Source organism: Microchirus variegatus (assembly GCF_963457635.1).
Source record: "Microchirus variegatus genome assembly, chromosome: 12".
Taxonomy (NCBI): Eukaryota; Metazoa; Chordata; class Actinopteri; order Pleuronectiformes; family Soleidae; genus Microchirus; species Microchirus variegatus.
In genome coordinates, this window is record NC_139813.1 from 13,722,392 (window position 1) to 13,794,115 (window position 71,724).

A 71,724-nucleotide genomic window follows, 5' to 3' on the forward strand; every position below is an offset into this window, starting at 1 on the left:
TATACTATGTCGTCCATAATGTGACCATTTTTTGAAAAAAAAGAATTGGTCCAAAATCTGACAAAAACGACATACTATACTATGTCGTCCAAAATCTGACCATATTTTTGAAAAACGTTTTTTTGGTCCAAAACTTGACAAAAACGTCATACTATACTATGTAGTACGTCCTACTATACTATGTCGTCCATAATGTGACCATTTTTTGAAAAAAAAAATTGGTCCAAAATCTGACAAAAACGCGAACTATACTATGTCGTCCAAAATCTGACCATATTTTTGAAAAACGTTTTTTTGGTCCAAAACTTGACAAAAACGTCATACTATATACTATGTAGTACATCCTACTATACTATGTCGTCCATAATGTGACCATTTTTTGAAAAAAAAAAATTGGTCCAAAATCTGACAAAAACGACATACTATATACTATGTCGTCCAAAATCTGACCAAATTTTTGAAAAACGTTTTTTTGGTCCAAAACTTGACAAAAACGTCATACTATACTATGTAGTACGTCCTACTATACTATGTCGTCCATAATGTGACCATTTTTGGAAAAAAAAAATTGGTCCAAAATCTGACAAAAACGACATACTATACTATGTCGTCCAAAATCTGACCATATTTTTGAAAAACGTTTTTTTGGTCCAAAACATGACAAAAACGTCATACTATACTATTTAGTACATCCTACTATACTATGTCGTCCATAATGTGACCATTTTTTGAAAAAAAAGAATTGGTCCAAAATCTGACAAAAACGACATACTATACTATGTCGTCCAAAATCTGACCATATTTTTGAAAAACGTTTTCTTGGTCCAAAACTTGACAAAAACGTCATACTATACTATGTAGTACGTCCTACTATACTATGTCGTCCATAATGTGACTATTTTTTGAAAAAAGAAAATTGGTCCAAAATCTGACAAAAACGACATACTATACTGTCGTCCAAAATCTGACCATATTTTTGAAAACCTTTTTTTGGTCCAAAACTTGACAAAAACGTCATACTATACTATGTAGTACATCCTACTATACTATGTCGTCCAAAATCTGACCATATTTTTGAAAAACGTTTTTTTGGTCCAAAACTTGACAAAAACGTCATACTATACTATGTAGTACGTCCTACTATACTATGTCGTCCATAATGTGACTATTTTTTGAAAAAAGAAAATTGGTCCAAAATCTGACAAAAACGACATACTATACTGTCGTCCAAAATCTGACCATATTTTTGAAAACCTTTTTTTGGTCCAAAATTGACAAAAACGTCATACTATACTATGTAGTACATCCTACTATACTATGTCGTCCATAATGTGACCATTTTTTGAAAAAAAAGAATTGGTCCAAAATCTGACAAAAACGACATACTATACTATGTCGTCCAAAATCTGACCATATTTTTGAAAAACGTTTTTTTGGTCCAAAACTTGACAAAAACGTCATACTATACTATGTAGTACGTCCTACTATACTATGTCGTCCATAATGTGACCATTTTTTGAAAAAAAAAATTGGTCCAAAATCTGACAAAAACGCGAACTATACTATGTCGTCCAAAATCTGACCATATTTTTGAAAAACGTTTTTTTGGTCCAAAACTTGACAAAAACGTCATACTATATACTATGTAGTACATCCTACTATACTATGTCGTCCATAATGTGACCATTTTTTGAAAAAAAAAAATTGGTCCAAAATCTGACAAAAACGACATACTATATACTATGTCGTCCAAAATCTGACCAAATTTTTGAAAAACGTTTTTTTGGTCCAAAACTTGACAAAAACGTCATACTATACTATGTAGTACGTCCTACTATACTATGTCGTCCATAATGTGACCATTTTTGGAAAAAAAAAATTGGTCCAAAATCTGACAAAAACGACATACTATACTATGTCGTCCAAAATCTGACCATATTTTTGAAAAACGTTTTTTTGGTCCAAAACATGACAAAAACGTCATACTATACTATGTAGTACATCCTACTATACTATGTCGTCCATAATGTGACCATTTTTTGAAAAAAAAGAATTGGTCCAAAATCTGACAAAAACGACATACTATACTATGTCGTCCAAAATCTGACCATATTTTTGAAAAACGTTTTCTTGGTCCAAAACTTGACAAAAACGTCATACTATACTATGTAGTACGTCCTACTATACTATGTCGTCCATAATGTGACTATTTTTTGAAAAAAGAAAATTGGTCCAAAATCTGACAAAAACGACATACTATACTGTCGTCCAAAATCTGACCATATTTTTGAAAACCTTTTTTTGGTCCAAAACTTGACAAAAACGTCATACTATACTATGTAGTACATCCTACTATACTATGTCGTCCAAAATCTGACCATATTTTTGAAAAACGTTTTTTTGGTCCAAAACTTGACAAAAACGTCATACTATACTATGTAGTACGTCCTACTATACTATGTCGTCCATAATGTGACCATTTTTTGAAAAAAAAAATTGGTCCAAAATCTGACAAAAACGCGAACTATACTATGTCGTCCAAAATCTGACCATATTTTTGAAAAACGTTTTTTTGGTCCAAAACTTGACAAAAACGTCATACTATATACTATGTAGTACATCCTACTATACTATGTCGTCCATAATGTGACCATTTTTTGAAAAAAAAAAATTGGTCCAAAATCTGACAAAAACGACATACTATACTATGTCGTCCAAAATCTGACCAAATTTTTGAAAAACGTTTTTTTGGTCCAAAACTTGACAAAAACGTCATACTATACTATGTAGTACGTCCTACTATACTATGTCGTCAATAATGTGACCATTTTTGGAAAAAAAAAATTGGTCCAAAATCTGACAAAAATGACATACTATACTATGTCGTCCAAAATCTGACCATATTTTTGAAAAACGTTTTTTTGGTCCAAAACATGACAAAAACGTCATACTATACTATGTAGTACATCCTACTATACTATGTCGTCCATAATGTGACCATTTTTTGAAAAAAAAGAATTGGTCCAAAATCTGACAAAAACGACATACTATACTATGTCGTCCAAAATCTGACCATATTTTTGAAAAACGTTTTCTTGGTCCAAAACTTGACAAAAACGTCATACTATACTATGTAGTACGTCCTACTATACTATGTCGTCCATAATGTGACTATTTTTTGAAAAAAGAAAATTGGTCCAAAATCTGACAAAAACGACATACTATACTGTCGTCCAAAATCTGACCATATTTTTGAAAACCTTTTTTTGGTCCAAAACTTGACAAAAACGTCATACTATACTATGTAGTACATCCTACTATACTATGTCGTCCAAAATCTGACCATATTTTTGAAAAACGTTTTTTTGGTCCAAAACTTGACAAAACGTCATACTATACTATGTAGTACATCCTACTATACTATGTCATCCATAATGTGACCATTTTTTGAAAAAAGAAATTTGTCCAAAATTTGACCGAAACGACATACTATACTATGTCGTCCAAAATCTGACCATATTTTTGAAAAACTTTTTTTGGTCCAAAACTTGACAAAAACGTCATACTATACTATGTAGTACGTCCTACTATACTATGTCGTCCATAATGTGACCATTTTTTGAAAAAAAAAATTGGTCCAAAATCTGACAAAAACGACATACTATACTATGTCGTCCAAAATCTGACCATATTTTTGAAAAACGTTTTTTTGGTCCAAAACTTGACAAAAATGTCATACTATGTAGTACGTCCTACTATACTATGTCGTCCATAATGTGACCATTTTTTGAAAAAAAAAATTGGTCCAAAATCTGCCAAAAACGACATACTATACTATGTCGTCCAAAATCTGACAATATTTTTGAAACACGTTTTTTTGGTGCAAAACTTGACAAAAACGTCATACTATACTATTTAGTACGTCATACTATACTATGTCGTCCAAAAATGTTATACTATACCTTGTCATACAAAATTAGACAAAAACGTGACTATTTTTAATAAAACGTTTTTGGTCCAAACTTTGGTAAAAAATCATCCGTTAGTATGTCGTCCAAAGTTGGACAAATAGGCAATAGGTAAGTATGGTGTCCAAAATCACACAAAAACTTATTATTATTATTGTATCATTTTAAACTGTCTGCACATTAGTACTCTTAGATGAATGAACAGGCAAATTGATAGGATTTAAAAAGTTTTATTTTCAATTAGCCAAATCAAACAAATATTGAAAATACATATACAATGATAGCTAAAATAGAAAAGTTCACATATAAACAAATTTGAAATAAAAATAATGTTATTGCTAGACTTTTACAGAGAATGGTCTGCCACAGAGAAAACTTCTCCAGGCAAACTGCTTTGTTGATGCCAAAGTTTAGAGAAGAATGGCCAGATTGGTTTAAGATTATAGAAAGGCAACAGTAACTCAAATAACCACGTTAGAATCGAGGTATACAGAAGTCTTAAAGCAGATGGGCTGCAGCAGAAAAACAACTTTATTGCATTTTCACTCACTCACTCACTCACTCACTCACTCATCCTCTACCACTTTTCTCCTCCACATGAGGGTCACGGGGGTCGCTGGTGCCAATCTCAGCTGACTTAGGGCAAAAGGCGGGGTACACTGTGAACTGGTCATCAGTCCATCACAGCCCACATATAGAGATAAACAACCATCATGTGTTCCTAGTTATGTAGGTGGTGAGTTCACTTTTTTGGTCCGAATTTTGTTTACTGGTCCATTGGTTTGCTTCCAGTGTAAACCTGAGGTGAAGACAGAAATCATCCCTTTTTTATGGCTTGACACTCGGCAAAACATATATTTTGCTTATATAAACTGTATGAAAGGAAACATGTGTGTGCTAAGAAACGTACTAACGTGTTGACAAAAATACTTTGATCCCTTTCACAAGTTTGTTTTGCATGTATCAAAGGGGCTGCTTTGAATGTAAGGAGAGGAGTTGCCTCAACCTCTGCCAGGCCATTGGATATTTTAGCTGTGGGGCTGGACGTGATCAGTCCTCAGTTCTGCTCACGTGCAAAATGTGCATGTCTGCTATGTGTTAGGTTATATAACCCTAACTCGTCTTCTGCCAATTTTATCCTCCACACAAGGGTCGCTGGTGCCAATCTGAGTGGGGTACACAGGTGTCATATAACACTTTCTGACAGAAAACATTCATTATTCATTTCAAAATGTATAGAGATGGGTGTTTATTGTTGTTTTTATACGATTTACAGAGTAAAAAAATGAACCCTTGACCTGTTTTTCCAGGGTTCAGACACATTGGTAGCCAACATATGGTCATTACGCATAAACAACCAATCCATTCTGCCATTTCATTAAATATAGATATTTTTACGTTGTTTTAAACAAGGGCAATACGGAAGAAAGCATGTTTCTCCTAATTCGCACAGCCCACATTCCTCCTGACCACTTTAATCTGCCATATAATTCTTGATGAGTCTCTGCTTCAACACAAGACTCGGCACAGTAATTATGTTTGATTTGAAAATATGTACATTATTTAAGTTTTAACATATGGTTTACATCAACATCGTTAATGATACATGTCTTAGATTTAGAACAGAGTAGTTCCTGTTCTATTTCCTGGAACAAATCTGATGCAACGTCTGTCTCTGTTGCTGCTGCTGGCAAGGCCCCGAAATGCTGTGAGAAGTTGCATCAGCCGAGTCTGTGACAACAAATGCGACCAATCGTGAAACGAGTCAGTTGGAGTGACGGTGTATTGGCCAATCACTTTGAAGAACAGGGGCGGAGCGAAAATGTTATTTAAACCAATAGGATAGTGAGTTTCACTCAAGGTCCCGCCTTATTCGGCGCATAGAAATCTGATTGGCTTTGGTGATGGAGGTAAAAACGCGTTCTTAAATGTTATTGGCTGAAACCCCTCACGTGGACTCGCCCACCTTCTCTGGACTGTATAAATATGAGCGCGTCTCTGCGCCATGTTAAGTACGAGACTGGACGAGATCAAAGCTGTGCGGAGTCGATGACGACTCGACTGCAACCCATTAGAAACCGCGCTAACGACGAATCAATCTTCTAGCTTTTGTTTTGATAAGCGTTTTCATCCACGGTGTCATCAGCCGGCGAAGCAGCTGGCTGACGCGGTTTTCGATTTTTCTCCCCCCTCCGACCAGAAGGCCAAAGCGGCTGCCATGGATTTTTAAGGCATAATGCGGCGCATGTAACGCAATGGCAATGCATCAGGCAAAGAAATACCAACTCCGAGACTCCATCCTCGCAACTGCTAAGCAGTTGGGCTCGAATACCGTCCGCGGTATACCCGTGAGCCAACCGGTTCCCCTGCTCCTCGACCGGAGGAAGCTAACGCTAGCAAGTTAGCCGCCCTTAGCTCGCGACTTTGAGTCAAAAAGATTTTTTGATCCATCGATTTCATTTGAACGTCATCACCAACACCGATCAAAATGAAGCCTCAAGACATCATCGGCGGCAAAGCCAGCCTGTGGATCTTCGGGTACGGCTCACTGGTGTGGAAGCCTGACTTCAAGTACAAGAGGAGCAAGGTCGGTTACGTTGAAGGGTACAAGAGGCGTTTCTGGCATGGAGACAACTTCCATCGCGGAAATGACGAGTTGGTAAGTTTTATTATTATTATTATTATTATTATTATTATTATTGTCTACATTTACATATTATGAAGTACAGGCCTCTCTGTCAAGGCGTTACCCATGACGTGACCCATTTCTCTTCCTCTCCCCCGCAGCCCGGAAGAGTGGTGACGCTGATTGAAGATGATGACGTAAGTGGACATTTCTGTTTCCTGTTGGTTTACTGGTAGAAAATGCACGGGGGAGGAGTTTCCAGGCAGAAGACATTCTTCTCATTATGATTGACGTGAATTATAAAGTGCATCCTCTTCCTCTTTTTAACAGGCAAGCACATGGGGTGTGGCGTTCGAGGTGACGGGCCCTCAAGTCGAGGAGTCTCTGAAGTACCTGAACGTGCGCGAGACCGAATGCGGTGGCTACGTCACCAAAATGGTGGATTTCTTCCCCGACGGGGAGAGCCATTCCCCAGTGAAGGCACTCGTGTACATCGCCACAACCCAAAACCCCATGTACCTGGGGCCGGCCAGCCCGGAACAGATCGGCGCCCAGATCGCGGTGTGCAGAGGGAAGACGGGCCACAACCTGGAGTACCTGCTCCGGCTGGCTCAGTTCATGAGGAGCAGCTGTCCGCATGTGGACGACCATCACCTGTTCTCCATTGAAGCAGCAGCTCTCAGAGTGGTGTCCTTTCTGTTAGAAGTCCAGTAGTTTAGTTCCACCACACATGTGCACAACACTGAGGCTTTCCACCTGTCACTCGTATCAAACTTATGTTGTTAAATGACACATTCATCCATTAAATAACTACAGTGATGAGAAAAGCTTTTCTATCAACTTTTTTTTGTGAACAGTTAGTACATCTACTAAACTACTGTCTGACTTGTTTACTGTAAATGTCTGTCACAACATTGTACTGTAATTTTTTTTTTTATCATTTGCACAGTTTTGATCCCGTCCAGTGTATTCGCACTACAGTGGTTGCTAAGTGACTACTGTTCAACCTGTTTTGCCTGTGGCAACATTTCCATCCAATGCATCTGCCAATAAAAGGTTAAACGGAACATAATTGTTGTCTTTTTGTTGATCGTGAACGAGCTAATAAACATGGTACCATGGGCTGACTTGGTACAGAAATCTATACTGAAATCTGGTTCAAAGGCTTAAACTGGTTCCAGGAAAACTATAATTTCTAATACCTCGTGTCTTCAGCTTGCATGATGAGGAACGTACTGGAAGTGGAATTTTGTTGACGTCCATATATAGTCAAGGTAACTTGGAAAGTATGGCGTAGATCCAATGTCGAGATAATGACAATGAATCAGGATAACAGGAGGAATGAAGTACAGAATAATTTACTTCTGGATGTTCTATGATCTATGAAGTTCTTTGGAAAAGTAAAAGCAATTTAAAGAATTATATTGAGGTCTAACATAAAATGTAGTCCATATGCCTACTTAAGCCCATGCCAACAGCAAGATAAACAATTTAACACAAAATACCAAATGGTTATAAGCTGAAGTCCAGTTTACAGATCCCTCGGTTAAACTCCTAGTCTAAAAACCTGGCCATTCCCACCTTTCGTAACCCTAATGGACTTTGTTGTTAGTGGACAAAAGACACCAACCATGATGTTTCTACACGCACAGACCGTTGCTCAGCAGATTTATCCTAAAAACGACCCCAGTGAACCCGTTTGTTTTTGTTTTGGAACTTCACACACACACACAAACATACGTGGGACACTCCTCAAACACTGGACGGAGCAGCTTGTACCTTGGATGCAAGTCAAATCAAAAGAATCCATCTGGAGGCACTGGCTTATATAACCATGATCGGGAACAAGCTCAGACCTGGAAGTCCTGTGTTTATCGTCTGCACTGTGGTCAGGTCAGAGTTCACCAAGAAGGACATGCTGCTCTGGTGCTCAGAGAGATGAAAACACACTGGCCCTGCAGCAGAGCGTGTGAAAAAAAACAGCAGGGACTCGGATAAACGTAAGAATGTCGACTTATCAGATCAACAAACGCATTTAAAGGGGCAGTTAACCCAATTCACAGTCGCATAACACCCATTCCTCCATTGAGAAAACGTCATTATCTGTCGTTTCTGATTCTGTTTCCAAGCACAACGGAGGTGAATTAAATCTAATTTGTGCTGCTCAAAGCACTTAAAATCTTCATTTGGAAACTCGACATCAGTATGTTATACCAAAGTGGTTCCAACACAAATTGTCCTCAGTGAGGTCTGTAGATCTGCGCAGGGACCTTATCTCTGGAAACACTACAGTAGAAATCTGAAAACCAAGAGCACCACTAATGCAATAAGTGCCGACTCTAGGGCATATAACATAACAATATAATACAAGTGGGATTTTAAGTCTCCGACGTCGTTTTATACAGAGAAACGCGTGCACTGGAAGTGTCATTTGCCAAAGGTTACAAAATTGTGGTTTTTAAAAAGCCACAGTTGATCCGATAAATCTGCGATAATGTCGACAAAGGCTATTGTGAGGTGACGCAGCAGCGGATGAGGAGAAATGTAAGACAGTGATACGTCAAACTGGTTCACTGGGCTCAGCAGCTATGATTAAAGGGTCACTTCACCCCCCAAAAAAAGACATTTGTTTTACTCATTTCCTGAGATAAATGTGTTATTCGATTATCAGACAATGGATCTGAGATACATGTCTTGTTCCCACAACAACAGAGGACGTTGGAAATTGAAAAAAAAATAAAAAAATATATATATATATATATATATATAAAGAATTGACAGAAAGTCGAGAAAATAAAAGCCCTACACTGCTCTTTAATGTGTTTCTGTCCAGTTTTATGAGGAAAAGATCTGAAAACATCTATAAAAAACAAAAACAAGGTAAAAATTTACCTAACCCTTTAACATGACTCAATCATTATTAATCTTAATGATTTTCTTCATTTGTCCAAGTGGTGAAAACAATGGGTGAAACCACCCTTTAAGTTTGAATAAAGTTTAAATATTCTCCTCCATTTATTTATTTATTATAATGAACACCTTCAACTTGTGCCCCACACTTTAGTCTTTAAATTTAAATAATTGTGTCACCAAGGAATAACTTTTCAGCAACAACCAAATACTTTAATAATAATTTAGTGAGAAATATAAGTATTATGAAAACAACCAATACAGTAAAACCATTAGAAAATATTCAGAGGCTGATTTAGCACTGTTTTTTGTTTTTATTTCCAGTTGGCTCCTCCTGTTAGTAAAATGGCGGATGCATTTCTTTATATGTACATGACCTATAAAAATAGACGGGCAAATGAGGGGAAAAGCCAGAGGAAATGTTGCTCTTATTAGTATTTACATCGATATTAAACAACATATTTTAATAACACTATCAACACCGAAAAAACAATCAAACCTCTAACGGATGTAGTGCTCAACATAGGACACTGATGCAAACCTCTTCTTTTTTCTTTTTTTTTTTTCCTAAAACATCAATGACATCAAAGAGAACCACAGACTCATCATCACAAGAGTGACCTCGGAAAAATAAAAAATAAATGGCTTCAGTACAATTTACACAGTTTCACAGGTGATTATCATGAACTGCCCACTTTTAACACAGGTCAAATAACTTAAATATTAGAAAACCAAATAATCTTGAGTGAATTTATAAATGTACTGTTAGCAGCGTAGCCACATAATCCAGAACTCCTTATTTTGTACTATATTGTTTAAATCATCCATTCATTCGTTTTTTCCCATTGGGCAAAAAAAATAATTATATAATTCATTTTCCTTTCCATTTGTACTGTAAGACCTGCCGTACTGTTGTTGTTTTGGGTTATGATTGATTATTATAAAAATAAGCTTTAGTAGAAACACTGTAGACGTATTGTTTGGTTGGTCAGATGTGGCTTCACATTAAGCTCTGTAAAAATGCAGGATCGTTCGCTGGGTTTGCACAGAGAATATTATCTACAGAGCAATTAAATAACCTAGTGTACATGAAAGAGAATTATTAACAAACAAAAAAAGGGGGGGGGAAGACATGGCTCAGTGCATTTGACAGAAACTCCGTTGCCTCACCATGCTGGCAAACACAAGGTTTTCAAAGCCCTTTGAGCTACACATGTTCATTCACATCTCTTTGTTGTATTGTTACTGCTTAGTAGCAAATCAAAAGAGCTTCCTGTCAAGAATAGAAAAAATCGCAGTTTGTCTTCTTGAAAAAAAAAAAACACTACTGTTGTCACTATGCAAGCAAAGGCAGATTTTGTCCACTGACCCAGACGCATGAAAACAAGTCTGACGCAAGACACAGGGCGGCTGGTAGTAGAGACTGTACCTTCAAAATGACTACTGTGTTACTTTTAGCAAACACAGCATGGTCCTCCAGGTAGTGAGCCTTAGTTACTATAAATAATATACTCCCTATTCATTAGTATAAGCCTACCTAGGTGTGTCTGTGGGGATCACAGTGAGAGAGGGTCTGTTATCTCTGTGTACGTGTGTGTATGTGTGTGTTCTACAGCAACACAGCGTGTCTTTAAGTGCATCATCGAGCCCCAGGACCACCAGGGCCCTTTCCTTTCCTGACAGCGCTGTGGCTGCTGTGGTGGTGGCTGTGGGTCAGCTGTTTGTGAGGGCTCAGGGTGGAGGCGCCTCCTTTGGCCTGTGGGGACGAGCTTCTGCTGGGGTTGAAGGCTGGACTGGTACCAGACCGGCCCAGGGATGGCTGCAGGGGACTGGACGCAGTCAGGCCTCCTGGAGGGAGGGAGGGAGGGAGGGAGGGTGTGACAGACACGAGTGTTGTTATTCTCATGAAAGAAACTTGATAATTCCTCTAGAATTTTCCCAGTTAAGGTCCAGTGTAATCAAATTTGGGGGGTTAACTGAATATATAATAATAAATGTGTGTGTATAAGTGTTTAATCACTTTAAGAGACCCCATGACATGAATCTAAGCATTACTGACACTACAGCTATGACAAAGCATGTATTATATGCGGCGTTAACCCAAAGAGGAAGCTAAGAGTGACGTTTTTGTGAGGAAGACAGTGATGAGGGGAATTTCTGAAGGGGTTTATGTTTCAACCAATGTGCAATGCTCGGGCTGCTGAGAAGGGAGAGACTGGAAAATGTAGAATCATCTGAATGATAGGCCAGGTTGGGGGAACGCAGATCTTGCCATCTTGCACGGTGAAAGAAAAACAACCAGAACACAAATTTTGTGTTTTGAAGTGGAAGCTTCCTATGCAAACAAAGACACAACAAGGCCACCGTAGTTCCCTGACATGGGTTTTTATATTTGCCCATGAGTACATACTATTGTCACTTACCTTTGGAAACACTGTAGCCATAAGCAGCATAAGCTGCAGCTGATGCAGCCGCCGCACCGGCCATGGCTCCCGCCATAGCTGCTGCGCTGCCTGCCGTTGATTTGCGCCCACGTCCTTTTCCTCCGGATTTGGTCCCGCCCCCCGATCCTTTAGGCCTTCCCCGACTCCGCCCCGACCTGCCTCTGCCGGGACTGACTGTGTCTGAGGCTGAAACACCTGAAGACAGAATGGAAACGCACAGTGGCGTAAGCAAATGAGAAAACAGCCTCAACGGTTGGCATGGTTGGCAATGCATCAAGCTGCTCCGTTCAAAGTGAATAAAGTTCAAAGTGTTAAATAACAAAAGCTATTGTTCACTAAGTTAAAGCTCATATATTTACGTAACTGGACCTCTACTTCTTTGAACACACACTTCTTTGATTGAATCACTTTACAGTCAAACCAGAAAGAGTTAAGCAAGAAAACCCAATACAGGTCTGGTTTGGCCAGGACCCAGTCCTTCAATGATGCTGTGGTCATTTTTTACTGTGATACAAAAGAATTATAACACATTCAATATTGCTTATTCCCTTAAGTATAGGCTCCAGCAATAACAAAACCTTACTCTCATTTTCCGTACTGTTTGCAGAATTAGAGCCCAAGACGGCCTCACTGGTTTTGCACCTAATCCTTCACTACCGTCTACCCTTTTCACTGTAACCACTGTGGCATAAAACCTCTCTATGGGGGAGATGAGTCAGTCCTATCACTAACACACAAATCCCTAGCTCTCTCACCCACCCTTCAGAGAATCTTAATCCCACACTTCCTCCCCTTTCACTTATATGCCTGAGTTCACCAATTACCCCGATGCAGTTTTCCAAACCTTTCATTACAACATCGCCTGCATCTCTGTTTCGCGTGCACCGACTTTCTCCCAGCTCAATAGGTCTGGTTAGCAGAGTCCATCAATAATCTTAATGGCATGAATCTCTTAGCGTGGCAGCAAAAGATAAAATCTAAATCGTTTCGGAGCAGCAGCATGTAATTAGGAGGGATTACGCTATTGCAGCGTATCCAAAGTACGGATAAAAAAAAACAACCTATATTTTCGCTATTTATCTGGATTTCATTGTACAGAATACCAGCACTGCAGCCAAGGCAAAATAACCCCCTCATAAATCTAAATAATCAGTTGTATAATACACATGATGTAACAGACTATTTATCTCAATGGACACAAGCCTATTAAAACAATTCTTCTGATAGTGAAGAGAACATAACAACCCAGACTTCATGACCTTCATGCAGGTCGCTTAGATTTGCTTTCCCAGTGTCGCTGTAACAAGTTCATACAATCTCGCAGATAACACGCAGGTTATGTTTTTTTTGGCAAGCGTGGAGCTTTTGGAATTAAGGGCAGCTAAAGAGATCACATGTATACAGATTATCTTTATTAAATATGAACACCCAGGCTGTGTGACCTATAGCGCTCGTCACGATGTACAGATATGTCCCTGAAGCAAGCATAACAGATATATGTGGTAATCACTATTCCAATATCTTTTCTACACCATTGGCTCTTATTTTAGCTACTTTTTTACTTTAGCTACAGTTTTTCCAATTAATTGTGGGAGAATCAAAATAACAATTTACTCAGTTACAGCTTATCTAATGGAAGTATTTTTTAGAAACGTAGTACTTAAGTCAGCAAAACATACTTTAAGAATATTAAAATGCGAGTAGTCTTTAAGGTAAAATAACTATATTATTACAGAGAAGTAAATATGGATTTGGATGACATTTTTTTGGCAATGTAGGTTATATCCGCAGAAAGAGAAGTTATATTTTAAAGGGTGGTCGTTTGGGATGGGTCGAAATATCTATTTGCTGATATATCGCCACCCTTCCTCGTGCAGTACCGTAATCGATACACCAGGGCAAATATTGACATTTTAATTAACAAATGAAGGTTAATACAAATAATAAAGTAAACAGTCCCTGTCAGTTTCACTTGCCGGGCGTCGCTACTTTATGTCTTTTCGCAGCGGCGCTGCTCAAATGAACAAGGGAAACTTGGGTGGAAGTTACCTAGTCGAAGAAGAGGGAGTTTACAGTGGGATAATGGTGGAAAAAGCTACGTGAAGAGTTGCTCCATCCACTTTCAATTCATAGACTTTATGCACTTTGTTCTCTAAGTTCTCTATGATTGTCTTGCAATGTATTGATTATCACAGAATCGCTGTATCGTGATATTAGTGGTATAGTGGAGCATGTATCATGTACCGTATTGTGAAGTACTTTGTTATTCCCACCCCTAGTGGTCATGCATATGTGTGTTAAAATAATTTTAATGTCGTTACCCAATCTATAAATACTCAAAGGTCGACAAGATTCAATTGTGTTCTCACCATTCATGTTGTCAGAGACCGATCCAGACACAGACGCGGGGGAGTTGGTGGCACGAGACTGAGGCGCAGAAGACACCGGATCGTCCACGATGACCAGCATGTCGCTGCTGCTCTCGTCTGCGTCGGCGTCAGGCGGCAACGAGCCAGGCTGGAGCTCGCTGCTCAGGGAGATCTGGCCGAGCACAGGAGTGGACACAGACAAGCACACACGCTAGGGGTCAGACCCACGAGGAACATGGGAAATCAGGCCGGTACAGTCACAGGAAAGAATCAAGGGACAGTGTAAAGGAAAAAAGAGGAGACGATCGGAAGGAAGGAAGGAAGAGAAGGAAATACAAATGACAAGTGAATCACAAAAGGAAATATGGAAGAAAAAGAGAGGAATATAATCAGTATTAGATAATAAAAGATTAGGATGAGGGAAAAGAAGAGGTAGGAGAATTTAAAAGCATGAGACAGAGCGAGTTTGTGGCAAATAAAACCATTAACAACCTCCTGTGACATAAATCACAGTCATTTCCCTTCTACCCTCACCTCACTGAAGGGACTGGGCATGGCTGAGTCCATCTCCACACTGATAAAGGAGTCGTCTCCATCTGCAGAGAGGTTGGAGTTGTCTGCTGATGGCGCATGGGAGATGACCAGGTTCATCTCCTTTTTCCTCTTGTTCTCCGACTCCTCGTTCTTCTTCTGAAAACACACGTAGGAGTGTGAGCGCATTGTTTTGGTTTAATACTTTTTACACTAATTCCAATTTAATGTTGTTGCTATATCTCAGATCTTAATATTCCTCTCAAGGCCTGAAGATCGAGTGTTCAGCCGCACGGCCTCTCCGTCTGTCCAACACTTAACTCCAGAGCAAGAAATCTCAATGACCACAGGCCAGATTGCCATGTAATCTGGTATGGATATGGTCCCCAGAGGATGACTTCTAATGATTTTTGCGACCTCATGACCTCGCATCTAGCACTAATTTGGCCCGTGACAAGGTATCTCAAATGAACACTTGGATTTCAATGAAATTTGCTGTGGATAACCGTTGTCCCCAGAGAACTGAGCTTTATGTTTTTTGTGACCCCTCTCCCCTTCCCTCTGGCTTCACATTAAGCCAAACACTTAGAAGAATCAGATTGCAATAAAATTCTTTAAATGAATTAACATTGTTTGGCATCAGTACTGGAAGGAGCAGTGGTGCTTTTTAAACGTTTCCCTCACATCACTTACTTTCCTTGCCTAATTCTGTCATTCCTTGAATTCCCTTGTATCTTTTTTTCCCCAACAAAGCTGCCTCTTCATTTTCTCATTTAACCCATTCTTTCTCTTGTTGAGACAGAGGTAAGTGCAGATATTTGAGGTGACGCTAATTACCTTCTCGGCGTACTTCTCCCTCTTTCTCTTGCGCTCCTTCACCTTGCTGCACTCTTCCTGCTGCCTCTTCTCGTCCTGTCTCTGACGCACTACAAGAAAAGACAACGATTATTTTCTTTTCTTTAAATGTTTATGACATTTTATCCCATTTCATATAACACTCACATTTCTTCTCCAGCTCATCGTCATCCAGCAGCAGACTGACCACCTCTTTGGGTTTGAGTGTGTCTGGTTTAAAGTTTCCTCCGGAGATCACCACCCTTTGGATCTTATCACGCGAGAACAATGCAGCATTAATCAACTCTGTAATTCATTTATATTTACATCATGTTGCTGAAACACCGGCACTCTATTACTTATGGGATGTTTATTAATTGATTGTTTAAAAACCCCATTATCCATTATCTATTTGTTTATGTAGCGCAGATAAGTGCTTGTGTGTCAGACCTCGCTTTTTTCCTTGGCCCGCTGCAGGATCCTCTCCTCGATGGTTCCCTGACAGATGAGGCGATAAACGGTGACCTGCTTGGTCTGACCCAGCCGGTGAGCTCTGTCCATGGCCTGCTGGTCCACGGTGGGGTTCCAGTCGCTGTCGTAGAAGATGACCTAAGGGAGAAAACAACCACACAAGCCAGAGTCAACTTTGGTCCAGTTTTGACATTTTTCTGGTACAATTACAGTGATATGACGTAGACACCGACCCCTCCGCATTATCCCATGTGAACTATCCCTTAGCATGACAGATGTCCTGTGTTAACAATCACGTCAAACTATTTGTGAGGAAAGCTAATCCTACATGAACGGGGCTACAGGGACATAAAGGAACATGCGAAGAGATGTTGATAAGCACAGAGATCATCGTTCATATAAATGCATGGTAACTCTCCCCTTTAGCACACACACACATCCATCATTGCGTCAACATGTTATTAGCTCCTCAAAGGAGGTTATGTTTTCAGGCTTTTAGCAAGAATACTCAACAACTGCAAAACCCATTTCCATGAAATGTTGTGGGAGGGTGGAGAATAAATATTGGAGCGGATCCAATTAAAAGGGTGGATACAGGATTTTTTTGTTGGATTTCTTAAACCATGAAGCACAGATTTGATGTTTTCTGGCTCTGCTAGATAAATAAAAGCACTGCATTGCTATACTTAAAAATACGCTTGCTGTGTTGACAGAGATTCTGCATCAGTGGAGGTTTTTTCCTTGATTGTGGTGATGACTCACGGTGTCAGCGGCAGTCAGGTTAATGCCAAGCCCTCCGGCCCTTGTACTCAGGAGAAACACAAATATGTCCGTCCTGTGTGTGGGGGGGCAGCGAGGGTAAGGGTGGAGGAGAAGGAGGGCGGACAAAGGGGGAGGGAAAAGGAGAGACGGACAAAATCGAAGGATATCATTTACACCTGGACTTACAGTACAAATATCCATACATCATGGCATAAAATTAAGTTACAGTGTAAGTTAAGAACCACTCTTGGGCACGACAGCCTGTTCAAACTTGGCATGAAAAATGAAACATGCACTTGATACTAACATTTGAGTTCGGCACCAACGCCCTCTAGAACAAGAGCCTCAGAGCTGCACACTAATGTGAAACAGAACATGACACACACACACACACAAACAAACACACACACACACACACACGATTGATTGTATCTACCCACCGACTCTGGAAGTCAGCCACCATGTCTCTGCGTTCCGAAATCTTGGAGGATCCATCAAGGCGCATGTAGGTGTGCTTACGGTAAACCATGTACTCCTGCAAAGAAAGGAGAAAAATAATTAGGAAAGACTGTTGTGTGATTTTGTTTCTCGCTTCATCTGGTGCCAAAACTATGCTCAGCACAGTCCCAGTACATAGGATCTTTAATCTGACAATGGAAAAATGCTTGTAAGAGCAGAATTGTCATATACAATCAGTGTGACTATCTGCTGATAAAAAATAATACCAAATAAATAGCAGATGTTATTTTTCAACATCAGCATTTTTTACCCTTAAACAAAAAACACAAGACACAGCCAAACAAGAATGCAGGACAAAAGCATACAAATTCAAGAATTTGCATGTTCTGATACACATATTATCGTTATCAGTGATTTTGAAACAAACAAACCAGAAGAGAGGAGATTCCAGTCTCCTCTCTTTTGGTTTATTTTGGTTTATCTTTTTGGTTTTACACTTGGGGAATAGCTACTAGAAACTGTAAGGTACATTTAAGAAGAACTCAAACACACAATTCTATTGACTCTTTATCTATGGAGCAGATGAAACCAGCAGGTCTAATTTCCAATTGTCCAAAAATCGAAATCTTAGATGTACAACCTTTTTGTCTGTTGTGTTTAAAACATCAAAATACCACATATCATATGCATACTTTATTTACTGGAACTGAAACCACAATTCCTGAGAGACACTGAGAAATGCTGAAACTGATATTCTACCTCCTCAAACATCTTGTAAGCTCTTCTGTGCGAGCGTGTGTTTATTTGTGTATTTGTGTGCGAATGTTTAAACGCAAGGACTTCTTCAGTGCCGAGGGCAGAGCAACAGCAGTGATGATGAGGTGACGTGTTGATGTCTGAGCCACAGTCCTGAGCCCTGAATCAGTGCCTCTCAACCAGTGTACCAATCACATTTGCTGGCACACACCACGACACACATCATTAGTGATGATATCAGTGATTTGACACCATGTTTTCACTGACCTCGCCGCATCATGACACCTAGGAGCTGCCCTCGTCTGTGCGTGTGTCTGGCTCTGCTCCCAAAAGCCCCATATGCACAGAGTCAACACTACATCAAGGATCATTAGCCTCAGTGCTCACAAAACCCTGCAGGGATGCTACTCTATATCTGATATCTCTGCTATACTCTACCTCAGCATTTTGTAATGTGCTCCTTTTAAACATAAATAAAGACGTGTGTTCAGATCGAACACTAAGATCACACGCCATTTAATGTTTATATCTTTCCATTTTTTACTTTAAACAGCTGGGAATTAAATCATCTCTTAGAACAAAGCATAGCAGCCAGGTTGTTCTCAACTTGCCAAACAATAGTGCGGTGTATATTTATTGTAGATCTTGTCTGGGAACAGTGTGCACAAGTCACAATCTGTTCTCATCCTGATAAAAGCAATAAATACAAGTCAAAGAAAAGATGAAGTGGTGGATTTAAAACCTAATAATTTGATAACAGGAACCAGATTTTGACAGATAACAATGTGTGGCATACAAAAACCCCCCAACATGAAGATGAGCTTCTAGGTCACTCACATTTACAAGGATTTGAGACTTTAAGAGTTTATTTATTACCATACCGAATGACATGTTGCCCCTACTTGAAAAACAAGTTGTTGCAAGTATGTTACATGCTAGTTTTTCAATTTATAACCCATTTATCACATATGGAAGTATGAAGGGAAACCAAGAAAAAACATCACTTAATATTGTAGTTATGTACTACATTGTGCATTATATCATATTTGGCATTTTTAGCAAGAGTTAGCCAATAACACATTTAAACAATACGAATGAGATAATTAAATACATGTGCTCAGAATCTATGATAATGATGAGCTGTTACTGTGTACACTAAATGTGAACCAGCACGTGAGAGAAAATATAATTATATAACTTATAGTCCTAGTATATAGTAAAGAAACTGAATTTAATGCTTTATAAGAAGCTGCTGGACCATCCATCTATTAGAGCCTCGAGGTCGACAGCCCCAGTGAATAAAACTTAATGACCCACTAACACTTCAATGTGTCTTTTCATTATTGGTCACAGTTAACATGTTTTATATTGTGTTTACAGCCACACCACGGGGAGATAAATTAAGTAAAGCAGTGAGTATCATAAAAAAAACATCTAAGCAGAGTCCATGCTTTGTGTTATGAATCACTGTATCCATCTCGATGTTGTTTAAAAAAAGAGATGGATGGAAAAATTCAATCAGCGCTGGAATCGCAGCCGCAGACTTGTAGTACTGTAAAGTGCCGTCTAAGCAGCCACAAACACAGCACTCGAGTAGAAGGGGGGGTAAATCGGTGGTCTTGCTCTATGGTCGGCTGCTGCCAGAGAAAGTCAACAATGTTATTTTTTCTTCAAGCCGTCCGGATCTTGATGATCCATCACCCGACCATGTGATTTCACCAGGACCTGCATCCAACCGGCGACGAAAACAGCGACGCTAATGACGGAGATTAACATCAGCTTCTCCTTCGCTTTTTTTTCTTCTCTTAAGACACAGACTTATGTTCAGGAAATCAACTCCATCTGCAGAATTTTAATCCCCCCAGACCAATGAGCAAGATGATATTGTTGCAGAGAACCGAAGCAAAGTACTGTATAATGATTTCATCTGTGGGTGTCTTTAAGCCATAAAAGGAGAAGATGTTGTCACAGCCCAATTACTGTATGAGGTCACGATGTAGCACTGTAGTATTGCTCCATAACAACAGGAACTCAGTGCTTGAAGGGGACAACAAAAGGTTGTTTGAAGAACATTAATGGAGAAAAGCTCGCTGCCTTTATCTTAACCATCTCAAGCATTCTCACCATTGCCGTTTTCCTTCGGCCTAAAACCACCAGGCATTCCCACTGTTTTCCAGACACACAGGAAGACAGTCCTTAACCACCTGGGTTGGGTCCATCTGCCATCAAAAGATTTGGCTGTGGAAACACAGTACAGTGCTGCACTGTGTGAATGGGGGAGGAATTCCCAGTGACATCATGCCAGAGGCTTTTGGCTCCGTAACGATGTTTGCAACAAATATGGAAGCAACAATAGAGTAACGGACTAACTCTGTCGACGCATGATCACTAACATAATTAGTTTGTGCTATTGTTTTCCCACGTAGATGCAGTGACGCAAATCATACTCAATTTTTCTACTTTAACTTCAGTCTCAATGACCTCAAATCAGCTTAAATCAAACAAAGACGCTTAAAAGCAGAGAAAGTGTCTTGAGCACGATGAATTTCTCTTTACCTATCGAAGGAGACTCAATGTAAATTAAAGAAGTCTCTTGAAAATTAACCTAAAATTCAAAGCAGGAAAAAATATTTTGTTTTAATTTTCTTTCCTCTCTCCTCGTCTACCTTTGTCTTTATTTTCCCTCCTCTAAACGCAGGACCTAGCCACACCCATCTCCCCCCTTCCAGTCATCCCTCCCATCTGGCTGCTTTCCCTGCAGATAAGAAGCCACTAATTAGCCCTGACCTGTTAATTAGCCGTCTAATGAGTGCACTAACAAGGGACAGGCAGGCTGATTAAAGGAGTTCAATATCTTGCAAGATGGATATGCAAATTACATCTGTTTTGATTAGGTAAATTTCGTTTTATTATTTTGGTGGTTGCTACAGATACATGCTCCACAATTGATTATCTTTTTAATATCTAAGATAACACCGTGTACGTGTTATACCACGGCTCAAACATCAGGGGGACAGTAACGCAATGATAGGTGTTAATAACAACAGACAGATAACTTCTATCAGCATGTTTTGAGTCACTAATTCATCATTTATGACTGGAGGTTTTAGTCTGTCTATCTTACAGTTTGTGTCCATTGACTTGTCTTGACTGTCAGTTTTGTTAGTTAAATAAGTTTGCTGGTTAAGCCTGAAGTTTTGGACTTTAGTTGGAGCACTTGTATAAACAGTCACACTGCTCGTCTTGTTGACACCATAATAGAAGCTGCAGGGAATTGGATACAGAGCACTGTGAACACACGCAATTTGGGAAATACTACTACACTTTCATTTTACTAGGACACTGGTAAAACTTGTGAAGTTTAGATGCAGTAGTCAAACAAAATATTTAACATCTGTACGCACCACCACCACCACTACATTAATTACTACTGCTGCAAAACTTGTGCCACTTGTGATTATCACTCATAACCTGCATGAGTGAGCACCAAAAGCTGCACATTTAGGTACAAATGACAACATAAATATAAAAGAAAACATAATTATTAGGGTATTTAATTTAAAACTATTAAAATCTACTAAACTACTAAAACTGTAGGCGTTTTCATGTTCCTCGTGTGTTTTCTCTGGGTTCTCTGGCTTACTCCCACAGTCCAAAAACATGCAGTGGTTAATTGGACACTACATTACACGTAGGTGTGAATGATTGTTTGTCTCTGTGTGCACCCTGCCTTTTGTCAGTTGGGATTGGCACCAGCGACCCCACGACCCTCATGAGGAGGATAAAGTGGTAGACGATGGATGGTTGAATATGGGCCCACGCCATCATGGCACCCTCTTCGACACCAGCACAACATGACTACTTGTGAAAAAATGAAATGGGAAACACTTGTCTCTCTGTGTGTGTGTGTGTGTGTGTGTGTGTGTGTGTGTGTGTGTGTGTGTGTGTGTGTGTGTAAGTGTGTACCTCCAGCAGGTCTATCATGCGCGTCATTTGGGAGTAGATGAGAACTCTGTGTCCGTGTGCTTTTAGCCGGCTCAACAGAATATCCAAAGTGTGGAGTTTGCCGCTCTCAGTGATCAGGCTCTCCTTATCTGAAAGAGACAAGAGAAAGAAGTGAGAACAACTAGATAGTGAGAGCTCATACTTGACACTCACTTTAAGCATTCAAAGCACATACAGTTTCAAAATGGTTTCGCGATGGTTGTGTCCAAATATGTAATCTTGCACAACGCTGATTTTGTTATATAAAAGTCAAAGCCTTATGTCATCTTTGTTTTTCAATATAATATAATGCAACACATATGCTTACTGGCAGAACACACAAAAGCAGTCCACTCAATTTGGAGGTTATTAACTGTTTCCTAATCAATACAAGTCTTCGATGTGGTTGTATCACTTTGGGTAAGGCTTGCTTGAGCATTGATCCTTCTAAATATGTCCCTTACTTAGTTAGTTTAAATAAAGCCTGTGCTCTTTGGCTGTACTGCTGATGAAAACAGAGAAACAAGAGCGACAACAAGATGGAAAGAAATCGTAAGAAAAAGTGATTTACACTGCATTTCACATAATGGCACAGAGGATTATAAAGCAGGCCTGGCAGTTGGTGTTGACATGACGTTACTTACAACACCACATCGGGTGTTCTGCAGCTTTCAAATGACTGACCACAGAAAGTGAATGGGGAGCAATCTGACCCCAGGTCTGCTGCTGAAGTGGTTGCCTACATGTCGAGCTGATGAGGAATTAACGTCATCTGACACAATGGCTGAATGAGAGAAAGGCCAGGGCAGCCATCGACCCAGTGACAGGCACACTATGGTGTTTGACCAAAGGGTTGTGACCCAGCGTGGGGAGAACCTAAGGCCAGGTCCAGGGTCAGGTGACGGGGTCGGGCCAGGGCAACAAGAAAGTCCCTATGGGAGAGTCAGGCTTGGCCACCTCATGCTCCAGTTGGACACTTGTTCCCAAGACCCTTTTTGTACAGTGAAAACATGGGACTTTATAAATATTTCCAAATCTCCTTTCTGTGCTTCGTCAATAATGTAACAAACCATGTTTAAATCACGTTCCATTAATCCACAATACAAGTTCAGATCATGTATACTTTAAAGTTGAGCCGCAATGTCTGGAAACGGAGAGATAAAACAATGTCTTAAAGACAATGAAATGTGTTCAGGCCTTCATCGTGAGCCATTAGAGCTCACAAAACGAGAAATCTTTTTTAAATTAAAACCAGTAACATTTGATGCTAATGAGTACTTAGACTGAACCCTGACCCGTGACCCTTTTGGCATACACCCCCCAAAAAGGTCAGGCCCTGCAGAGGTGTTAAAGAGGAACTAATAGAACAGATGAACAAGGAAAATACTCTAGGGAGGCATTGTAAACCTCACCTACAGGTCACAATGAAGTGGTGTCAGCCCACTGCACACACGGACTGCATGAGCATGAGAAAGTGATGACGGGATAAGTTTTGACTCAAAATTATATATACACACATGTCTTTAATTTGACTTCCTTAGTTTTTCACGAGACAGTTTGTACATTGTGGGCACAGTGTATGTGCTTTTCATTACGGTTCTCATTCTTTGTCATATTGTCAAAATGAAAAAAATTAAAGGAACAAATTGGAGTATAAGTATCAAACTGCAAAGAAAGAAGGCAGAAATGGAAAAAATATGTAGTAGAAGAAAAAGACATGGTACCATGATACCAAGATACATTAAGCTAAAGATTCAACTTAACTGTATATGTATTGAAAGGAAAGGTACACATGTTAGACATTACTGTGGCTTAAAACTAGTGCATACCAAGAGACCAGTGCGCCGCAACCCCCGAGATTCAAAAACACTATATCCCATGATCAAAGGCCTATAATTGTCATTGGCGTCAAGAAAATGGATGGAGCGAAAAAGCAAAAAGGAGAAAATATTGATACATACAGAGGATTAGACATATGCAGCAGAGAAAACGGTCCAGACAGAAGAGGGACAGACGGTGGGTGAAGGGGGTCTGTGGTGGCTCCGGCTACAGGGGAGGGGTATTAGCGCGGTGGCGGCGGTAATGTTGTGGTTTAGATCAGACGGGGGCCTTCTCACCGCAGGTGCCAGTCTAACCAGGGCCGCTGCTCAGTCAAGGGCACCAACAAGCACAGCGGGCCGCACTGCCAACCACCCAGATGCAAACCACCGCTTGGCAAAGACAGAAGTGCTCATATAAGGCAACGCTGTTCAACCCCTGCCGCCAATCTGTTTCTGTTTAGCAGATTTTATTTAAGCCTCGAAACTCTAATTTCATGTTTGTCGATGCATTAAAAACCCCTTTGGAGGATTTTTGTGGCATTACAAGACAAAAGTCTTTTAAAAAAAACTTAAATCTATCATTTTTGTGCAGTATGAAGAAATTGTATTATGTTTTGATCCTTGTGGAGAAGCTGAGGACACCATCTGATCACTAACCTATGTGACTCTCACCCAATGGGGAAACGTGTGAAAAATATGCTAAATAATCAAAGGAAGGCAGGGAAACAGATGTCCTACAGAAATGGCGAGATTGTATGAAAAAAAAAATCCCACCCCAGCAACTGTGCAAACTCCCCAAAGCCCAAAAATGTGGCTTACATAGAGAGGTGGCCGAGTTCAAACTATTTAGTGCATACAAAATATCCCTATGTCTAAATATTGCTGTAAAGCCAAAGCCATGAAAATGAATAATAGTGATTTAGGGAAGCTTTGGTGGTCTGTCCCATTCCAACATAACACTTATGGCTTACATTATAAGCTACATGTGGCTGCAGTGAAATGCATGACCATTGGTCATAAACGAGGGAAAACTGGATGTAGTAATGGCATGTGTAATATTATTACAAATTATCAGGACTCAGAGGGATTAAAAAGGATATATCTATACATGTAAATCCTGTCATGCATCAAATGAATTGGGCTTCAAGATTTTGTTTGGATTAGAGACAAAATGTGTTCACATAGTAACGCTATTATTATTAATAAACTAGAGGGAAAACAAAAAGAACCTCAAATAAATCTGAATGATTTGGGGAAAATATCATTGCCATTTTCATGACAGATATTGACTGCAATTTTCTCTGCGATATAATCTTTGTAGGTCAACCTTCATTTGTTAATATTAATATTCCCCAAAAAGACGCCCTTTGCACAAAAGCCACTTTGACAGGTCGGAAAATCACAGGTGTAAATAATCATATTCAAGATGGCTGAGTTCCATTTAGCTTCCTCAGTGTCAGGGTGCATGCTGGTTCTGTGTCACACTTGACTTACATTTACTAACACAGCCATTGTTAAGGTGATCAGTAACACGTGTGCTTTTCCTGCTAAAACATGTCAAAATGGCTGCTGAGCAAAGAGCCCATTGTTTCCAGTGTATCTGTGTTACATTTGCTGAGGGAAAAGAACGAGCAACAATAAAGTATATCAAGTGCAGCCTTTGAAATGTTGGTAGCTGTGTTGTTTCAAATTGCGATCGCCACTTGAAAATGATTCATTGTTCAGCTTCTGTAAAAACATGGACTACTTTTATATTCATGCAATCAAATGAGCACAAAACAACTTTATAATCATAGATGTGACGAGGACAATGATAAGACCACATCCTAAAAAAAAATACAAGCAAATCCCATGTGGTGTCACGCCACTCGGTTGTTGCTATGGATACACAAATCAAGCTTCACCACCTGCCCTGCCCCATGTTCACAGCCTCCCCCTGTCCCGATCTAATCCAGTCTAACAGCGGTATCCATGCAGCCAACCCTCCCTGGCTCCTCCTATCCATACCTCCTGCTGGCAGATTAGGGTACACTCCCCTGTCTTTCTCCTCTCCCCCTTTTCACCAAAACCACTGCACCCTCCAGCTCCATCCTTCTCTCTTCTACTACTAAAACCTCTCCCCTCTGCTCCCCCATACACACCCTCTCTCCCCCCTTTACTGTCTGTCCCCCGACAGTGTAATCCAATCCCTGTAGGGCCAGAGCCAGGGGCCTGACACGGTCCTGACCCAATTAGAGGCCTGCTGCCAGCTAATTAACCCCGGCCCAGCCCTGGTGCCTGGCGCCTGATACTCCCAAACCAACTACTGCGTTAATTTCATTAATATGCCACTACAATATTCTGTCCTGTCCTGTTCTCTTCCTTCTCTGCTGCTGCCAAAATAGGAGCAGAGCCACCCTCAACAGGGAGGGAAGCAGCAGAGACGCAATCAAAAAGAGAGGAGAAGCAGACGGGAGATTGCAAAGCTAATAAAAAAAGGAGCTGATGAAAGACGATGGATGGATGGATATGTGAGAAAGAGAGACAGATGGGGGGCCACAGAACAGGTCGAACCAACGATCGAACCGAGCGTCAGTTCCTCACTGTATAATGATATATTACACTGTGCAATCAATAAGTCAATGGACAACACTTGTTCAGCACTGCAGATGATGGAAATATTAGCCTGACACTACTTTGCTGCTTCTGCGCGTATTGACAAAAATCGGACTTAAACTTAATTTTCGTACAGCGACAGCATCAGGATAGTTAAGAGCCAGATGCCGAGAAAGGAGGCTTTTTAAGCCGGGAGCAAAGTGACTGTCAGAAAACAAGAGATTTGTCATCGCTTATTAGGACTCCGTGGTGTTTGACAGGAGCTACAGCAAAAACCTGTCTGTCGAGAATATGGTATCTCAACTCTGGAGTTCTGGAGTCAAATGACACACATGCCATTCAGAAAGCCACAAAAATGAGTCTGCGTGACTATGTGCGACAGAAAGTGATGATGGACTGTGTTTGTGTGTGTGTGTAAATATATATACATATAAATGGTGCATGTTTGAACACGCATCACTGTCTCCCCTCAAACATGCAAGAGCTGCCCTCCTCTTGGTTCCCGAAGAGTCTTTAACCAGGGGAAGAGACAGACAGTCTGATAGGAGTTTCGCAGGGGAACCTCACCACACCACAGTGCCCCACGGTGAACTCTGTCATTAAGATCGATTACTGCTGGTTAGCCTCTGCCAGCAATGACTCAACACACGCCACAGATGACAGCTCGCTGGCTAAAAGGCAGAGTGACTTAGACATTACTTGGCTTCCATGTTCTAAGATGCTGATCATAGAAGTATAATGCAGCAAATGTCTCCCCCTTCAGTCTACTTTGGGTCTTTGAGTTTCTTAAATATCAATGAGAGCAGCACTATTTCCCCTTCTTGATGCATTATTGGCCACAAATTAGACCAGGAAACCAAAACATCTGTGTTTCCTTTTATTTACTGGTGAAAAAAAAAAAAAAAAAAAAAAAAGCAGCACTCTGCAGACAGTTACCAGTGCCAGTTTAATGCAGACTGAAAGGGGCAGAGTCAGACCGTGATGTGGTGAGGCTGGCTGTCTGAGTTGTTTTGTGCCTGTCTATCAGAGGGCTGGAGAAGTTTCCTGCCATTTTGCTGGAGAGCAGAGTTTCTTTGAAGGGACAGGAAGGCAGGACTGCATTTCCCACAGCCTGGTGTGGGCTGCAGGGCCAGACCTAACACCCCCCCGTCTTCTCCCTCTCTCCCACACACACACACACACAGTCAAACTGATACATAACCATGCACACAGACACGCATAAGACACACATAAATACCAGGTTCTTCACTATCTCCTTCACACACGTACTCTCTCCACAGTGGTGACTGTCAGTTCCCAGCTCACAATAATGTGTGCTATAGTGAGAAGGCCGTTATTTTGTGGAGCGATTCCTTCTAATTATTGTGCGTGACGAAACACTGGCCACACAGACAGAAAGGATGTAATTTCTGTGACACCGGAGTGTTCTGCAAATACTCCCAACAGCTGAACGTCCTTTCAACCTGATTTTTAACTTGACCGATAATGCCGCTTAGCGTCAAACTGCTCCCCGTTGTGTGACTCGGTTGTGGCAGCTTTATGTGAAGTTTCGAGAGAACGAAAGCAATGACCGCAGAATTTCAGCAATTTAGCAAACAAACAAGACGGGCACGTCTCTGTAATTACAGTCGAAAACCTCCTCTCCTGTCGCGTCCTGGTGGCTCAGACTGAGGGACTGCACCGGGGACAATTCCTCGCTGACAGAACCCTGGCGTCTCTAAAAAATACAGCCGTATCACATGTTCTATATTAATATAATTAGCAGACATGCCACAGTTTTTCTTATGTCTTCCCGTTAGTAGAATTCTACCACCAGAAGAATAACAAAAAGAATCCGGGGGCCTCAAGACGTTGCTGCCTCAATTGTTTTTTCCTCCTCTGTGGCCTGATTCCTAATAAGACCTCTGATTAGATTCCTCCGTTGATATCAGTGGGCAGCCATACTCACGCCATGGCGCTCAAAACAAACAGTTATTCAGCTCTGCCATTTGTTCTGAAGGTGTGGGGCTGGGAGTGAGGAGGAGAGGGAGGGTGGGAAACTTCAGCGGGGCTACTGTACATATCTGGGCCTTGATGTGGCAACAATGTGTTCGGCGGAGGACGGGTGCCGGTGTGTTGGGTCACTTCCTTCCTACTGAGGCTGAGAAAGAAGTGGGAGACCAGACGGACTGAGAGGCAGATACTGATTTCAGATCAGACCGTGGCCCTGTCCGTTAACGGGAGAGCCCAGAGGTAAAGCTTGTCCTCCCTCTGTGTGTGTGTGTGTGAGAAAAAGGTAAGGCTTGCCGAGCGTGGGAGAGTGTGCAAGGGGAGAGGTGAGAGACACCTCAGTTCTCATGTGAACACTGCAGAGCTCCATGAATAGACTCAATGGTTCACACACATGTACACTCTCTTTCTCCCTCTAATACACACAGGCACAGGCGCACACACACACACATGCGCGCGCGTGGACGGACGGACCATCTATTAGTGTTACCTAACCTAAGTATTTGAACAATGACCAGTAGCTAAACTTCCTCGCTTTGTCTCCCTCCGTATAACTTCACAAGAGCTTTCAGACGGTTCTCACACAGACACACACAAATATTTGTTTTGTTTCTCACTTTTACACACAAACATTTTCACAAGAACAAGTTTTGTGCACACACAAAGTAAGCATTCTGAGTGTTTTAAGGATTTTAAGGATATTATATCACGTTGCAGTCTTTTAAAACTAGTTTAAACTGTTACCTTCAAGACTATTAGCTAAAAAGCACTTTGTTTCTTAGAATAGTGGTGTTAAGATACCATGTCGCTCTGTCGTCATTCTGCACACAGGACAGACAACATTGCGCTTAAAGTGCCATAAAGTGAGACGGCTGCAAACAGGTTGAAATATGACTGAAAACACAAATATGTACCCAAAAAATATTTCAGGATTGAACAAAAAGCTTGTTTTGATGGGTTAAACGCGTCTTGCCCCTTGCACTGCTGGTGTATACACACAAGCGCATACTTGGTTGGGTCTGATAGTAGTGCTTGACAGAGCCCCTTTTGAGATGAAGATGGCAACATACAAATAATGTTTCATTCATTATGTTCATGTAAATGAAACAGGCAAAAGAAAATCACCAAAAGTTAAATACTGTAGCTTTAAATAAAAGAGACATAACCAAGCAACTGTATCTTTAAGTAATAAAATCCATATGTGTGTGTATTGCGAGCTTATCAAATAAGTATACAAGGACACATGCCCACTTTCTGTGTCGGGAACCTCTGTTTCCACACAAAACAAAAAGAAAGCCGTCATCACAATCCCCAACAGCGACACTTTATCAGAGGTAGAAAGGCTGACCGGGTCGGTGAGAAGGGAAGTGTTGTCTGTAAAACTGTAATGGCCTCTTTCACCCTGGACATCCATCAGTCATCTAAATCCTGGCAGCAAATCAGCTCCCACTCTGCTCCTGCTGACCCTTAACTCAACAAGTCAGGCTCTTTTGATAAAGCACTAGTGAGCACACACATACCCCCACGTACACACGCATACACAATTATGCATTCACACCTTAATGGAAATCGCTGGTGTGTGTTTATGCGAGTGCAGAAGTTCTTTATCTCAGCAGTTCCATTAGACTGTAAAGGTTTTGGCTGCCTGACAGACAGACAGACAGAGACAGAGGAGGGTGATGTGCCCACTGACCCTGGGCCGTCCACTGTGGATTCTCCCACGGGCCCCTTATACTGCCCTTCTCTCCAGAGTGAATATCCAAACAAAACTATTAGCAAAATAACATGATAACAAATACATTTAAAGCAAACTCATTTCTTTAAAAATTGAGTTTTAGTGAGCATTACTATCTTTTCCAATGTCAACATTGACTGCTGCTGCATATTAACAGTTAAAACGTGTGGTAGGGACTGATGAATGATACACTCAGTTGCAGTCCGTTGTATAAACTAAGGCTGGGAAAACATTCAAACATTGATATATCATGATTTTTGTTTTAAAACGACCTTTTAAAAAAAATTATTGCCTGTCCCAGAATGGTGATTTTTCTACTGGCTCGACAAACCAAAACAGCAAATATGAGCAGCTGCAAATTTACCTCAACCGGTATTGGAAGATCCTTTTTAATCAGTGTCATGCAGGGTTTTGAAAATACCTTTTCAGTTTCATTTGAAGCATATTAATTTGAAGTGCTGTGTCCTGTTATGTGAGCATTTTACTCTATTTTCTTTCAGGACAAGTCACTTTGTATTTATTTAATTATTAACTGGTTGTTGACTGTAACAGTTAACTAAAAAAAAACATATTACTACTATGTGGCCCTGCGATGGACTGGCGAACTGTCCAGGGTGTACCCCGCCTATCGCCCAATGTCTGCTGAGATAGGCACAGCACCCCCGCGACCCTCTGGTGGAGGATGAAGCGGTAGATAATGGATGGATGGATGGATATTACTACTATTACTGTCTCACTCAATTTAGTTAGAGAGTTACTGACCGACAGTAACTGATGTGCACCAATTTATGACTCATGGATTGTTGTGTTAAGAAATGTTTCATTAAACGTTGTTTAAAGGGGAAAAGAAAATTGCAATTACTGAATCACAATACAAATTGAACTGGCATCATGATACAATCAAATCGAGACAAAGGCATATCGTCTCAGATCTAGTATAAACTGGCCTTTAGAGATTTATATGTTGTGCTGAGTCAATAGCGGATGTTCATTCATTTGTTTTCCATTAGTTGCACAACATTAGGTCACAAACTGCAGAGCTGAACACCTGACTGAGGAAAATGCTAGAACAGGAAGTCGGTTTTCGGTTGCAGAGAGAGAAAAAAAGCAATGGCGCATTGATCTTACCAGGTATCTGAATGTAGGACCATCCGTGGCGAGGGTAGAGGGCCATCACACCCCCAGGGCATTGTGGGTGGAAGGCATTGGCCCTCATACGCCAGTCTGACGCAAGTTCGGGCGAGCCGTAGAGGAAGCAGTTTTTGAAGACTGTGCCCCCTCCGCTGCGCGTCACCCACCACTCGTACTCTGCACTGCGGTCGTTACAGTAACGCTCCATGGGAACTGCTGTCACCTAGGAAACCAAAAAAGAAGAATGTGTTTTTTTATATATTTGAAACAGATAATATTGAGTCAAGATGAGATGCATTACATGCTACATGGGAGGGTTTGTGAAGGTATTTGTCTCATTATTTGATATATAAAATATTAGTCTTTGTTTGGCATGTGACAGTTTTACAATAATAGCAAAAAACACACAAACTGACACACTAAGAGGTCAGGGAGAAGCTGTAATAACTGGTGAAAAACCTGAATGAGAATCCCTTTAAAAGGCGCGTTTGTTTTACATGTAGCTGGAAGCCATAGTGGTCACCTCCACACCCCATCCACACACACACACACACAGTCAACATACACACACATTTCGCAGATAAGGGCTGCTCATTGTTGAAGGCCCACAAAGACAATGTGCACAGCGCTCCCCTCTTCCGTTTCCAAGACCACCCAAATGCTGGTCCATCTTTACATGGATGCAACGTCCACACAAACACAGAGAGGACTTGCATGGGTGTCTTTCCTCACACACACACACACACACACACACGCATACGCATACATACCCGGGGTGTGGCAGCGAGCAGGAACTTTGGTGGTAGCGTGGGCCGACATGGCCGCACTGTGAAAGTGGTAGAATTTCTGTTGTGGATTTTCTCATCCGTGTGTCCCACCATGCCAGGCCTCAAGGCTGTGAAAACCAGTTCCTGCAACACACACACACACACACACACAAAAACACATTACCACCCTTGTTTCATAGTGCAAGTTATGAAATACAATGATCATATTAGAGAGCAGAAATGTTTTTAAAATTATCTCTTCGGGTGATGTCACCCCTCCCGCTGATGTGACTCCTGCTGTGATTTGTGAAAAAAAAAAAAAAAACGTTGCTCGATGAAAGAATTAGAGTTGCTGCGAAGCAGAAGTTATTGAGTGCGGCATCCATCAGTTTTATAACTGATAGCATCTGCATGTTTCCCTGGTCACATGCCTGAAATGTTATAGGTTATGTAAAAAAAACATCTAAAAGCTTAAAACATTATGTTAAATGTATGATTATTCAGCTTATGTGACTTTAGTTGCATGAATCTAAATGTGGGATAACACGGCTGCCTAATCTCACATTTAGGCAGAACATGTTGTGAATCAAAAGGAATACATTTTGCGCTAAAGCTAAAGCTCAAAAAATGCACAGGAGATTGTAGATATCCCGCGATTATGCTTGTGTTTTGCTGTTTACAGTGAGATATCAAAACAGTGGTGGATACACAGTGCCACCTGATGGTAGAAACTAGAAACGACATCCTTTCACCTCCACCAATTATCAGCATATACTCATTTCAACACTTACCGTAAGTAGAAAGAGAAAGTAAATTCCCAAAATAAAATGAAGAAAACAAACACAGACTTTTCTGCGGCACTATACAGATGGAGTAATAGTAATTTGCCCTCTAATGTATGGATTTTTACTATACCTGCTTACTAGTAGACTCTCCCAGTTAGAAGAATATGAAAAATAGTCAGCTGAAGTGCAGCTGCTATGCCAGTGTTTCGCTTATTATATTTATATAACAAGATTATGTCGGTAGCATAAAATTATAAGTCATCCCCACAGCTCTATTGATGCATGTATTTAAACATAAATCATTCTTGACTGCGAACTACGGCTGAATGATTTGGATAAAATATGTAATTGCTTCTTTTTTGACGGCAATTTGATTTGTGATATTCTTTTTATCCAGTCAAGCTTCCCTTGAATATTTAATGTGTAATGCATTTAAACTCACCATCACAAATAATATTAACTGTAACTCTAATGCAAGGATAAAACATTATGAAGATATGAACTGTTTATATGTACTGTATGTATTGCATTTTTTAATATAACGAACCAATCAAAAATCTTGCCAGTGGAAAAGTCGGATAAAGGGGGTGGAAAGAGTGCACACGGGTGATATCTGACCGAAAAAGACAGAGGTAGAAACATTCTAAATTATATAAAGTATAAATAGAAACGGTGAAAAAAAAGATTTTCATTTCATTTCCAATCAAATGAGTGACAGATGTTTCTCACAAGGATGGACAGAGGGTCGAAAACCGATACACGAGGACAGACAGCCCGTTTGCAGCAGCGGCTCGCAGCCATATGAGTAACAACTTTCCGAGTTGCCTGCTTCTCTCAGTTGCTAAACAGGAGCAGCAGGAGAGCTGAGAGCAATACTGACCACACTGTCATGTATCCAGCCAGGGAGAGATGGGCCAAGAAGAGAGGAGATGCACTGTGTGCCAGCTCCATACAGTTTTCAAAAGAAAAATGAGGAGTTGACAGAACTTGGCCGAAACTCTGGGAGACAGCAATTTCAAGAAACTCGAGGGGGAGTCTGCGGTCATCATGGTCACGCAGTATATATACACAGTATTAGCTCTTCAGGTATCCGCAAGTTCTCACTGTTTCTCTTATATTTAAACATAATTTTTCTGCCCTTTCATTCTCCAAGCTGCTCCGTGCGTGTGTGCGTGCGTGTGTGTGTGTGTGAACTCAAGACACTCAGCAGTTGCCTGACTCTGTGACATGAGGCGAGTGGAGGAAGAGAAGACGAGGGTGGAATTACACAGAGAGCATTTTCCTTCCGAGAGTTTTCCACACACACAACAAATTCATTAAGGATCAGTGAAAGATGATAATGTGATACATATCTGGAAATGTGTAAACTCTTATGCGAAAGTAATAGAGAAAACAACTGCTGGGGCAGTGCGTTAGATCGTGTGCAGCATGCAGCTGTTTCTCTTTTAGAGGTCATCTGCCTATTTGAACTAGCACCTATGTTTTGCAGTTTCCTATTTCCAGTACTCACAATTGGATTTCCATACTTCCAGGAAATATTTGTTGTCTCATCATAACCCTATTGTTCTCAGCCTCAGTATCCAACACATATGAAAACATTAGAGTGCAGATGAAAGGAAAACTGGTTTCGTCAATATATCCAGAGCAACATGTAACCGACAGACGTTGCAATACTGCAAGATTTCAGTGTTTTCCAGGACAATGGTGCTGCCACTATTTACCTGTGCCTTAACAATGACCTGTCCTCTGAACCCATGTTTTTCTTTCTTTATTACCACCTCTGCTACACTGATCACCATGGGAAACCAAACTATTGTTTTCATACTACACTACCATATCAACAAACAGAGGTTTCCACCACAAGAACTTTACTTTAACCTAGAACACACAGTTTTAGAGGAATTCAGCTCCCTGACCTGCATTTTCCATCAGAGCAATGCAAGGTCTACATGAAGCTCTGGGACATTTTCCACAGCATTGTTATACACCTGTCATTTTATTTCAACCCTTAACTGTAAACACAATGTTTGGCTTGCAGTTTGCAGTTGACAGAAATCAGGTTTGAGCAGGCCAAACCTGCTGCTCTTCCCAAGGATTTATCCCTGCTTTGGAAACGCAAATCACATTAACCAGGAGGAACTTTTACTCATGGAAATGTTCCTTTTACATCAATCCTAAAGAAATGTAAGTTCCTGGAATCCTGCATGATTTTTTGGGGGCCGTTTTTATTATATTCGATAGAAAAGGTAAAGGAGAGACAGAAAACTGGGACATAATAGGCAAGCAGTGAAAAGTCAGTGAACTGAGGACCTGACCTTCAGTGCATATGCATCCGTATGATATACCTGCTAACTATTTGGTTATCATGTCTGCCCAAAGATGTATTTTTAATCTTTAAACTGTACTTAATGATTCCTAGAGCTTTCTCTAATATGTCTGACAGCAGACGCACAGACAGTCTCTGGTGTGTGTGCATCCTAGAGACAGGCAGAGCGAGGGAGGACAGTGATACTCAGTCATAGAGCGACACAGAGATTAGGTTCCACTCTGGATCCCAGAGGAGGGAGAGGAAGCCTGGGGCAAAGAGCACACTGTGTGGCGCAACACACACTAAAGCTCTGGGGAAAATTTCAGCAACATTAGTGCCACATACATCCCTTCTGGAGTTTCAACCATCTCCTACGCACCAGTGTGTGCCACATATGGCTGCTTGAGAGTCTCTTGTGTGCGGAGTTTCTAGCCTGAGTGAGTCTTGTGTGTTTTCTTACCTGGAAGACAGGACTGGTGTGCGTGTTGGGAAAGGCAGTAGGTCTGTTCAGCCACAGAATCAGGTCCTTTTGAGACAGACACGTAATCCTCGGGTGTAACGAGCCTCTTTCCCCCTCCCCATCTCTGGCTTCCTGGTGCCTCTTTTCTTCAAGGCCAAACAGGCGCTGATAGTGGAGCCGGTATGCAGCTTTCAGAGACAGAAAAAGGGCTAACCATCTGTGAGAGATATAACAGAGAACCTTTGAAGAAAAGCATTTTAAATGAATTCTGCCATCACTACAACATCATATAAAGAATACTATAATATTCTCATTATTATTATGCAAATATTTAACTCCTCCTTCTATACATTTTAAGATAACTGCAATTAAACACAAAACAGCACTAAAGTCATTAAGTCTTGCTAAGAGAAACTAGTCAGATTTCCATTAAAATGTATTGCAAAATTTAAAGGTCCCAAATTATACCCTATTTCTCCAAGTTAAACTAGTTCCCTGGTGTCCTAATGAACATGTCTGTGACATGCTTTGGTCAAAATACCATAAGGATGAAGCACCACAGCAGTTCAACCACCCTGCCAAAACAGCCCTGTTCAGAACGCTCTGTTTAGTAGTATTTCTTTAAAAAAAAAAAAAAAAAACGAAACTTAAGGGACAGGAAATGACATCAGACACAGAGGCTACCGGGACCTAACAGCAGTTAGCATTTGGAAAAGTAATCATTTGCAGGCTCTAGCAGGCACATTGCCGTCATATATAACATGCATCTACTGGACAGATAAATCCTCTGAGGCTGAAAGTTTGTGTAGGACTCTGTGCTGCACTGTGGAGCCAAGAATAGAACTTTTCGCGGATTTCCGGTTTTTGGATGCCGTTGCCCTCGCCAGCACTCGCGTGTTTTACGGACAAAGCGGAGCTCCGGGAGACAACAATTCCAGGAATTTTGCATCTTGCGACGTTCCAACGAGTGCGGAAGTCAACACTGCATGTTTTATCTCCTGTACTTAGACTGAGGAGGACCAGAAAAGCAAGAGAGGCATCATTTTTCAAACTTTAGCGACTGGTAGGGCCTCCAGAGTCCTAAATATAAGTATTAAAATGATTAAAAAGTAGATTTTGCATAATATGGGACCTTTAAATTAATATTCAAAGATTAAAAGTTAGAGTTAAAAGAAACTGTGCACTTGTGTATATTTCACAGCAAATATTGAAGAGTGAGTTCACTAAAATAAGCAGTAGGTGGCACAAAAGAGGGATAACAAGACACAATTTGATGAAGTAAAGGAAGAGTGTCAGCTGTTAATATATGGTGGTGTTACGGCTTAAATTCATTATTGAAGTAAGATTTCTTTTTTTGAGCCGTGTGGAGGAATGTAGTGGTTTCCTCATGAGTCAACACATTCCTCATCTCGTCCACTGTATCCACCCTTTCTGCTACTTTTTCAGCATGGCAGAATGCGGATGTAGGAGGGACGTTTGAAGTCACACGATTTCTGAATGTAATTTTTTGTAATTTACTAATTCTGTTTCCATTGTACCCAATCACATCTTTCCATTCAGGTGTTTTAATGTACAATTTTAAAAAAAGGCTGACAAACCGCACAATATTTGTAATAATTTTTTACCTTTTTTCAATCACAGACAAAGACAGTATAAGGTTTGAAAACTGAAACATAAAGCCCACCTCACTAAAGTGCCTTGCAGCATAAGGTTGGACATCTCAGCGGGTGACACATCGATGAAGCGCAGGAAAGAAAAACAACTTCCTTTGTCATCACCTGGGAGAGTAACAACAGAGAATGAACTGAGAAGAAAAGACAAAATGTGATAATAACGTACAAAAACACCTTCACAGATGATAAAACAAACTCTTCACTCGACTTCTGCTCACCTTTTCTGTGAAAGAGAGACTGCTGGATGTGGTTTGGAGAGAAAGGTGACAACAGCACTTGCAGCAATCTGAGAAAGATTTAGATTGAAAGACACCACTGAATGTGAGAAAAAGCAAGAGACAAATCTTAGGATATAATCTGATCCCAGTCAAACCCACAACAGTTTCTGTGTGAAAGTTATAATTGGGATAACTTCTGTGAGTCCCAAATCAGCAAAAAGAGTTAGTGTGAAAACACATGTAATTGATGAACAATTTGACATAATTTAACAACAACTCAAAAGAAATCTTGCTTTATTTGTTTGAATTGGACTTGAATATATTTCTTAAGACCGAGAGTCCCTGAATGTCTGTGTGTGTGTGTGTGAGTGAGTCTGCTGTAAGACTCACTTGTTTTTGGCCTGGTTTTGTGCGTGGATGAGACCACGGCGGTAGACGAACTTGGACATGATGTAGGGCTTAATGGACATGTGGAACGGAGAGCGTGTCTCTTGGCGCTCAAACAAGTCAGGATGGTTACACACCTACGGAGAACAATACAAAGAGTGTGGTGAGCAAAAAAAAATGTGCACAGAAACATGAGCATTCCTCATTCTTGTGTTTATTCTACACATGCCAACTCATTGTTAAACAGAGATGGATTGTTCACACCAATAAAATGCAGTGCCCTGATGACTAATAGGACATTAAAATTCCTCAAGAATGCCAAATGTGGCTACAAATTATTAGAATTTTGATGTTATTAATATTATGATGAATTATTAAACAAATAAGGTTCATAAATCATCTGCTTAAACTGTCAAAATAATCAAAACACCATAGCTGTAACCATTTATTAGCTCTGCCAAGAAAGAGGAAGATTCTTTCAATATTTGATTGAATATTTAAGGGATAGTTAAGCAGGTTAAAACTCCTACCTTCCTGAATTGCATGACAAGGTTCATGAGGGAAGAGGTGGTGGTGTGAGACTGCTGGGATGAGCCCATGGAGGACTGGAGCAGGTCCTCGATAGAGATCTTGTTCCTCAAGGCCTGATAGAGCAGCCTCTGCCGGGACGTCACCTGGCAGTAAGTCAGGATCTCAATCTGTGCAATAACGAAAGGTCAAGAATGAGCGCTACAAAAACAGCCATCAATGATATTGTCTTTGCTGTTTAAAGGATTCACTGACACTGAAGTGTTTATACATTATTTCAGTAAATTAGTCATTTAAAATGTTCTCATTCTGTCCTGGCAAGGACAATTCTTTTAAATTTAAGTATAAAATAAGCCTACAGCAAGAGCAGACTGTTCCATTTTTGATTCAGTACCAACATGATGTAGCAATTTCTTAAGAGCGCATTCAGTTTTTTCACATGAACTCAACCAAAACTGAATTTATGGCTGCAGACTCAATGGTCAGCTAATCCCACATTCTTTAAGAACACATTTTGAAAACACAAATGTCTGGTTTTATCTCGTGTCAAGCTTTGATAAAAGCAGCAACATACCACTCAAAACTTCAGTAATTCCTATTGGTTTTAATGGGTGGATTAAATAAGAGAAATCAACAGCGGCTGAGCGGAAAACCTGAGAAGCTGGCAGGCACGTATGTGGGTGTGAAGGAAAGTGAAAAAGACAGATGTGTGGGTGTGGTGAACACTGCCATTCCTCCGACTCTGTGTATCAAGACTCCCACAGCGTATGAGTGAGTATGTGTGCACCGCATCTGACAGCAAGAGACCCCGAGTCCAACATCTGTCAAGAGGATCTGCCAGCGCAAGCATCACTCACCGGCATGTTACAACACTTTCTGTGTCAACGAGGTGCAGAGAGAGACAGACGGAAGACGGGTGCAGTGAAGAAGTGAGGCTAGTTTAGTGCTGGAAAAGTATAATGCTGCATTTTTTTAAAGGAGCGATGTGCGAAAAGGTATTATAATAAGACCATGTGTGACCATGATGTGTCAATACCAATGAAGATAGTCTCTTCAGTGATTATAATGCAATTGCAATTTATATGTGTTTTGGTTTGGCGTTTTGTTCTTTTGCCCCACCCACCCACCCAATAACACAGTTCATAGCAGTTAACCCTTCCGTGACCATTTGGCATGGGTAGTTCTCATTACCATAACTCCTAGACCGTTTGTGATATCTATAAAATAAAAAAATTTAAAAAACCTATGGACTGGCCATCTGTTCAGGGTGTACCCCGTTTTTTGCCCTATGAGCTGACCCTCATGTGGACAATAAAGCAGTAAAATACATATAGATAGATATAGATGTCACACATTTATGACATCAGCTTCTCAGTACTGTATTCCTCAGCAGTTGAATAACTGCCAGATATCGGAAGTGAAAGTTATCTTGAAAATAAAAGGGGCAGAAGCACTCACTCAATGGATTTTTTTTTGATAATAATATATAAATAATAATAATTATAATAATAATAATAATAATAATAATAAATCCAGACAGACTGATTATCATCATGGTTAAACTGAGCTCAAGCAGAGAGCAGCTAGCTGGCATGGGTCGGAAATGCTGCACTATCAAACCTAAAAAGCCTCTGTACCATGCTCAAAAACATCACAACCGGTAAAGAAGAAAACAAGGGTCTGTAGAGTACATCATTTTAAATATAGAGGCCTGAAATTTGAGAGAAAGTTGAAGATGGACCCCGACAATGCTGATAATTGTGATAATTCTCTGAGCAGACACTTTCACTTTCAATTTCCACCTGTTGCTAACATGCTAAAATTAACCAAACAATGTTCAATGTATAAAAAAATTAAAAGAGACAGTGGGACAGTTATTTAAGTGTATGTGTAGGTGTATATGTTTTAGCATTAAACCAGTGTAACACCAAGGTTAATGTGCAGCGGGTTATTTATGTACTTATGTACTTATGTACTTGGGCTAAAGGTCACTGTTGGAAATATTTTACCTGTATGACCTTTAAATGAGCATTACTATGAACTTAAATTCAAATGTTTTTGTAGAAGACCTGCACTATTTTTCAAAGTTCAATTTTAATGTACACTTTTGTCCTATCCATGTACCTCAATGTTGATGAGAAAAATGTTAATCCCTCCTGTGCTCCATATCTAATAAAACCTTACAATAATTATAGAAAACTATTTTTGTCTTTTATGCAGTTGAAAAGCTGGGGCTTGTTTTCCTACAATGAGAATGCTTTTTTTTTTGCGTTTGCTCTTCTACCTTGTCTGAGAGCTCGTTTTCCACATCCTTCTTGATCCTGCGCAACATGAAAGGCTTGAGGATCATGTGCAGTCTGGAAAGTTGGTCTGAAACACAAACATCACACAACACAAACTGTTACATGGAACAGTGAGCAGGAATAAAAGGCTGGCACTGGCCGAAAGTTGTAGAATGTCCCCCACAAAATGAGGGGGAAATGAATAAGTGTTGTCGGTTGGAAAAACAGAGAGAAAAAGAGAGAACTAACACGTAGCCAAGAGGAATATTTTTTTTTCTCAGAGCTAAGACTCACTCTCGTCGATGGCAGACTTGTTTTCAGCATGGCTTTCGATGTCCTTGGAGAACCACTCGTTGAACTCTTCGTGGGAATCGAACAGCGTGGGCATGATGAAGTGCAGCAGGGCCCACAGCTGAGAGACAGTAATAATACACACTTGTCAACAGCTGTGTGCACACACGCACTCACGCGTACACGTAGACACACACATGTTGCTCACCTCAGCCATTGTGTTCTGGATGGGTGTCCCTGTGAGCAGAAGTCTGTTTCGACATTGGAACTGCAGGAGGATTTTCCACCGAACACTGAGGGAAAAAAACAGAAACACTAAGCGTTGATCTATAGCATTCTTATAGCATTTATCATCATTACAAACTAAACAGTACTTCTAAATATTACTCAAATATAGTTTGCATGTGTGTACACACCTCTTTAAAGGCATTTACCCAATAAGTTGGTGGGCTTTGGCCACCAGCCAATGTTTTTAGTATAGATTTTCAGTTAAAAAAACACACTGTTCAACAGCTTTGAGGAAGAATGACTGGCTTACTGAAACTTGAAACTCATTATATGGCAATTGTTGTGTTCATGCTTTTACCTGGTGCTGCTTTTCAGTGCCTGGGCCTCATCCAGCACCATGTACTGCCACTTGACCCTCTGGAAATATTTGACGTCCTGGACAACCAGCTGGTAGCTTGTGATAACCACGTGGAATGGAGCATTTTGTGTGTAAAGGGTTTTCTGTACACAAGTGGAAACAATGACAGTATGGTCTTTATAAACCAAACTAAACATCAGAAACTCTATGTTCCTTTACATCATAATCTCATCCTTACCTGGCTCCAGAATTTCCGAATCACCTTACGATCGTGAGGGTTTCCCCAGTACGGCAACACCTAGTGGAAAAATCAGTAGCATTAGAAAAACGGATAAAAGTGGGTCAAGGCTGTCATAAGAAACACTGCAGTGCCAAAATGATCTATCAAGTGTAACTTTTTTCACCTGATCTATAGTATATTTAAACTGAACTCTTCCAAAATACTGAGCATTGTTATAAAAACAGGGCTACAGTGATGTTCCCAGAGGGAACCTTTAGGCACCACTTTCACATATTAATCACCACTTCAGTTGTTGAGTTGTTGATGTTGAACAGTGATGTGAAAAGATTTACACATCATTACCTCACTCAACACAAACTGGTCTCCCATTGTTTTCGATCAGCCTTGCTTTGGGTGTTCAGGAAGCTTATCTTCAAATCACGTAATAGGGTCTTTTCACACTTCATTAGCAAAATAAGCTGCAATTGATTTACTTTCAATCAAGCATACAAAATGGGGATAGTTGAGTGCTCCGTGTCTGACACATTGATGTGCCTGATAAATAACTTTAAGGATAAAAGCATGCAGAGAATGCCACAACCACACAAGCGATGTTATAAATGCCCTAAGACAATCCTGCCCCCTCCTGGATAGCTTTAGTAAGTTTTTAAAGAATCTGTGAATACTTAGAGTGATTGCTGTTATAAGCATTTTTCACCAGAACAAAGCACCACTGGGTTCATGTAAATTCAGCACCAGAGAGCGGTCAGGATTAGGAACCATGATTCCTTCAGGCATGTTTCTGCAGGTGTTTCCACCGGCGTGCTCACTCAGCAGCACAAAAAAAGATTCCCACCTTGAATTTGGGCACGAAGCGGGTGAACTCCTGATGCCAGTTGTTGAGCGTAGACGCAGGGGAAATGATGAGGAATGGACCCCAGATATTGTCTCTCTGTGAAGGAACAGAAAAGAAAATAGACCATCAGCCACTGCAACAGCTGGCCTTTGTATGTTGCCTGCGCAAGCACTGCAGCACCCAATGACAGGAAACCCTGGAGGAACACGACATGCATCTTCCTGTCAGCAACAGTTTGAGCTGAAAGGCTCACATTTCCCCTAAATTCCACTTTTTCTCCATTTAGAGTTAAGGGACCAAATAAATCAAAAGAGCGGGCAAATCAGTCATTCACAACAATGAAATAAGTTATCTGACTCATTCAGTGAAATGTTCCACCACCTGCAAAAAGCTCAGCCAGAAACTGGTGGCTTTTTAAAGGATGCAGGTGCACAGAGAAAATGGATGTCAGATGTTGTCAGCAGTAACAGCAGAGACAATTGAATATTCCACAGAACTCTGTAGAGATTTGTGGTGCATGAACCCCTTTGACCCAGTGCTGTCTCTCACCTCTGCTAGGTGTGCCAAAAGGGCAATACTCTGGACTGTCTTTCCCAGACCCATCTCATCAGCCAGGATTCCATTGATGCCCTTTGGAGGAAAAAGAAAACAAAATTCATTCAAGTCATGTAAAATATAATACATATAATATATTAAAACTAAGTCAACTGAAGGCCGAAAGTCAAAGGGAAACTGCGATTGATGTTATTATGTTAGAGATTGTGCGTGTGAAGACAATTTGACCATTTGACAGGTCAAAGTAGGCCGAGTGGCTGAGTTCCATATAGCTTCCTCAGTTTCAGTGCATGCTGGGTCTCTGACTCACTCCTGAATTACAGGAACTGAACTCAGCCATCATTAAAGTGATCAATAACACCTGTAATTCTCCTGCTAAAACATGTCAAAATGGTTACTGTGATAAGAAACACCCTACAAGAACAGGATACCATTACCTCCAACCACAAAATGAGCAAATATAAGGATAACTGACACAATTAAATGTTAATTCATGTGAAAATAAAATTAATAAATAAATTAAAATTTCACAGAAATTATTCCTGTAAATCAAATACAGATATCCAGACAGGACAGATTTTCTCAGGACATCACCTGCTCATAGAGGTTCGCCAGCCAGTTCATGCCTTTGAGTTGGTAACCCTTGAGTTTGCCGTTGAAGATGGTCGGCTGAGGAATCTCTTCACCGGCATGTATGGATGGGTTGGCGAGGCTGTAGCTCTCGCCAAAACCAGAGACAGCACCTGAGGACAAGCTGACGGCTGCATGCAGGGACGCGCAGCGACTGTCTTTTGCCTCATCATCAAACATTCGCGTCTACAGGGAGAGATGAGAACGATTTGGCAGTTAGGATCTATACAGTATTTGTGTGTGTGTGTGTGTGTGTGTGTGTGTGTGTGTGTGTGTGTGTGTGTGTGTGTGTGTGTGTGTGTGTGTGTGTGTGTGTGTGTGCGTGTGCGTGCGTGCGTGCGTGTGCGTGCGTTGGGTGCGTGTTATCTTACACTCGCTTGATGAATCTGGTAGGCTTCTTTGGCATTCCTCAGAGCCTGAGACTTGTAGTAATCACTATCTGAAATCACATGAAAGACTCCAGAATTATTATGTAGTTTGTTAAGAGTATATAGTAACTGGTAGTAATAAATAATAAGTAATTTCTTGTTTGACCAACACTGTCCTTCATATATACAGTGGTTACTGGCATAAAACACAGACAGAAGTTGTTGAAGGGGAAAGACTTAAAAAGATAAATGGACAAAATTGTGGTTTACTTTGGCTCTCAACACAGAAGAGAAACTTCTCAACATTCCCACAGAGACTGAATACATATAACTGTCAACCATCACATTGAACTTCTAATTGATTGAGCTCCACAAAAACACATCTAACATGACTGAGTTGAGCATACACACCATACTCCTCCTGTCCCATGTTGACCATTACGCCCCCTCCGATGTCTATCTGTCTTTGAGGTCCAGAGTCTTCAAGCTTTCTGAGAATTTCTTCCTGAACGACATCCCCTCCTGGACCACCAATGCTGGCTTTACCACTCATAAAGTGAGCGTACAGCTCCGTCTGAGTGATGAGGAAATTTAGTTTGCGCTGCTGACGCTTGGCCTGCAAAACACAGAAAATCAAATATTACAATTCAGTCATTTCAAAGAGTGGAATAGTCCAACTTTGAACACATTTTTAATTTTCATATTTGAAAGCTTACATTTAAAGAGAAATATAGCAATAAAAAAAATAGCTTGAGACAAAGAAGACAAAACCTTCTGCTCTACCCACCTCTCTCATCTCCTCGTCCAGCTTACGTTGCTCCAGTGCCTCCTTCTCTGCCCTCTTTCTGTGCTCTTTCTCCACTTTCTCATACTTCTTCCAATAAAGCATCATCTCCTTCGTAAGGCGTCGAGCTCGAGGCAACGTCTCCTTGCAGTTCTTCTGAGCCTGGATAGCTGCACGCCGCACTTCTCGCATGCATTGGTGAGCCAGCTGGTACAAAAAAATGTTTTAATTACGGTGGAAACTAATATCTCACATTCAAGAATTGAGATTTGGTGGGTTATCATGTTTTTTCCATAACATCTTTGAAATTTTGTACCATCAACATAGTATTGTTTACACTTGACTTACCTTTTTAGCATTAGTCAACACCAGGTTCTTGGCAGAGGTCTTCTGCTTGAAAGTCTGCGATGTAAGTATAAATAGAATATTAAGCTGAACATTTGACAAGAACTTAAAATTATTGAGCATTTATTAATGACCATGTCATGCATACTAACTTTGGGTATCTCCTTTTTGGCGATGGTCAGCCAGGCTTTGCGTCTCCGGGCGTTCAGCTGTTCGATGGTCAGATGTTTCTTCTTCACAATCGGCAGCGGAGCATCATGGGAAAACCTGGCAAATACCTTGTTGATGTAAGGATGCCCCTCTTCCAGAAACTCTCCCTCACCACGTTTCTTCTTCTTCTTCACCTTTTTCAGTTTGGCTGAATAACAAGAGTCACACACAAAAACAAATCAACGTTAACTTTCCCAATAATTATCTGAACAAGTCTCCAACAGATTTCAGCTTTGTCTTTACCCTTGAATTTCTTTTCATCTTTGATTTTCTTCTTCTTTGGGCCCAGTAGATGGCGATGTTGCTCATAAAATGGGTCATGAGTAGACAGGAGCCCAGTGCTGTAGTATTGATATTGGTGCAGCTGTAGGACATATAAAAATGGACAGAAAACATACAGATATATTTATTATATATAAAAAAAAAACATGTGTTTCTTTTATTCTAAGTGTTTCTCAGCACTGTATTCATGAGCATGTGTACCTCACGGTCAGAGTGGAACTTGCTCTGATGCTGCCTGGTAAAGCGATGCAGCCTCAGCATGTCGTGCAGCTCCTCTCGAGACAAACTGAAATCAGAATCATCTGAATCTGTGTCCGAGTCCGTGGTGTCATCGCTCAACAGGATACTCTGCGCGAGGAAGAGAGAGAATGTGGTTCGAGGAAGTTGAAGGGAGCAAGTCAGGTAAAGAAAGGATTAGAACAAAGCACTGCAGTGTTCCAAAAATCTGGCTTCATGGAGGACAACACAATCTTAAATGCTTTTAAAATTTCTATTGTATGATGTAAACTGTTTATACATACCTTGAGCCATTTCCTGTTTTTCTTCAGCTTGGAGAAATTGTAGAGGCTTGCTTTATCTGTTTTTTGGTCTATGGGGTTTTTTAAAAAAGGGAAGTGACAGAGACAAAACAAGCATAAAGCACATCTGCTATGCCAAAATAAATGACAGCAGTTAAGAACATACTTGTGTAGTAATATAGGAGAAACATTAACAAAGTGTTTATCTATGCATCTTACCTTTACCTTGAAGCAAAACTCCATTAAGAGTCTTGCCTTCTGCCAAACCATCGCCGTGTTCACATGGCTCACTCTTCACTGTCAAAGCTGTATGTTGTGCTGAGTTGTCCAGGGAGAGCCCAGTCCCTAATGCACCATCGCTGTCATCGCTATCATCACTACATAATGAGAAAAGCAGCAAAGAGTTCTACTGTCTTATAAAAGAGACAAGGATAAAAGTGATGCCAACATTGTGTTGTCAGTGTTTTTAATGAAATACAATTGTATTTATAGTATATCCTGTAACAATGCATTAGTTAAATCTGAGAGATACAAGCGTACACTCAACACAAAACCCCCTGCCTGTACCTGGTTATGTCTCTGTTGAAGATGGTAGCAGTTTGACGCAGGAAAGTGTCCAACCTCAGCGATCTTTCTAAGCGTTGCAGGTAGAGAGGTTTGGCCAGGACAGAGGTTCCTGATGGCCCAACCTCCAGCCGGCCGCCCTGCCCTGACGCCATGCAACACAGACTCCTCTGCCCAGCAGGGCAGCAACTTTTACTGATGAGAGAGAAGCAGAGCGGAGATAGACAGTTAATGGGCATATGACTCTCGATCAGAGTGCAAACACAGGACAAGTCTACCTTTTTAAAAATGAAGCATTTGAAAGTATTGCAATTTCACATCCAGCTACAGTATGGACGTTAATAACAATTTCACAAAGCTCAGAAGCAGTTGTTAAATTTTGCCTTCATTTTCCACAAACCAAATTTTCCCAGCCTGGTTCCAGAGTCCTTATGTCCACCCACCTCTCCGTTGTTTTCATAGTAAACAAAACAACCATTTATTCCGCCCACCCTCTGACTTCCAGAATTGTACAAACTCAAGGTTCAATAATGTACCTACCTTCTCAGTTAAGTACATCATTGCACTTGATTCCAAGAATAATGATCTGACAAAGGGTAGAAACCCTGTAAAAAAGGAAATCACAGTCACACAGTGATTTTGAAAGACAAATGTGGATGTATGAGGGGCTGGTGCTGTTTCACGTGTTGTGTGCTCTGCCTAGAGTTTTATTATGCAGCATATCAATGTGCATTCTCATAACTCTCAAACAGGGCACTGTTTCCACGAAACACATTTAATTCAAATAATATTATTATTATTATATGCATGTGATCTCAGCAGTTAATGGTTAACTTCATGTTTGCAACCTAAGCACTTAAGTAAGAACGGGAGATTTATCCTTTTTTCTTTTTTTTTTTAATCTCCCTGACACACACACACACACACGTGTGCTACTACATAGGTACATAGGATGTATCAATTCATTTCCAATGTATTATAAGATCAGGCCACTGATGTCACAGCAATGTGCATCTTAATATAATCATTTATTATATTAATATTTCATATCTTAATATAAGTTGAGTATTACAGCTGTGGCGTTTCAATAAGTGAACTACAACACTTGTTCTCTGTAATTACTATACAGCCTCTCTAATAACAAACTTGGGGGTGACATGAACTAAAGCATCGAAAGATGTTTAACTCATTTTAAAAGTGAATATATTCATAAATAATGTTTGTCTTCTTTTGTCATAGTGTGGTTATGATATTATTGGCTAGCTGACAAGTCCACGCTAGCATTAGCCAGGCTTTGCTAGCTAACCTTGGATGTTACAGCTGCCGGGCTAACGAGTTGTAGCTGTTAGCACAAGCTACATTGCCTGCGATCAATGATAGTTAAGGGTCAAGGTGGTGATTTGCTGTCACAGTCCTGCTACAAGTAAACACTGCAGATATTAGCAAGCGCTGGTAGGTGTTCCAACACCCAGTCTTTGAAATAGGACCATCTGTGATATCACTTATCTTATGTAGCATACATCATTAACGTTAGCTTATAAAATACTGGGGAATTTCGCTTACACGGACCCTCACGCCGTTAATATGAAGCATTCAAATCGACTCTGTCTCTTTAAGGCCACCACCGCACTTCCTTAACAATGTATTAAGAAATGATATTGGTTTAATTGCAGTTATTGGGTTGTTCAGTTGCGACACAGCAACAGCCAGGCCCGCCGCCCGCGCCTCTCGTACCCTCAATGCGGACAAGAGCGGGTAGTCGGTTGCCTGGTGAACGAATGATCCCTGTGTTCTAATTCTTTCTTCCTCCCGGCCATCTTCCCCCATTGCTCCTTCGCCATAACAACCACCAAGGAGTCTCTCACCTGGGCCCCGTGTCCCCCTTTTCGCCTCTCTCGTCGCTGCTGCCGACTCTCGGTTCTCTGACTCCAAAATGGCGGTTTGAGGCACCAAGCGAGTCTGTGAGCTTTGAGTCGGCAGCAACAGCAGAGAGGCGGCCACTTTCTGTTACTGAGAGAGCAGAGACACGACGCCATGGCGAGGGTACAGCAAGGAGCAGGCGTTTTAATCAATCGCAGAAAGTGGGGCGTTCGCTCGTCGATGTTTACGGGGACGCAACATGGACAGTAATTCAAACGGCATCTTTTACATGCTATGCAATGTACGCATCCACAATTTATTAAACTCTGAAAAGTTCTGAAACACTTAAAACCAACGCATCGATGATTTTCCGATTTCGATTAGTGGTGTCTGCTCACTGCGAAGATTACCGAGCTACGTCTGACGTCACCAGAAGGGAACTCCGTTTATGGCAGTTGAATACCCACTAAATGTGACAACTATGAAGTTGTTCGCTGAGATTGATTGTTAAAATGGTTGTCAAAAGTTATTTCACAGTAACATACTGATCTGCATCTGCGTTATCACTTAAATCAAATCCTCCTGTTATATTTTTAAACTTAATGTCAAACCATGTCAATTAAGATATGTGAATATGGTCTTATTCATGTGCCACCAGTCCATCCGAGTCAAAAAATATTTAATTAATTCCACTAAAAACAGTCCAAATAATTACTCATTCAGTATGGTCAAGCTTTAATCAGCTGAACTCAGCAGATATATGAAATAACAGTTTGTTAATCTGACACAAAGTGAGCAAAGAACAGTGTACTGTAAATCAATGATGTTGAAATCAAGATGACACACACATAGCATACAATATTAATCAAATGCATGTTATGCTTTAATCGACCAAACAAGTGCATAAGCTAATGCAGTTAGTAAACGTATAGTGCAGTTACATTTGAATCATTTTCAACCATCATATTGAGAGGTTCAGGCACGTCTATGTACTGTACATCTCTGGCACTGTTATACATCACCACATTATTTTGGATCATCACTCAATGTCAATGCTCCCATACAAAGTGCAAGGGTCTCAAAGTCTGCTTCAAGTACTACCAACAAAAAAGAGATGTATTCTGTATAGAGCAAATGAAGCACACAGTTTTCAAGAGCAAGCACAGTCATCATAGGCCTGTTCTATGGATGATGCAGTTTCACCGACACACAGATAGTGGCCTGACATATGTGTACATCCTACTGGGAGAAGATAAATCCCCAATTCATAGCCAGCTGGATTTCTCCTCCTCAAATTTCTGTGGATCAATGAATGGCTTGTCAATAGATTTGATCATTAGTTCGCCACAGTACACGCACTCAGTTGCAATGATGTCATCAATGTCTGATTTTATCTGCTCCCGGCTTGTGCCAGCATTGCTCTTTCCCAGACTGGAAGTATCACCCTCATCTTTGGGGACTGGACGGTGGCGTGACTTGGAGGATTGTGTGGTTGCGGCGAGCTTTTTCTGTAGCTCCTCCAGCCGACTCTGCTTAAAGGCAGTCAGGTGAGGGGTCACTTCCTGGAAGGAACAAAAGAGATATGTGATTAGGAACTATGACTATGCTGAAGACGTTTAGAAATGTATGAATTTATTTGATTTCCTAAAAGGTTACCTGGAACAGGCAGTCATTGTGGAACATATGTCCACAAAGGAATAAATAGAAGGGTCTGTTGAGCAACGGGAAGTCACAGGCAGCACACTTTTCTTGGGAATCCACTACACCATATTTGTTCCTCATTTCTTGGATGTCTTCTCTTATTCGTTTGGCGCTTTCTGTAGCTTCCTCCATTTCCTGCTTTAGCTCGTCAATGTGCTGGTTGTACTCCTCCAGGGAGCTGCAGATTGCCTCCTGAGACACAAAGGTGAATAAAAAAAATTAAGTACGTACAGGGCTTACTTTACTCAAAACACATGATAGTAAATACTATGTAACAAACCTTGAAGTGGTCAATGGTGACAAAGTCTGGGAAGAAGGGCAGTATGTCTTCGATCTTGAGTAGATTGCAGCTGGACAGGCAGTTCATGGCTTTCTTTACATCTTTCTCCTCTTGCACAACATGCCGGGCGATCTTCAGCCAAAGCTTCTTCCTCAGTTCCTCGTCATCCTCGGGCAGGTCAGCACATGACTTGGCCAAGTCTACATCTACCTACAGATAATAAATAAATCAAACATATGTGGCAATGAAAATGAAATATGACTGGGCAAACAGATTCCATACTTGAATGTCTTGAATATGTTTTATGATTATTTATTTACATACTGACCCAACAATGTGCACCACTTACTTTTAAAGCGAGATCTACTGCCTCCTCGTACAGTTCCATTATCCTATAGACCAGGACACATTCCTTGAGGTAGCCATGTTCAGCACACAGCCTGAGAGCATACTTCAGGTCATAGTGTATCTCTGAGGCGTGTGTGCCTGCCTGCTCCAGGTACAACAGCAGAGATGCAGGCTTATATTTGGCATAAAGTGACAGCAGGTAGTTATGGATCGCCTCCTCTGTCACATTGAGCTCATACACACAGAACTCCATGTAGCGGATGGTTTCACTGATCTGCTGGGTGCTGCCCATCTGGCTGTAGTTCATCAGAGCTGGGATGAGCTTCTTTGGATCTAACTTCTTGCCCATCTGTATCCATGCATCCACCACGTTTTTGGGAATATGTTGCATGAGGACGGGAGAAAACTTGTAAAAAAGCTTCTCATCGCAGTGCTTGGAGAGCACCCCAAGAGCAGCGCTGAAGTCGTCGTGCTGGCAGTAGTGGGATATCACTCTTTCGTAGTCTTGCATGACAACGGAGAAGTACACCATGTCGTCCACGTTGCCGTGGCTGGCCAGCAGGTCATAGATGGTGCTGCGATTGTTGAAAAGGCACTCCTTGTTCTTCGAGCTACTGAGGAAGTTGCGGAACTCTTCACGGGTCTCCTGGAAGATGATGGTGTTACCATCACTCTCCAGCTGGCCAAGACTGTTCAGGTAAAGCTCTGTTAGCCAGGTGACCAGCAGGGTGATCTGTGTTCTCTCACTCATTTTCAAATTATTTAGCTTCTTCAGTAAGAATTCTTTTAGGGCTTCTTCCTGTTTGGCTTCAATGAACTTGAGCGCTATCTCTTCAAAATAGTTCTGTGTCAGCGCGTAGCACTTGGCACTCTCCAGGTATCGTTTATTCTGGAAGCAGTGCTCGGCCTCCTTAGCCAGGACCATATCCATGCACTCAGGCCGGTCACGGCAGTACTCCTTTGCCAGATCAAATTTATTCATGCTCATGTACATCTGCCACACATCCCTGGCCTCACGCTGGATTTGATAGCGGAAAACTGCCTGCTCAGTGTAGATCCATACCAACCCCCCGACTGGGTCCTTGATCATCCTCTGAAGGGCGCCAAATTTATCTGGGAACACATCCTCATAAACCACCTGACCATTTAGGGTGCAGATGGCCTTGACTCGGTCATGGAGCAATAATAGGAAGTGGAACTGTGTCAGCACAATGGAGATGGGCTTGTTGATGCTAATATCAATGTCCGGAGTGTACTCCCATACCTTTTTGAAATATGGAGAAGAAGAATGTGAAACCACAAGAAGGCAGAACTTAACATTGTTAAGATATGTGAATGTTCTCCCCCTCCTCCACACACATAGAGACATTTACCTGCACATCACTGAGCAGGGAATCAGGCCTCACGTAGTCCAGTTGACCATAAAGAACTCCATTACCCATCATCCAGGCAAACGCCTTAGGAGAGGTCCGAAGCTTTGAGGTGTAGAAGGTGATCTCACTGTAGCCCATGTTGGCTGGAAACTCCTGGAAACTGGGCAACAGGTCCTGGTTCTGGCTGAAGATAGAGCTGAAGCCTTGCTGCTCTGTCCCCTCAGCCACCTTACCAACAAACTGGAACAGGCGCTTGCGGGTAGTGGCAATGATAAAGTATTTGCTTTCCAGGCCACGCTCTATCTCCAGGCAACACACGGGTGCTGGTTTGCCATCCTCCTCCAGACAGTGGACCTGTCACGAGAAAAGTTTGCGATATTATTAAGCACAAAATAATACATGTAAATCAACGTCATGTGCTGTTTGTAAAGGAATATGGACAAGTAAGAAGTGTACTGTCAGATAATCAGACAGTTACTGACCTGTCTGAAGTACTGGTCTGGATTGGTGTTGAACAGGCTGCCCTCACTTGCGGAGATCTCAGCCTCAAAAATGATGCCTTGACTAGTGCCAACCAAGATGGGCCCTGTGTTGGTCTCATTTCCCAGCACCTTGTTCCAGCCAACGCTCTCAATGAGGTGGCCTCTCCAGCGGGACAAGCTGCGTGCCTTCTGTGTGTTCCTGTTGAGGTACAGACACTCGCAAGAGCTAAGACTGATCAGCACGTGTGCTCCTGCAGTGGGATTACATGGAGGGGGGACAGGGCTCCAGCTGTTAGCAAGTCATAACCATAACATTACCAGATCAATGTTTTGAATTAGTAGTGCTGCTATAGTCTGAGGCATGCTATGTATTAAACATTCATATAAATCCACACTAAGCAATACTAGGCATATGTTTAATGGCTGGTAATGTGTAGCTGTGTTTATACACATTGTGACTTTTCTCACCAGTGGGGTCCAGGAAGAGTCTGTGCACTTTACTGTCATCTTTCCTTCCTAATTCAATCTGATTGGGCTGATCTGGCTTGGCCAAGTCAATCCTGCATACAAGAGAACATAAATACATCAGTATTAGAAGCAATGACAATGCTTTAATAAACAACAATGGACAATAAATGAGGACTAATCAGTGTAGAGCAGCCATTAATCCAAATTGATGCAATCAAGACACTAGTGACCACTAAGGCAGTGTTCATTGACAGTGTGTTACTTGCCTCAGCAGGGTGTCCTTCCCCAGGCTCATGCACAGCTGATTGTTGCAAACTGAAAGGTGGTTTATTTTCTCCGGTGGAGTAAAATCGATCCTCTGCTTGTTGAATATCGGCTTCTCTTCTTCAAGCCTCACGTTCACAAAGCCTGGAGTGAGAGAAAAGGCTTAAATTAGTATACACTCTTTATAGTGCGTATGTCTGTTATTAAACATTCATAATCTTAAAATGCAGGTATTTTATCAAACTGAACATCTTCTGGGAGGAGCGCGACCTACCCGAATGAGCTATCCCGATGTTGGTGCTTGACAGACGGCTGTGCTGCTGCCTTCTGTTTTGCGAGTCCTCGTACTCGTCGAGAATTGAAGCCATTGTTGAATTGACCTTAATTCACCTTATTTTAGTACCAGTAGATCAATTATTTCCACATGAACAGGACAGTGACGAGTCAATTGAGAGACGACATGGCTACAAAAAAGCTAGCTATCATGTCACAGCTTCCTCCAGTTCAGGAACCACCGCCGCATTATTTCCTGTCGCCGCGGGAGCCTTCGCTGACGTGCGATATGTATAATATTTATGAGGCTCCACAATAAATATGAAAATATAGGAGATTTAAACCAACTCGTGCTACCATAACAGCTAGCTTAGCTTCCGCCTGCACAACACAGGACTGGATAATCAGGTGACACCCGGAGTCATGTGATCATATTCAGTGCCGTGCTCTGACTTTGTCACTAGGGGGAGCAATTTGCTCAGTAAAAAAGGAAAACCTTATGCATAATCCTGTTGTACAACAGAGTAGATACTTAATAACATCAAATGTAATAATACATGACACATAAATAATTGAATTATTTTCCCCAAAAAGACTGCAAGTCGGGATGCTACTGATTCAGTGACCTGTATAACTTTGACCTGGATGAATGAGAATCTACACAATTATTTCTACATATAGTCATATTGTATGTGTGACATACACATGTACAATCAATTAATTAATATAATGAATAAACTATTGTAATAACAATGATAATAACAATAATCACAATGATAAATAAATGAAAAATAAGATATAGAAAAGGCTTTTTATTTCAGGCATTACCTGAAATTTGGTAGTATAGTTGTAAACGTGTGTGCCTCAATAAAAACATTGTATTACACTTTTGTTAATTTTGCTATGTTATTGACTCCTTATTGAGCTGCTTTCATATTGTTTCCATTCACTTCCCTTTGCAACTTGCACCTATGTAAATACAGTTTGTGACATAACCTGGTTCTTATTTATTTACTATTACTTATTACTTGTTTTTATTCCCACAAAAAGACATTCTCTGTTTGTCTCTTGTAAATATGTACAACTAATCCAGCTGCCTTTAAAAAAAAAAAAAAAAAGTGAATTTGAATTTATTTTATTGTTTTTATCTGGCTAGCCATCTGGAAACTTTTCGAGTGGGCGTGTTTATGCAAATCACAACCAGTTTGAAGACAAACTTCCCCACGTTGGCCCCGCCCCCACATGTGTGCCGTCAGTCAGAGAGTGAAGCAGTCAGTCAGTCTGAAGGTATGTGAGACAGAGACAGAGGCAGCAGCCCTCAGCCCTCAGCCGACTCTCAGTGTACAGTTTCAGCCCTCAGCGCAGACAGGGAGGAGGTGGAGAGAGTCTGCAGTCTGGAGTTTAATATGCCACCTCACATGGATTACTTCTACCACGAGTCCCGAGTGCCGTCCGCCTGCGGCTTGACCCGGGAGGACGAGCTGGAGCCCGGGGTCATCAGCTGTATGCTGGTGGGAGACGGAGCCGTCGGGAAGACGAGCATGGTCGTCAGCTACACCTCCAACGGTTACCCTTCAGAGTACAAGCAGACGGGCTTCGACGTCTTCTCCGGTGAGTCACAACATCTTTTTCTGCTGTTTTGGCATCATCACATTTTCAAGGTTATGTCTTTTTTTAAATCAAAATACTGAGTCTGGATTATCAGTCTGCTGGGTCAGTGTGGAGCTTAACCAGCTTCTACTGAAGTTTAAATGTCATGTCATTTACTGCCAAATCTCCATTTTGATGAAAACAACACAACTATATTCTATACTTGACACTTTTTTGTTTTGTATATTGAAATATGTCAATGTTATACAGAGTGTTCTAACTAAATTGCTTTAAGTTGAACAAATTCGAATATTGATTGTTATTTTTGACCTGTTCACCCTACCCCCACCCCCCTAAAAAACCCAAAACAAAATAAAAGCCATATCAGATGAGACTATCATCTGCTAAACTGAAACAGAATGTAAGAATGCCTTTGCTCACCGTGTGCTGTAACTTACCTAACTTGTTTGAAAGTGAGTTTACTTTCAACTGACTGATTTGTGTCTCTTGCTTTTTTAAACAGGTCAGGTCCAGGTTGAAGGATCTCCGGTCAAAGTTCAACTCCTGGACACTGCTGGACAGGTAAGACGATAGTGATGAAGTTAAATATCACCACGTTATCTCCAGGTCAAGTTGTAGTGTTTGATAAGAATGGCGACATTAATGTAAATTAAAGTTACTGCCAAACCTCCCTCTTTTATTACAATATACTGTTGTGTTGAATTGTTGTTTTAGGAAATTGATCATTGAGGTGTCACATGTGTCATACACTTGCTCAATCTAAAATGTGACGCACAGTGTTTCACCATACTTTCGATTGAAAGATCTTTTCTTGAGGCTTTAGTGAGTCAGTGACTTTTCTCTCGGTCCTCATCTGTATTTTATCTGGAGCTTGATGAAGACGCTAACTCCTGCTTTCTGTCTTCTTTCTGTCCCCTTCAGGAGGAGTTTGATGAGTTCAGAGCTCTCTCCTATGGCCACGCAGATGTCTTCCTCCTGTGCTTCAGCATGGTCAACCCCACCTCTTTTCACAACATCACCAAGAAGTGGGTCCCGGCGATCCGCGCCACCAACCCGTCCTCGCCCATCATCCTCGTCGGTACGCAGTCGGACCTTTTACTGGACGTGAATGTTCTCATTAACCTGGACAGATCCAACGTCAAGCCCATCCTGAACTCGCGGGCCCGAAGCATGGCGGAGAAGATCAGGGCCGCAGACTACATCGAGTGCTCGTCACTCACTCAAAAGAACCTGAAGGAGGCGTTTGACGCGGCCATCTTCGCCGCCATTAAAAACAAAACACGCAAGACAAAGAAGAGGAGGTTTTCCGACAGGCGCACAAAAGCGTTTTCTAGGTGCAGCTGGAAGAAGTTCTTCTGCTTCATCTGAACTTCTGTTAACCCTATGGGTTGTGGACAAAATTAACTTATTTAAGTTCTTTACTTTTTACTCGACGCTACAGGTTCTATTTGTGGTTAGTTTTAGCATCTTTCTCTGTGCAGCGTTTGGCTTTTTAGTCGATTCTTGGGATGCCAAATGGTGCAGATGCAAGGGATGGTCACAGTCGGGGACAGCAGAGGATTCTGGGTAATTTGTATCCAGGATCTCGGTTCGTGCTCCGTCAGGTGGACTTCAGGAAAGCAGCTTTATTTACAATATATTTAAAAGGTAATTTACGTGTGAATAAAAGATTGTCTGATGAATGAATTTGTATGTATTGTTGTTGACACATGTAAAAGAATAGGGGCAGTGAAGTGAGACGTGAAAGGAAGTGGGAAAAAAAACCCTGATTTAGATGAGAACGCAGAGAGAAATGCAAGGCTCTCATGTAAATGCTTTGAATTTGCATGTCCAGCTTTGACACCAACTGCAGCCTTTTACTGTAAGTTGGAGAGAATCGGAGATAGTCAGGGCCATATTTGAGCAGATGGGCGTTAGCTGACTATCTGTTGTGTTCTGGTTGCACCAGCTTTTTTTTTTTTTTTTTTAATATGCAGCAGCTGCAAGTTCAGGTTGCAGAGGGAGGTGCGATCACCAAGACGTGCGTCTCCAATGGAATTTTATCAAACCGATGTCACGATTAATGAAATAGAAGCAGAGTGCGAGGATTGTGTTTGTGACAAATGTGTTTCCTTTAAATCTTCTGCTGAGCACAGGAACTGGTTTTTAAAATCCCTCTGTGTGATGTGAAAGCTTGCACGGCAGTGGTTAGCCTGTGCCTTTTTGTTCTCGTCACTGTCTTCATCTGCATCTGTAAAAGCAAACACTGCAGGAGTCTTGACTTCCACCCTTTAGACCCTCCCACCACCTCCACCATCCTGGCTTTTTTTTCTCCTCTCATATATGCCCCTCTTTGTTTACGCGTTCAATACACTCCTTATCTCCTGAAAAGCCCAGTGTTTGCAGAAGTAGGTGATGCTAAACAGCCTCTGTGTGAATTTCAGTGTATGCTGTGCACTTTTTTAAAAGAAAAAAAAAGAAAAGTTTCTTCTTTTTTTTAACCTGTGACAATTGTACAAACGATACATGGTTGATATACAAGTGTATATATACGGTATGTTGCTGGACTTAACTATGCTTCTTGTGGAAGTCGTTTTAATGTATATTCTTTTCTGTTTGTTAAAACAGTTTATTTGTCATGTTTATGATCGCATCTGTTTACACCACTAACGCCTTATAGTGTCTCCCTGTCTCTCTAACCTGTGTCCTTTTATGTGTCGATGAGTGATGTGATGCAAATAAATGAAATGCAAATTATACTTTCTTTTCTCATGTGTCTATTTAGATCAACATTTTTTTTTTTTGCACAATTTGCACCATAATAATCCATGATCATGTCTGATAGTAAGAGTTACTTATTATTCAGAGAGGTTGGGTGGTTTAAAACTATTAAAACTCAGCAAAGGACTGTTCCCTCCAGGGAGTCTGAATAATCCTCATCAGCACACCAGGTTCTTTTCCTGAACCAGGTCCCTGTTGAAGGATATGATAAGTAGCCTCAGACCTCCAGCTGTGCCATAGGTCAACCAATTCTAATGCAATCCACATGACCGTCGATGGGGTCTGGCAGTGCCATTCTGTGACTGATCACTGTGTCTCCTTTGAAAGGAACAGAGAGACATTCAGAGGAGATGGATTCACTTGTTCACACAAAAAAAGAAGCTTTGTACACAACAAAGGAATCGGCACATTACTCTATCATATAACAATTATTTAATTTTCAGAGGAAAATGTACTGCACAGGCAGACGATTCTGAGAACAACATGACAGGGAGGTTATAAAACAGTTGTGGATGCAACGGCTCTGCAGTGCATTTGTTCTGTGCAGGGTGGGTGAGTCACGGATGAATAGGAGGCTTAAAAACACCCCAATACACCAGCAATGTGTTTGCCATCAGTCAGTGTGCCGTCCATCACGCAAACCACATTGTCGTGGTTCTGTTTGTGCGGCTTTTATCGATGGGTTAAAGCAGGACATCCTGCGTCTCAGCCCAGTGACCTTTTATGGAGAGGTTACAAGTGTTGTCACCTGACACGAGTGGACTCATCGTGACCTTTGATGTGAACATGAGGGAAGAAGTTAACGCCAGTCATTGCCGTGTGATTAGTGATCAACAAGAGGGTGATTTGAATTTAAAGCTGCTTTAATCAATATTTTTTATTCAAACCACAGATTAAATGGCTATCAGCGGTACACAGGTCACAAATAACTATCACTGGACTAATCCCCCTCAGTTTCTCTATCACTCTTTTAGTTTTTGAAGCCTGTTTTTATTTGTAATTCACTTTTCCCTTCAAGGTTATTTTCAACTCAAAAAGCTTCAAAGGGTTTCTAATGAGACAACGTTTGTGGTCGTCTTGTGAACATGAAGATGGTGGAGACCTAAACAGAGCTAAAAGGACAGTGAGTGTTAAACTAATTATTCATTAGGTTGGAAGATAAATTACCAATATTAAATAATATTTGGCAACACATGGTGACCATTCAAAACTGATGGGCTCACTGTGGTGATTACAGGTTGTTGCTCAACCTCTTAATTTACCAAGTGAATACTAGCAAAATAGAAGAAAATAAACTGAAAAGAAGTCGTCAAGAAACAAAAAAGTAGTTATATGATCAAGTTTTCAGAGTAACACCAGGCTGATCACTTGAATATTCATTAAAGTTAAGACAAATGTCGTGGTTCAGCCAAGACTATTTAGAATAGAAAAGAATACGTCTATTGTCCACCAAGGTGGAAAATTGTCTTTGGCTCAGCAATTACAGACGACAAAACAACACTGATAACAATAAGAACAAGACCTAAAACTTAAAATCACAATACAAAACACATTAAAAAAGTGATTTAAAGGGGTCATATTATATAATTTCTCCAAGTTAAACTAGTTCCCTGGTGTCCTAATGAACATGTCTGTGACATGCTTTGGTCAAAATACCATAAGGATGAAGCACCACAGCAGTTCAATCACCCTGACCAAAACAGCCCTGTTCAGAACGCTCTGTTTAGTAGTATCTCTTTAGGTCCACCTTAAAAGAAAGTAAAACGAAACTTAAGGCTACTGGCAGCTAACAGCAGTTAGCATTTGGAAAAGTGATCATTTGCAGGCTCTAGCAGGCACATTGCTGTCATATATAACATGTATCCACTGGACAGATAAATCCTCTGAGGCTGGAAGTTTGTGTAGAACTCTGTGCTGCACTGTGGAGCCAAGAATAGAACTTTTCGTGGACTTTACGGACTTCCGGTTTTTCAGATACCGTTGCCCTCACCAGCACTCTCGCGTGTTTTACGGACAAAGCGGAGCTCCGCGAGACAACAATTCCAGGAATTTAGCGCATTGTGACGTCCCAATGAGTGCGGAAGTCAACATCTCGTGTTTTATCTCCTGTTCTTAGACTGAGGAGGACCACAAAAACATGAGTGAGTCATCTTTTTTCACAATTAGCCGACTGATAGGGCCTCCAGAGGCCCAAATATAACGATTTAAATGATTAAAAAGTTGATTTTGCATTTTATACATATATATATATATATATATATATATATAAGTATGTCCCCTTTAAAATAACAGTAACGTTTAAAATAAGAGTAAAACAGTTCAGGTGAATGTCTATGGTTTGGTCACTTTGTTGAATTAAGGATGCTGATTTTTGTTTCTATAGATTTCATAAATTTTTAGGAATTGTGTGCAGAGCAAATTGACTAACAGTGGCAAGAATGCTGTCTTTGATAAAGTTCATCTTGCTTTCCACCCTGTCTCTCTCTGTTTTTGCAGAAAAGATGCTCAGGTCTGTGTGAGGGTAGAAGAAGGTCAGACGGGAGCTCTATGGTTATTAGCAGCTTCAAAGGGAGCAGCAGTGCAGGGTCAAAAGCAGCCATGACGCACCTTTGTCAAGCGCACATGAAGATCACGTCTTATTTATGACCATTTTCCATTCTGTATTCAAAGGAAAAACAGATGCTTTGGAAAGTTGGGGAACGGTAAGGGGGAAAAACCCATCACATATGATAAATATTATTCCACAGTGTGAAGGTGGTTACACACTCTCACATGATGTAAACACAGACAGTTGCACAGTGTGTGCAGTCACCTTACACTCATTGAGCAATCGGGAAGGCCAAGTTGGACCGGTTTCAGGTTCCCAGGAGTTCAGTGAACTGTTTCTTCTCCTTCTCCTCCTCCTTTTTGTCTCTTCTCATGGTTAGTCATCTTTTTTTTTTTCTCTCATCTCCACACTTAAGGCTGACCCTCCTCCCAGGATCCCCTGCACTTAACAATTGTGTCATGAGTAGTCAATCAGCTCTTCCTCTGGCTCTCGGCCAGTTTCACTCTTGCTGGGTTTCACTGTAGTCGAAGATTGGCAAAGAGGCCTGGGAATCAGCAGGTGCACCGACAGGTCTGCCTGTACGAGTGAAAAGCCGATTGGCTCGCTGCTGCTGCTCCTGGGTCATCCACATTGGCAGTTTGAACAGTTATGCTCAAGGGGAGACTTGGCACGACTCGCCGTGTCTTTTTCACACATTGTTGTTGTTGTTATTGTTGTTGTACTTCCACCTTTTACCTGCAGCCTGTGTGTTTCTGAGAAACGGTGACAGACAGATGGCGTGTGTCATTATGATTGGGTGGCTTTGCTCTAACTGAGTTTTAAAGGTGCAGTGCGTGCAAATTAGCAACATTTATTGGTGAATTTGCATGTTGCAGCTGAATATCACCCGACAGTTATCTACACTACCGTTCAAAAGTTTGGGGTTACTTAGAAATTTCCAATTTCCATTTTTTCATATGTACATAGGTGTATAGAGGCCCATTTCCAGTAACTATCTCTCCAGTGTTCTAATGGTACGTTGTGTTTGTTAATCGTGTTAGAAGGCTATTGGATGATTAGAAAACCCTTGTGCAATGATGTTAGCACAGACGAAAGGCAAAGTTTGAAGGGCAAAATTATTATTTTGAATAAAAATCATTATTTTTAATCTTGTCAATGTCTTGACTATAATTTTCTATTCGTTTTGCAACTCTTTTGATGAATAAACGTGTGAGTTTTAATGGAATGTATGAAGCCATTTATAATTAAAACTCAAAAGATGTTTAGTTTGTCCATTGTGGTCCAAAATGGTGACCTCTGTTACGCCCTCATTCTGGGGTAATGAAAACGACAACAATCCCTATAATCAATACAATATGTGAACTGCTACTAGGCAATCACATTTGGTTGCTTTATTTTCTTTTTCTTTTTTTTACAGTGTAACAATGAACGACCCATTTATTCTGCACAAGTTCTGAGTCACTGATACGCAATTTTGTTCTGTTGCGCAAAACAATAATAAAGTCTAAAAAGATTGTACAATTGCTCAATTTCACACACTGGAGCTTTAAAGCAGAAATGACATCATAAAATGTCACCATTTGCCAAAGTAACTCAGTATCAAAGTGGATTTAAATAACAATCACTCACAGGACAAACTCTCTCAAAACATAAACTGTCAGTTTCGGTGTCGACCGCAGCCAATGAGACTTGTCCCAGTTCCTGACTGTAACTGTGCCTGGAGGCAGCAACGATTATTTCTGTCCCTGGATCTGCTGGGCTTGTCATTCACGCAGCTGAGGGGAATATATGGGAACAGCCGAATGCAAACAACCTCCAACACATGCAAACAAAGTCAACATCTGTGCATAATTACAAGCTTTTTTTTGCCCTCTTTGAATTCAAATATGCCGTGCTGTCACACACGAGGGGGTTAGAAATACTGTACATCTGTAGTTTTGTCGCTTAATCTGCAGTGAAATAATGACTTTATAGTGACTAACAGTGAGCAGATGTGATCAAAGTGGTGCAGAGATGAAGTTCACTCAGCCGGACCTGAGATGAGACAGCTGAGGAGGGCATTCAGGGGATGATTAGTGCATTAGCACTTCAATCAGGCCTCGTCTCAGGCCTTATTATGTCACTGATGACACGTCGACACGACGCTGGACACTGTGAGCTCTTCACACACACACAGAGAGAAAGCTGTGAGAAAGTGGTGCAATCAACTGTGGTGTTTGTAGTGTAAAAGGAGAGGACGAGTGAGAGGTACAGTGCTTTCTCTGAATTCACAATCAAACTGTGACTTTCCTGAGTTTATATTTGAAAAAATATAATATCTTCTCTTTTTGTCTTCGTCAGCACTTTGGGTTGCAATTGCATGTAAACATGCAAAGAAAAGACAACATACATGACAAATGCATGCAACAGTGACCTGCAATGTCAATAATATAAGATCTAATATAATGATAAGTGGAGAAGAATCACTGCAGCAAATGCAGTAATACACATACATGTGTATAACGTACACAAGCCAGCTATACATTTTGACACTCACTGAAATACACAATATACGGTTAATGTTTTACAACAAACATGGGACAATTACCTGACACGTGAAGTGTATACACACAGATGTTTATTGTGATACCGTGAAGATATTGTGAAGCCTGCTTTCTGTGACGAAACAGACGTAGGTCTGATGAAAGTCTGATTGATGGTTTACTCACTAAAGGTGTCGCAATCTTATCAACACACTGTGCTCTCTGCGGGACACAAACGAACCGACGTATTGTCTTTGAGAGCGGCAGCAAACGACCACATTATCTGACCAGAGCAGAGAGCGGGCAGATCGTAACACCTTCCTTCTGATTTGAATTAAAAGAGACAACAGTTATCTGAATGGCTTGTTTGGGGGTGGGTGTGTGGGGGGGGGGGGGGGATTTGTATTGAGTGATACAACTAGTCTGTATTATCAAGTGTGAGATACACATCGGTTGTAGATTAAAAATGTCTTTGAGTTGTGTCTATTTCGCCAATCAACTCCTCTGTGACTGTAATCTGCAGTGAGAATAATAGAGCTGCTCGCCCTTTTTTTGTAAGAGTAATTAAATCATAGGATTGATGTTTAACTCCATGTTGAAGGCCTATTATACAGAGTTGCACCAAAATGAAAACCCACTACTTCAATAATAAATAAATGAATTAAGAAAATGCAACATTTCTTCGTCACATATTGAATATGCTATGATATTAAAGGGTATTTTAAGGTATTTTTTATATGGCAACCAGGGGGTGACTAGATAAGATTTTGATTATGGCTCTTCATGATTTATAAGACTTGTTCTTGTTTTGTCTTTTCATGTGTTTTTGTTGAAATATTACCCACTGAACATACAGTATTATATGACTTGTAAAGATGAATGTACATGAATAAAAAAGAGGTATGTTTACAGATGTGCTGTTGATCATACTGTAACTTCAACGGCACAAATTAGAGATTACACACGAAGAAAAAAGCAAAGGAAAAATTATTTCTTTTTCATTTTTTATTATTTTATTTTAATTACTTACGATAACAATAACGACAATCAATATATATATATGTATATGTATATGTATATGTATATTTTTTAGACCCTACAGTATTTCAGATACAGGCCTCTACCAAACGGTTGAGATGTCCATTCATAATAAACCTTGTTTGCATCATTCATAAAGTACAACATTCAGAACAAGTCACATTAATTTAGTGTTAGTGAGTTCAGCTTGATGCATTTTTCAATGAGATATAGTGACTTAAAGTGTGGTCGACCAAATGGTTGAGTAGTACCTTAACGGGTTCATTTGGCTTTGACGCAAACCGTGTCTAAATCTGTCGCAGAGCTGCAGATGACGAGACGTAACCACGGACCGTATTAAATACGACTGCGTGCATGTCAGTTCTGAAAAAGTGACAGTTAACTTGTTTTGGAGGGAATATTGAGTGTTTTTTTGCATATGGGAAGGGTGGGATTTGATTGGAGGTGAGCCCGTAAATAGGGTGTGTCCTCGTCTGGGAATCAAGGGGGTGAAGTGTTCTCACAGTGGCACCGAGGGATGAAGAGAGGAGGGAGGCGCTGCAAGTGTTGTGACATCTGTACAACACACATGGTGGCAGTGGAGCAAGCGAGGACATTGTGCAAGTCAGCACAGCTCTCCTCTGTAACCTCTGCTGGATACACACACACACACACACACACACACACACTGCACAGTTTCAGTGGGATGTATGAGTGTATAAACACGCAGCTTCCTCAAAACTCAAAACAGGCACACACTGGTGGTTATGTTCCAACACATGATGAGGAGTGCAGTGCACGGGTTAATAATGACACACAATAGATATTGTTTGTTTCGCTCAAGTCTCTGAGAGAGTGATACGCTCTGTCTGGACACGTTGAGCAGAGAATGACTGGTTGCTGTCCAGTAACTCACAACACAGTGCAGCGGATTAGTCAGACTGTTTAGTGTCACCAGCATCAGAGGAGCAGTACATGAATCAGGACTTTGCAACACACTCACACCTCATGAGGATGTGACGTCGTCAGTCGGATGCTGCTGCCTTCAATGACCGTGAATTTCTACATCTCAGTCTTCACGTCGTTGTACATTGTATTGACGTGTGTTTTTTTTCACCACTGCTTTCTCTTCTTTTGGGGATTTCATAACTTTATTTACATATGAAAACACTCCCTGAAGCCCTGAGTACTATCAGTAGTATCAGTTACTGTAAGTGCTCAAGTATGATCAGAAACATTTTTATGGCTCTTTCATTCAACATGCTTTCTATGACCGTCAGTCACTTGAAACAGGAAATGGCTGCATTACAATCAGACAAAAAAACAGATCCCCAATTTTATACAAAATTACTCCCATTTATCCATCCATCCATCTTCCAATGCTTTGTCCTCCACGTGAGGGTCAATGATGATATAGTGCAAAAGGCGGGGTACACCATGGACAGGTTTCCAGTCCATCAAACAACCATCCACTCTCACATTCACACCTAAGGTCAATTTAGAGCAGGGGTCTCAAACTCAGATGACCTGGGGGCCAATGTGCATCTGGTCAAGAGGGGGCCGGCCCAGAGAACAAAAAGTTCAACTGTTCACAATATTGCATCATGATATCACATGTATACTTAATAATACTATTTATGATGCAACATTAATGTATTAATATCAAAAACAGACATTTATTTTAATTTACATAAATAATAGTGTGGACAACTGTCATTAAAATTCGTATCAGGAGCCGTTTCGGCCACAGCCATTCGTGGCTCTGGCCCTAACAAGCGTATTTATACATCTAATTGAATGTTGTATATGATACATTTAATAATGGGATAATTATGACCAAATATCTTATTATTACTGTTATAAAAAAACATTGCTAGCAAACATATATTATATTCTATCACCTCACTGGCAGCTGTGCCTCAGCTACACACTTTGTGGTGAGGTCGTGGGCCATGTTTTCATTATAACATGATATTAAGTGGGGGGCCGCATGTGGCCCCCGGGCCGCCAGTTTGAGACCCCTGATTTAGAGTGTCCAATTTGTGTCGTCAGAAACCGGAGAAAACCCACCACACACACACACAAGGAAAACATGCAAACTCCCTGCAGTAAGGCCTTTGTTCTATCCGGGTTGCAAAGTCAAAAGTGCTCACCACTGCTTTTATTATTGTTATTTCAGGAATCATTAAAATTTAGAAGTCTCCAAGTTGACCATGTAACATGAAATAAAACTATTCTAGTAAAAAGTACAGTAAAGTATGTGGCGTACTGAACGGTTTTTCTTTTCTATTTTCTTTTTTTTACCACTGATGTGTAAAGTATTCATGATGTAACAGAAACTTGCCGTGGGGCTTCACATTAGTCAGGATAATGAGACAACCTCATCCTGTTGCCTGTGCTTACACACTCACATTCGTATACAGATACAGACATTTTGACCTTTGCCAGTAAAACGCAGGATCAGCTTTAAAGTTACTGTCTTTGAACTTTAAAGAAGGATAATAAAACTCAGAGAGCCAAACTTCAATTTGTAAAAATTACGTTTATATTGTAGAGCTTGAAAACTTGGACGTTTTTTGGTCAGGTTGCACAGGTTCTAGAGCTCCAAACCTTTTTTCGTCAGTGCAATAATTTTCCACTTCTCCCTCACTCACTCATCCTGTTCATCATGTGTGACTTATTATTCCACATGTGATCGGTATGTGCTAAACATAGGGGTTCTCGCCAAAGGAAGCGTCTCCTTCACGTCAGATTACAGATCAGACATACTAATGCGTATGTCTCGCGTGCCGTGTATGTCTCGCGTGCCACATATCTGCACATACTTATCTATTATCACACACGCATGAGGAAAACAGCCCTGTTATCATGACATCAGCATCTGTCTGGGGGGAGGGGAAGTTTCCGTCAATGGGATGAAAATTAAAGATGGGTGCTGACCACAAAACAATAAATGACATCACCACAGTCATAACAGTTAATGGGTCTGTTTGTGCCTTGCCTCGTGATTATGATTTACAATGTAACCTAATGAACCCAAAGAAAACACTCCATAATGTGAAGAGGCTGGATTCATTGTTAATGGTCTCTTTTTATGCAAACCAGTGCATAAAAGTCAATGTTCACAGACATAGTGGTACCAGACAGACACACACAATCAAATCTGACAATTTCAAAGCAATGAAAGCATCGTTGTTGCAGCTCAAAGACAATCATAGGATTTGAATATGGCAGTTTAGACCTGCCTTCACACACACAGACATGGACGTATATCCTGGCTCTTTTCTGTGAAGACAAACAGAGTAAAATGCATGCGTGTGTGTGTGTGTGTGTTTGCAGGTAGCTCTCTGCTGTCAGCTCCCCTGACACAACCTGAAGAGCAGGCTCCTGCCTCTGCCAGCTGGTCTGACAAGAAATTCACCTCTCTTACCTCACTACATCTACGCTGTGACGCTGCAAGGGCGTGGCCTGAGAGGAAGCGGTTTCATTCGTTTAATTGCGCTTTTCAAAAAACGACTTCGAAATGAAATCACGTGGCGGGGAGCTCAGCCGTGACCTAAAAAAAGGAGCATCGACTTTGACACATTAGTGCCATGAAAGGTTTCTCTGAGCGGGGACAGCAGCGGTGTGCAGGCTGGGTGCGGTGATAAAAAGCCTAGGTAAACATCTTTGGACAAGTCTGGCTACTCAAGTCCAACACTCTCTCCTGTCAGAGGACAGAAGAGAGTGGACTTTCTTCTTTGTGAGGAAATCTGGTTTGTGAGCAAATAAGTGCAGGTTATCCCCTGAAGAATAAAACAATTTATCAAGGTGGTTGGAGATGTCAAAGAAGTGTGTGTCAGCCTTTAGTCAGAGGGTTGATGAATGACCTAAATTCATCTTATATGAATTAGCTTAAGGATCCCATGGTGTCACAACACAAGGGTGAGATGAGGATTTGAAAATGACATATTATTATAATATATAGTGCACTTTTTTTGCAATGAACAGAGCAGCTACACAAGTCAGTCAGAGGATCATGTTACCAAAAAAAAAAAGGTTCCACAAAGCTATAAACGATCCTTTGTGCCAAGACCGGTTCTGCAATGCCGCCCAGCAGACCGTACTGATCCTCCAAACTGCAGCTTAGTAGTCTTATCTCTTCTTCTGCTTCCGTTCAAATCAACACCTAAGTCGAGTTTAACGTGGAGGAGGCTGAGCACTGTTGAACTTGAATAGACTGCATTATCATATTACGTTGCACGAGGCTTGTCCGCGCGGGGTTTCACCACAATAAAGGACGCCACACGTTGGCCTTTCGACAGACGGAAGGTGATCGAGTGCTTTTTGAGCGTTAGGAAACAATGAGCTGCACTTTTTAGAGTCCCCAAGGTGAGCTCTGATGACAAACAGTAAACTGAACTGTTTGACTGTGAAAATCACATTATTACTTTACTCCAAGTTGTTTTTTTTTACAATAACTTTCCATGATGAGAGAGTAAATGGGAGGATACAAATACAAACACAGGTGCCCTAAAGGAAGTCTTTGCCAGACTGTATACATGTACGTATAGATTCAGAGAGAAAGAATGAAATGACCGGTAAAATTATCTGACTTTATGAGGCAAAGAGGGGGGGGTTCTTTTTTTTTTTCAGATTCAAATCCAAACTGCCACTGAGTTACACCTGTCTGTGTGGACCAGTAGGTAGACTGAATACACAGACGTGTTCCAAACAATACAGTGACACTCTCTTTCTTCAGTGGCCGTCAGCCGTGAACGCAGAGAGAATACAAAGACACAGAAGAGTAGTTTTATTTGAAAATGCAGAGGGTTTTTTGGGGGGGTAGTAAGTGTGTCAAACGACAAACTTTATTGGTGTAGTTACATATTTTCTGTTAAATCCATTGTGTTGGAGTTTTTTTGGTTTGATAGTTTGAGGAAAATGCTTTTTCTTTTGCCTCGAGTTCATGTTTACATGAAGAAAGCAGCTTAGCTTTGCTGTAAACAGAAACTGAAATAATCAGAGCCTCAATCTGTTTGTTTAAAAATTAGAATGAACTCCTAGTCTACTGCTTAGTCAACACTAACAATAAGTTTTGAGCTTTAAAAGGTGTTAGTTTACATCCAGACATATTCAAACCAGCTGTTTTTCTGTTTTCACTGTTTGTGCAAAGCATTTAAAGACTATAATATAAGAGATTCAAATGTGTGTGTAAACTGCAGGTGGTAAAGAGACCCTCCCCAGCTCAGCAGGATGCTAAACCCTCCTCTTCCACTAAACCGGGTTCCCACACCCTAAACACCATAAGCTGATTTTACAGTCGCCACAAAGATAATGGATAACTATCACTTAATGAACTGTCAAATGAAAATCAGCCGCGATGACTGACAGAATGGACAGGAGTTTGAATGTGAAATACATCCACAGACAGTGGGATTAAAAACAGAGATCATTTAAAAACCACACCAATGACTGACATCAGTCCCCACCTGAAGAAACTCTGCGTTCACTCCACCAAACCCCCACTGTACCTGTGATTTCACACACAGCAGGGGAGCTGGCTGCTGCTGCATTTATGAGGCCTGCTCATAGGCCCCGAGGTGTCACTCGTGGTCACTCCCAGGCTTTGCCCTCAGCCTGGTCCCTGACCATTTCACACCTCAACGCAGGAGGGACTATTATCCTGTCAGAGGGCCACTTTTCACAGCAGAAGTCACAGCAAAAAAAAAAAATCACACCCTCGTGCTCGGTTTGTCGTCCTGTGGAGCACAGAGTTCACACACAGGTCTGACCTGCAGCTGCAGATGGTTGTCAAGAGATAAAGTGGATGGAAACAACACGGCCTGGTGGGAAACAGAGGCCGACTACTGGTGAAGGAAAGGCCTCTGAACTTCAGACTGAAGCCAGTGGAAAGCCATTACACTTCCAGACACGCTGGTATAAATGAGTGACGACCACAAGTAAATGTTCTGAAGCACTTTCTCATCTTGGTGGAAAATACTGAACACATACTCTCACTTTGGCTTTTTTCATTTGCCTGCACATACAGTGCTGCTGATTACACATACACTTGAATTATTCTGATAAGCTTGTTGTTGTCTGGCTTTTTATTAATATTAACACATTTTATATATGTGTATATACATATATATATATATACACACACACACGTCATGTATATAGTCATACATACATATATACATATACAGTATATATATATATATATATAGATATTAATTAAATACATATTTGAAATTAAATCTAGAAGATATTCCTAAAGCCAGGTCAACGTTTACATTTCTGTGTTTTACAACATTTATTCTGAAACCGATCCTCCTCATTGTCATTTGATCCGAGTTTATCTAAAGTAATAGTTCTCATACCAGGTGTGGCAGTATCTCTATGGACAACTGTCTTTGAGATGAAGGTGTAGTTATGAGGAAGTGAAAGAATATTTGAGGAAGAAGGCGTTGATATTATAAAAATATATAACAACACAACTGACACGATATAATTAGACTATAAAAGTAATTTATAGTGTCTTAAAAAGGTAAATTCTGAATGTTTCCTATTTAACCGTGGACAACCGTGAAAATTAAATGGCTCGTCATCTCTCGTCTGATCTTAATACACAATATGAAGTTTTATTTGGGTTTCTTCTGCCTACTGCACATGAGTTTAGTCTACTACTGCCCCCTACTGGGAAAGTAAAGCTGCTCAAAACCTGACCAGAACACCACCTCTGTCAGAGAATGGCTCAATGACCCCTTTCAAATGATGAGCAGTTCAGCTAATGATAAAATTTGTCATACATTTTAATTGATAGAGTGTGAAAATACTTGTATAGGAAAAATTGTATACAATACAGAAATTGGCATAATAAATGAATACAGTGTCAGGTAAAATAATTGATTCTTAACTACACAACCATTAATAACATAAAATCAGTATAACACTATAACATTAACATCCAATTAAATTAAGATACACAAAAAAAATTTTGTTCTAATTTTATTCACTAAAAACAAAATGACTAAAGAAAAAAAAAAAATATTAAAGGCATGCTGTACAACCAGAAACATCGCATGTGCGTCATCAGCACTTTGAAAGAATCTCCTGACAGCTTTTGTAAACCTTCACCAAGCAGTCGAGCCTGGGCTTTGAACTCTGAAAGACAAAAAGAGGTTGCTCATTAAAAACAGGTTACTCCGAATCAACAAAGCAGGTGGACAAA

At 40.8% G+C, this 71,724-nt stretch overlaps 5 protein-coding genes across 5 annotated transcripts in view; 2 read left to right on the forward strand and 3 right to left on the reverse strand.

Annotated features, from left to right (window-relative positions):
* Positions 1-5,991: 5,991 nt before the first annotated feature.
* chac1 (ChaC, cation transport regulator homolog 1 (E. coli)) lies at positions 5,992-7,660 on the forward strand. Its single transcript, XM_083899160.1, has 3 exons — positions 5,992-6,627; positions 6,756-6,791; positions 6,925-7,660. The coding sequence occupies exons 1-3, from the start codon at positions 6,457-6,459 to the stop codon at positions 7,306-7,308; spliced, it is 591 nt and encodes a 196-aa protein (XP_083755286.1). The 5' UTR covers positions 5,992-6,456; the 3' UTR covers positions 7,309-7,660.
* A 3,397-nt stretch (positions 7,661-11,057) lies between these two features.
* Positions 11,058-48,925, reverse strand: ino80 (INO80 complex ATPase subunit). Its single transcript, XM_083899002.1, has 37 exons — positions 48,867-48,925; positions 47,542-47,606; positions 47,005-47,196; positions 46,657-46,814; positions 46,441-46,508; positions 46,121-46,267; positions 45,881-46,001; positions 45,580-45,785; positions 45,431-45,484; positions 45,086-45,289; positions 44,710-44,914; positions 44,302-44,369; positions 43,895-44,116; positions 43,295-43,375; positions 42,746-42,841; positions 41,908-41,967; positions 41,670-41,812; positions 41,292-41,376; positions 41,087-41,204; positions 40,795-40,880; positions 38,513-38,680; positions 37,986-38,119; positions 37,596-37,663; positions 37,389-37,482; positions 35,705-35,921; positions 32,155-32,295; positions 31,382-31,607; positions 22,097-22,224; positions 17,356-17,450; positions 16,916-16,988; positions 16,133-16,291; positions 15,851-15,953; positions 15,686-15,774; positions 14,852-15,007; positions 14,318-14,489; positions 11,928-12,143; positions 11,058-11,352 (listed from the first exon to the last, which is right to left on the reverse strand). Exons 3-37 carry the CDS (start codon positions 47,154-47,156, stop codon positions 11,144-11,146), a joined length of 4,722 nt encoding a protein of 1,573 aa, XP_083755128.1. The 5' UTR covers positions 47,157-47,196; positions 47,542-47,606; positions 48,867-48,925; the 3' UTR covers positions 11,058-11,143.
* An 843-nt stretch (positions 48,926-49,768) lies between these two features.
* Positions 49,769-54,387, reverse strand: vps18 (VPS18 core subunit of CORVET and HOPS complexes). Its single transcript, XM_083898242.1, has 9 exons — positions 54,052-54,387; positions 53,780-53,921; positions 53,514-53,605; positions 53,046-53,296; positions 52,564-52,917; positions 51,192-52,454; positions 50,843-51,052; positions 50,518-50,754; positions 49,769-50,423 (listed from the first exon to the last, which is right to left on the reverse strand). The coding sequence occupies exons 1-9, from the start codon at positions 54,143-54,145 to the stop codon at positions 50,127-50,129; spliced, it is 2,940 nt and encodes a 979-aa protein (XP_083754368.1). The 5' UTR covers positions 54,146-54,387; the 3' UTR covers positions 49,769-50,126.
* A 966-nt stretch (positions 54,388-55,353) lies between these two features.
* Positions 55,354-58,340, forward strand: rhov (ras homolog family member V). The gene is made up of 3 exons (XM_083898758.1): positions 55,354-55,661; positions 56,164-56,222; positions 56,583-58,340. The coding sequence occupies exons 1-3, from the start codon at positions 55,457-55,459 to the stop codon at positions 57,027-57,029; spliced, it is 711 nt and encodes a 236-aa protein (XP_083754884.1). The 5' UTR covers positions 55,354-55,456; the 3' UTR covers positions 57,030-58,340.
* Positions 58,341-71,465: 13,125 nt separating this feature from the next.
* Positions 71,466-71,724, reverse strand: part of pigh (phosphatidylinositol glycan anchor biosynthesis, class H) — a 2,614-nt gene continuing 2,355 nt past the window's right edge. Inside the window, exon 4 of the mRNA XM_083898861.1 lies at positions 71,466-71,657. Coding sequence (XP_083754987.1) covers positions 71,586-71,657 — 72 coding nt within the window. The 3' untranslated portion in view covers positions 71,466-71,585. The remainder of the gene's footprint in view (positions 71,658-71,724) is intronic.

Excerpts from the sequence above, each read along its gene's own strand:
- chac1 (XM_083899160.1), top strand. The coding sequence starts at position 6,457 with ATGAAGCCTCAAGACATCATCGGCGGCAAAGCCAGCCTGTGGATCTTC. Across the intron at positions 6,628-6,755 it reads ATCGCGGAAATGACGAGTTG|CCCGGAAGAGTGGTGACGCT; the intron begins GTAAGTTTTATT and ends TCTCCCCCGCAG. Across the intron at positions 6,792-6,924 it reads CGCTGATTGAAGATGATGAC|GCAAGCACATGGGGTGTGGC; the intron begins GTAAGTGGACAT and ends TCTTTTTAACAG.
- ino80 (XM_083899002.1), bottom strand. The coding sequence starts at position 47,156 with ATGGCGTCAGGGCAGGGCGGCCGGCTGGAGGTTGGGCCATCAGGAACC. Across the intron at positions 45,786-45,880 it reads AGATGAAAAGAAATTCAAGG|CCAAACTGAAAAAGGTGAAG; the intron begins GTAAAGACAAAG and ends CTTGTTATTCAG. Across the intron at positions 37,664-37,985 it reads CAAAACCAGGCCAAAAACAA|ATTGCTGCAAGTGCTGTTGT; the intron begins GTGAGTCTTACA and ends AATCTTTCTCAG.
- vps18 (XM_083898242.1), bottom strand. The coding sequence starts at position 54,145 with ATGGCTTCAATTCTCGACGAGTACGAGGACTCGCAAAACAGAAGGCAG. Across the intron at positions 53,922-54,051 it reads CATCGGGATAGCTCATTCGG|GCTTTGTGAACGTGAGGCTT; the intron begins GTAGGTCGCGCT and ends CTCTCACTCCAG. Across the intron at positions 51,053-51,191 it reads CAGTAGATCTCGCTTTAAAA|GTAGATGTAGACTTGGCCAA; the intron begins GTAAGTGGTGCA and ends TATTATCTGTAG.
- rhov (XM_083898758.1), top strand. The coding sequence starts at position 55,457 with ATGCCACCTCACATGGATTACTTCTACCACGAGTCCCGAGTGCCGTCC. Across the intron at positions 55,662-56,163 it reads GGGCTTCGACGTCTTCTCCG|GTCAGGTCCAGGTTGAAGGA; the intron begins GTGAGTCACAAC and ends TTTTTTAAACAG. Across the intron at positions 56,223-56,582 it reads TCCTGGACACTGCTGGACAG|GAGGAGTTTGATGAGTTCAG; the intron begins GTAAGACGATAG and ends TGTCCCCTTCAG.